Below are 72089 nucleotides of genomic sequence, written 5' to 3' on the forward strand. Positions count from 1 at the left end.
TCCTTTTTCTCCCTTTGTTAGTTGGTCAGTGCCTTGTTTTTATCACTCCGAGTCCTGATTTAATTAAGTTTAAGGATGTGTCAGTCCCAAGGTGATTTTAATCAAGACAGTGGAGAATGATACTGATCAAAGGTAGGATTGAGGCAGTCTCAGTTCCCAAAGTATGAAAAAGTCTGGCTTATATTAGTTTTATTTTGTAACTGAACTTCTTTAAACTGGACCAAGAATGAAACATACAACTTTAGCTAGCTTTAGTAAGTATGAATTAAGGCAAGGGTGTCAAAACTTTTTGGCAGGAGGGCCACATCATCTCTCTCTGACACTGTCACGGGCCGGGGAAAAAAAGAATTAATTTACACTTCAAATTTGAATAAATTTTCATAAATGAATATATTAGATATGGAACTTATATGAATGAAGGTTTTACGATAGCTCAAGGCCTATAAAAGGCCTTACCTTTGCTGCTGCTGCATCACAGACATGAAACAGCAAGCAGTGGAGGGAGCCCTCGTCCCACAGCTCACACATGAGGTTGACCAGGTGGCCATCATGCTGAGAGCAGTTGTGTTGGGCCAGCAAGCCTCCGGAGGGCCAGAGACTCATTGGAGACTGGGAGCTCCTTGAGGGCCAGATTAGGAGTCCTCAAGGGCCGCAAGTGGCCCCAGGGCCGGGATTTGGGCACCCCTGAATTAAGGCATAGATTAAACCTTCACTTAAGTTTATAAACTGACTTCTCTCTAGCTCAGTCTGCACTGTAACCTTTCTCAGCTTCTACCTATAAACTACCTTTCCCCTCTTCAAGTTTGAGATTAAACTTCTATTTGTCGTGGTTTACACTAGTTGAGCAGGATGAATACATTTTTAGTAACATTTTCTTTAAACAACTGAAATTCTGCAAAGGGTGTTCTGACATACTGCTGAGATAAAGGATCAATCATCCTCTCAAATGGACAAGAACATTTCATTAGTAGGTTATTTTTATTTTTCAAAGCCTATAATTAAAATCATCATCTTTGAGTTTTAACAATGCACTGGTCATATATTCATAATACATAATTAGCATGACCATGGCCTGGACTAAGATGTGGATAGCTGAGTACCAAAGCATGTATCATTTAAAAAAATAATAAAAAGAAAAACACAGCACTCTGTTACTTGCTTCCTTATTAAATATGGGTTTCTAAAGTCAATGCCTATAGTTCTATCTATAATCCTATTCATATGTTAGACACTCCACTAGGCTTAGCTAGCGCTGGCAAAGGGTGCACAACCAGAGTCTTAAGGCAAAAGGTCCAGAGCATAGGTCTTCTGGACCTTAGCAACACCACCTTTAAACCAAACTGGAGTTAATATCTCCTTCCCTCTAGAGGGCATATCAAATCCATTCATGCAAAGAGCAATTAGTGAAGCATTCATTGATCTGGGCCTTGTCATGCCTCTCATAGGACATGGATAAAATCAGGAATAGTCAGGTCAGTTAAAGAGTAGGTGGCAAATTCAGCCTCCAGTAACATTTAAAAAAATACCAGTAACAAACATTTTAAAGAATAACTTTGGCAAACGTATCTTGTACTCTATCTTAGGTCTTGTTTCAAGGGGGCACAAACATAACAGAATCCGTTGTCCTGTGTCACAACCCCATTGGTGTTCAAATACATACTTGCAGTGAATGCACTCCTACTCATGTAGTTTGATTTGTCACAAAAATCATTGAGTTTTATTCAGCAAAATTATCCCTTCTGAATATTATGGAAAAGATCACCCCCTTCTCACTCGGAGTCTTTCACTGCTGCAGCAGCCCTGGTTGTGCAGAGTTGCTTTCTGAAAGAAGGTAATTCAGGGCTGAGCATAGCAGGCAAGGAAATTTCATTATCCCATGCTCCCCGTCCCGTCCCACCCTTAAAGAGCCCCCTCCCTGTTAAGAAGAATGCCTAAGCCTAGGAATTTAGAAGTGATTGCTGCTAGGATAATTCAAGAAATTAATTCAGAAGTGTGGCAGAAAATAGCACAAGCAGGAGATGAGCTGGACTTCTTGGAGCTGATGTGGCTGATACTGCTGTCCTTGTTTAGCTGGTATTCTCTAAAGAAAGTAGAGGGGAGAAAAGCTGAATAGCAAATCAAGGCACCGAAGTATTTCTGGTTTAGAGGGACTGGGGTTGGTGCAAGGTCCTCCACCCCCCCCCCCCCACACACACACACAACTGTGCCAATTTAGCAGTGTTCCTTTCAAAAGTAGGCAGGTTTCACAATCAGAGATTGTGATTTGCGTTCATGAGCATGTAGCCTGGAATACTCCAGTCAAGTTCACCTATCCATATGTTGAAACTTTCTACCACACAGACCTTTCCCCCTGCCATTTCGGGGCCCTTTTCTAACAAAAATTCCAACATGTGAGAACTAGCAAAATAAGCACATGATGGGAGGGGGATCCTTTTTTTGTTTCACTGCCATAGACCTGCTTCCCAACATACTCAGTTTTTATACCAAGGGGAACTTCTGCAAGTCTGCTTTGAAAAAGAATGAGTGAAACTAGTCCATGTGCATCTAGAACTTCACTCCATGTTGGTTCCTGACCAGTGCTTGCCTTTTTGGATGTCAGAATTAGCAACTACTAATTGTTCAATTGTTCAATCAGTGTGAGCATATTGTTCAATCAGTGTGAGTCATATTTTTTTTAGTCTATGAAAAAGGTTCCTGCATCTCACAAAGCAGATGATTTGTTCTGCTTTCTGCAGGTTTAGTTAAGAGCATAAGCACTGAACTAATCGCAGCTTTCAAAATGGGTCACTTAGGCTGTCCTGACCTAATCCAGCACTTTACTTACCTTGAGAGTTCAGCTACATAAACTCGAGCCCTGAATATGTCACATTCTCAGGATCTGGAGTTTCCATCTTTCCTGCAGAGTGAGACAGCAAACTTATTTCAGTATTTTTCAGCATTCCAGTCATCTTATCTCCAATGTAGAAAATATCCTGTTAGCTTGTGCGGTTGCATGTTCAGCGGCAACTCTTTGTTTTTGCTATATCTAAATTTTAAGATATGCAGCAGCCTACTTAAGAAAAACACACAACTATATTAACTTATGAGTATTTAAGTGTGTTTTCTGCAGCTGGTAATGGGAAAAGTCATTTTGAGTCACTTTTGGGGCCCATTGAACCGAAAGCTATGTACTAACTGGCAGATAGAAATATTGATAGAATAATTAAGGTTGCCTCTTCTGCAGAGTGACATTGCTGTAACTACTGAATTGTAGTTCAATTGCGCCAAAAGCTTTTACAGGTTGAGCCTACTTATTCTCTGATTTGGCTCAATGTGGGCCCCCTGAATCTGCATTGAGCCAGATTTGGCCCAGCCTGAAGCCTCTGGAGCACATGGCTTTTACAGGCCTCAGAAGAGCCCCCGGAGGCGACCAGAGCAGAACTCCAGAGCTCAACTGGGTTCCAAAAACCACAGATTTAGTTACCCTTAGATGGCAGTATGGTAGAATGGCATGATAATAACCGTATCTAAACACAGGGTTTTGTGAAATTCCTAAGTTCTTTGGGATTATGTAGAACTAATACTGTTGAGTGTTATGACTAGTCTCAACTATAAAATTCTGATTAAATAGCAAGTGCAGTGCTTTAAGTCACCTGGTCTTTCATCTTAACTGATTTGTTATTTTTTGAAGAAGCAGTGTGATAAGGGAATTGATTCAGGCATTTGCAGCAGTTTTCCTACTTGCAAGGTGGGAAGCATGGCTCAAGCCAGTGGCGTAGCTAAGGGGGTAGCGGTTGCACTGGGCAACGAGCTTTAAGGGGGCAACAAGCTTAGCTTGACACTAGTGGCCAAAATTGTGAAAAAATTGGTATGTATGAATAATACCATCATGTTATATATCATTGGAAAGGTGATTTAATGAAGAATGCAATGAAACAAACCTCATTGGAATATCTGTATTCTATCAAAAGGTATGGCCAATTAACCAGAAAATGAAAACGCAACTACCTTATGGAACAAAAAGTGAATTTCTTTAACTCAAAACCAACCTATAAGACTGACTGTTCTAAGAGCCAATGATGTTATTGTGACACAGCATGGAACCAATAAGGTGTTAATATGAGTCTATTCTCATTTCCATGTATCATAATACAGCTACTCCTGCTAACTGGTAAAGAGGCACTTTTTCAAGTGGGGTTCCTCTTATATTTAGGATGTAGAGAATAATTGTCCCTCTTCATCCCAGCACAGTGTCTCTAATCAGAAAGGGGCACACTTTTTATTTAGTTACTTAATTAAATTTGCTTTTGTTGTGGAGGGGGGGGCTACCAATCTTCTTTGATCCCAGGTAGCATATAGATGCCTTAGCTATGCCACTGGCTGGGGGTGGTGGCAGATCAAGTGGGTGCTGAACTGCTGGGGGGAGGAGGTAAGTTTTCCCCAATTTGCACTTTTTAAAAAGCCCAGGTGTGATGTCACTTCTGGTTGTGACATCACTTCCGGGCCATCATTTTAAGTTCTGCACCGGGCTACATGTTCATTAGCTATGCCACTGAACAAATCTAACTCCAATCAACAAGGTTACCATTTTACAACACATTGCCCCAAAAGGCATTGACAAGCCCTTGCCAAAGTGCAAAGCACAGGATCAGAAAACCAAAAAGAAAATGAATATGTTGTACAGTAAAGATAAACCCGTGAATATGACACCAAAAAATTGTCACTTTCTCAGAAGAACTTCAAATTCTGCAACCAGGCTATTTTATGCCAATTTAGGGAATAAGGTAAAATTGTTCCATGTGTAGAGTGGAAGAACTTGTGAAGTGTGGAATGTTTGGGGCAAGTTGGGTGGAAAAAGCTGTAGGTATGGGGGGATACCACATTGTGTGGTGGTGCTTGCCTCTCCAGAGCAGTGGTTCCCAAACTGGCAGATCGTGACCCACCAGTCGGGGAAGTACTTGGCCCTGGCCCCTTAAGGGGCAGGGCAGATGGTGGCAGCAGTGTGATCTCCAGCATCACACCACTGCTAGGGACAGGGTTTACTTACTTACAACCAGTGCCGGCCTCCAGGGGGGGAGTTTGTGTGGGGAGCCCTATGGATGCCTCCACAGGCTCCCCAATCCTCCAATTAACTAAGAATAATGAAAAAGCTTCTGGTTTTCAATTGTGAAACTGGAAGTGGTATCAGATCATTATTTTTCGTTAATCAGAGGCTTGGGGAGCCCTGCAGAGACATCCATAGGGCAACCTGTACCCCCCAGCACTAGTTGTAGGTTAGTAACCCCACCTTCCATCCTTGGCAATGGCCTGATTCTGGGAATTGTGTCACTGCCATAGCCCTTCCCTCACAGAGACTTAAGTCGTTTCCAGCTCCTCTGGATCGCTGCTCAAGAGCAGCATTTCTCAGTGTTTGTCCCCTGCTGTACCACTTCACATCATCCACCTACTGGAGGTACCACTGGACGTAACTGGCGATGATGTCATCACCAGTTACTTCCAGATTGGGAGGCCAGATGCAACACGACAAACACCGATAAGAGGCAAATGGGAGGGCTTTGTTGAGCATGCAAAAAGCACATGCTGGAGCTGTGCCTGCCAAGCTGAGTCAAGTCTTCTACCACTGCTTGTTGCATTGTGTTGCTGGTCTTGCTGCCAGACAGCAGGGGCCTGGGGCTCCCACAGGTACCACCACAGACCACCTAAAGTACCACCAATGGTACAAGTACTATTGGTTCTTGGGCACCTCTATCAGCATGAATTTCCTCACTTTTGGCCTACCCTTCCGGGTGTAATTACATCTGTGCTGTGTAGAAAGGGGAGCAGCACTGTTACAACTTCAGCAGTGGCTATTGCCGGGGCAGCACTTGGGTTGTGTTTAGACACAAGGCAGAGGACTTATTCACTCCTGGGGACCAACCACTAAGACATTGCTTCCTCACTGTTGATAAACCAGTCTACAAAGCAGAAAACACGTTGGCCTATTTATCTCCTTTCCCACTTGATATAGAAGAGTAGATTGAGACGTAGCTTTACCAGTGCAGTCCAGGTGTCCACGTGTTTTAGTGCCTTCAATCATGGTACCATTTTTGTAGGCACACCAGCAGTACCCAGTGCTATGATGGCACTGCTTGGCAAGATAGTCACCATTTTCATCACACTGAGGACGGTATCTTCCTAGAAGTGGGCTCTTAACACTTGCTTCTGCCTCACACTTGGTTTGCACTTGGAAAAAAAAAGAAACCAAGGACATTTAGCCTGTGTGCTTCATTTTTGAATACTAGTGACAGTGGCCTTAAAACAATTGTAACCAACATGAGAACAGCTCTCCTGCCCAAATGCCATGTAGGAAGATGATGCAGACGTTACATCGTGCAATGAAACAGAGAGCTAGTTTACAATGATTCAGCTCTTCCTTCCTACAGTGTCACATTTTAGGCGGTGAGATAGGGTTCCATGTGTCAATACTGTCCCACCTAAACTCAGTGGTTCCCTAACTGTGAGCCCTGGAATCCTCACAAAATATCCACTGCCCTATGCAATGTACAGGATTGTAGCCCGAAAAGGGAGCTGTGGCTAGTGCCCCAGTAGGTCAAGGGAACCACCAGTCGAAAATGTTTGGGAGCCACTGACCTAAACTGTTTCCTGCACGTATAAAACTAGCACATCAGGGAGAAGACTATAAACGATTCTCCTTGACATACTATCTTTCTGTATGCATGGAGTAATGCAGATGAAAAGGGCAATCAAATATACAAGCTTGCTGCATACATTCCAGCAGCCTGAAACTACCGTCCAGGAAAAGCTATGACTTTTGGCTTGAGTGAATGTATAAATGGATCCTGAAAAAGAAAATGGGCTGTTCCACTGTGACAACACCATAGGAGGGGACAGGGATAAGGAAAGAATGCTTCCTGCAACAATATACCCGTTTAATTAGGACAGCCACTTTGTTGGGATGGCTCCCAGGGAACCCATTTAGCCTAATGAGAGCAAATGCTTATGAGTACTGCTTAATGGAGGCAGTATTAATATAAATTCTGCTAATGGGGATGAGCCGGACCACTGCTGAGTGGCTAATTGGTATGAAATTCTGAGCTTCGGGCTTTCATTTCAGAAACTGCTGAAATTACAAAAGGAAGAAGAATCATTCTTTTTAAATGTAGTGCTTGTGCCTATATTTGGTATCAAAACGTTGCTAGCCAGGCTGCTCTCCAAGTTCAGGACTGTATGTCATAAGTCATTGCTGGGGGCTGATGTTGGGGACATCATATTCTTAAGATGTTTCAATGTGTTGACAAGAAAATCTTTGAAGCGGGTCTTAATTGAAACAAGGGGTCTTCCTTCCTCATGGGTGTACCATTTGGCTTAGATAATTGCCATTTCAAATGAATTGCTCTTTGACCATCACGTTTTGTGTGCTTCGGTTTGGTTTGTGACTTCCCAAGGGCAGGCCATGTTAGTCTCCCATTGTGCTGTGATGAATGAGCAGAGACTTAAAAGCCAGTGGTTCAATGCCATTTTGCAGCCATGTCTCTTTTGAAGAGGCAGCAAGTGGCCTTGGGCTCAAGCTGTTCCCCACATCAAGCACATATCAGTAGCTATATGAGTTAGTTTTGCAACATACAGAAGCAGGCTGCTCATCTTCTCTGCCAAGAAAGATATTTATTTTAACTCTTTATTAATTGCCTCTTTATTTAGAACCACCACCAAGGCAGGGTACATTTTATTAAACACACTAAGGGCACAATCCTAACCAACTTTCTGGCACTGACATAGCTGTGCCAATGTGGCATGCACTGCACCCTGCAGAGGGGAGGCAGTCAAGGGGGCCTCCTCAAAGTTTGTTTGTTACCTTACCTTGGGGCTACACTGCGGCTAAGTCAGTGCTCAAAAGTTGGTTAGGATTGCTTCCTAAGAAAAATATACAACGGATGGAAAAATACTCTGTCCCTGGATTCTACTGATTAGGTTGCCTGGTGACCTAATCAGGCGACCTAATCAATAGAATCCAGTGAGTTTCTGAGCAGTGAGTTTCAAAACTGCCCTGAGCAGCCCTACAAGTGCTCAACTTGGATAAGGAAGGAACGCAAAGTAAGGTATTCCTCATGGATCTCAAGGGGATGATATAGCAGGAGATACTCCTGCAGTCATGCTAGACCTAGATCATATAGAGCAGAGGTCTCCAAACCAGGTGACCTGACCATTCTGCCCCGCAGCCTCTTGTTTCACGCCTTATCTTTGCAGAAACTCACACTGGACAGCCACTTCTGCTGCACTTCACCCCAGAAGGCTCTGTGCCCTGATTTCCCAGAGGAAATGACTGCCTGCCACAGCTTTCTGCAAAGATCGGGCAGGAAGACAGGAGGCAGGGCAGATCAGTAAAGCTTTGCCACCACCATGCCACACCTGAGCTGAATATGCTGGTGCACCAGATCCGGGGCCTTGCTGCAGCAGGGGTTCTTAATCTTTTTACTATTACAGACCTCCCAATGTATTGCCCAATATGCCCCCATACTCCCTTCACCAGACTGTCAAAATCATCACCACCACTGGTATTAAGTACCAGTAAGACTTCAAAAGACATCAAAAACTTGGTTTTACTTTACATATGGATAGCTAGGAACAGAATGCCTCAATCCATATTGATAATGGTGATTATTAATCAGATAATTTAACGGTGTTTTTTAAAAAACTGTTCAGGGAGAAAGTCCCAAACCCCTATCATTTGTGTCCAAAACCCCCAAGGGTATGGATACCCCCAGTTAAGAATACCCGATATAGAACTTTAAAAGTCATCACTAAATACCTTGAACAGGGCCCAGAAATATATGGATAGCCAATATAGTTTTGCTAAAAATACAGTAGTCTAATATGCTCTCGTAACACAAAATCCAGATTAGGGACACAATCTAGCCAAAGTTAGGTGTTTTTATAGCCTCTTGATTGCGACAGAGGAGAGTTAAGCATATTGTGCTATGTGTTCAGAATATTTAGTGCTGATACATTCATTGTACCCCAGTGGGCCATGCTCTTCGGCACTGCCCTTTGGCAGCTTCCTTGAGCTTCTGCTTTCTGGAGTAATTAGGAGGGCCAAGGGCAGGTGGAACAATTCTTACAAACAGGCAGAGCAGGGCCAAGAACTAGTGCATGGTGCATGAGTTGGAATAATTGGCTGAGTGGCCTTGGTACTAAGGAAGGAAAACCTTGCCTGGTGAGTGCAGCAAAAATGCTGGGGGATGACTGGGTGGAGAACTAGGTGATGATTGCCTTTGACTGCCTGACACTCCAGCCCAGCCATGAGACTGAGCAATTCACTTGCTTGGAGGGGCAGCTGCAGCATGGTGCATGGGGCACCCCACACCTGCACACCACTTCCAATCCATTTCCTGCCTGGCCACACTACTGACTGCTGCCCCATCCTCTTCCTGCTAACTCTCTTTGGAAAGTGAGCAAGAAGATGGGGGGCAGTTTACTTCTCCTTAGAATCCGCTGCCCAGAATTGTGTGTGTGTTCTGGAGAAGATAGAGGCTGCTGCCATCCCATTGAGAAGCCATCAGGAAGTCATTGGCTCACTTTACTTCCTCTCCAGCTGATATTTTCTTCAAAAAACAGGTCAGTACAGGCAGGATCTTTCCCATTATCTCACCCCCCAACACCCATACTGACCAGTTTAGAAGAAGCAACAGAGAGGAAGTATGGAGGTGGCAGCAGCAATGATGAGGGATGGGTGCACACCTACACTCCTCCCTGCACCCCTCAAAAAAGCAGGGTGGCAGAATTGGACTGCCTAAGGCAGCCATTGAGCTTCAGCCAGGCCTGCTGACACCTGTGCTTCCTTCAAGGTAGAACTACTCTACTCCAGGTAGAACTACTACTCCAGGACACTGTAACCGAGTTCTGCTCACAAAGCAGAGCTGTCCCAATCCCTGCTTAATACTGCAGCCCTTTTCCATGCCCTATATCCATTCTTGATGTCAGTTGGGAATGGCATGCAGCACTGCAGCTGGAAGGGAAAGTCAGAAGCTGCAGACCCTTCTTGCTCAAGAGATAGTGCCCTTACCATTGTCAGTCTTCTGGGACATGTTTCACTGAGGGGGGATGCGAGGCTGCTGCCAAAACTAGCGACCTTGTGTTGAGACTCTCTTCCCGTAATATATAGCTTTACTTACTCTGTGCCATGATGTCATTACATTGTGCTCTTCCTTGACTGTGTTCCACATCACTGCCAGCCAGTGGTGGGGAGACAGACACATAAGGCTATCATGTCATGGAGTAAGTCATGCTTTGCATTAGGCAAGGGAGGAGGGAGAACTTCACATGGCTATCATTTTCAGAGGCAACTCTATGTCTCCCTTGTCCATAATATCCATAACATCTAGTTCTGCCCCATGTCATCTATGTAATTAATGAGTAACACTTACTCTTTCTGTAACTATAACTAATGAATTTATTTCATTGTATTTCCTGCATTTCTTTAGGAAAGTCCAAGATAGTTCCAAAAGTTGGGTCTCAGATCAAAGAATTTGCCTTGGTAACCCTTGGAATGTCCTCTTACTTATACCGTTTTACCTTACCTGTTTCTGCTGGGATCACTTTGGGCTTATTTTGGGCCATTTGAAAGAGCAGCCACTTGTGCATCCAGGTCTCAAAGGCCTACAAGAGACCACATACTGTTAATAAAAGATGTTCTTATGAATTAATTGAATAGTAGTAAATAAAGGTCACAATAATGCCAAGGTCCCAACCCTGCTAAGAGGCACTATTTAGCAGAGGGAGAGCAACTGGCCCTCCTCACCCCAGCAGTGCCTTTTCTAGTGGCTGTCTGCTGGAATACTTTTGCATCTTTTTAGATTGTGAGCCCTTTTGGGACAGGGAGCCATTTAGTTGTTTGATTTTTCACTGTAAACTGCTCTGTGAACTTTTCATTGAAAAGCGGTATATAAATACTGTCAATAATAATGACTTTTGAAACATGGAGACAAAGTTACAACTATTTGATTGCTAAACCACTGTTATGAAACTCAACATGTATTCCACTGGAAGCCTGGACACCATAAGTGAATCATTGTGTCAAGTGGCTCCTGTGTAGTTCAGCTGGTTTTAGCTACACTATTGTTGTGAATTGAATGGAGCTTCTATGACACAAGATCGCTCCACTGCATTGTCTGTCATTGAGATACCCAGTTCTTGCTCTTCTCTTATGAACAGGAGATAAACGAGGGACTTTGAAATAGCCCACTGGATTCTAGGAATGATGGCAGCACTAACCTTCCAGTCCTCATAGGTCATGAGTTTCTTCAGATGATTCATGTTTTCCATGAAGCTGCCCTTCAACTCTGGAAACTTTCCAGTAGGGTTTGTTCGCTGCAGGGAGGAAAATATTAACAAAAATACATGAGGAGTAAGACTGCAGGAGGCCCAGGCAGAGTGATCAGCTGGGATAGGCTGATGTTGGTCAAGCAAGGCTAAAGCCCAATCTTATGAAGAAAGTTCCATCGATTGTAATGGGACCTTCTCCCAGGTAAGTGTGTACAGAACTGCAGCCTAAGACTACTGTGAGGAGACAGGACAACTTTGCCTGCATTATAGAAAGAGCAATTTGATCTCAGCAATTCAACCACGTTGAGTGACTGGGTTACTACTACATTCCTTTAAAGCAGGTGGAAAATTTAAAGCACAAAAGGTATGGATGGGAGTAGTTGCTCAACTGTTCCTCCACCGATGCTTCTCTTCCTAGATCTGCCCTCCCTAGCTTGTTCTCTCCCCCCCCCCCCCCCGGTGGAATTTAATGACTGCCAGGAGAAAACCAGCTGGAGCAAAGTGGTTTCAGAGTGATGGCACAGGCAGGGGAAGCGTTCAGCATCTCTTTGTATTCATTCTTTCTCTGCTCTGAACTGCCCCCCTAGAACTTTCTAGGCTTTCTAGGAATTTGCTGCAGTCTGCATTCATTTCTCACACTTGGGTCATGCCATTGCACTGTGTAGTCTGAGAAAAATGGCAAAGTTGGCACTGCTCAAAGGCCTTTTGCTCTTCCTAATATTTCAGAATAATCATTCGCAGCATGCAGCACAGTGTTCATTGTCTGAGCTTTTGTTTATCTTCCTTCACATTATCTTCATTCATCTTTGTCAGTCTAATAATCCCATGTAAAGAGCAACCCAATTCATCTAAACTTCTGATTGTCCAAACATTCAGCACGTTCCCCTCCAAGGTAACTTTGGAATAATTTATTTAAACAGTCTTGCCTTTCTTGGATAAGGAGGATTTTCAAAGAGTGCCTACACTTAAGGAGCCTGTGTACTTTTCACAGCTCATGTTCGGGATGCTGCATTAATGGATTCAAAGCAGTCATATGTGCACATAGGGGAAAAGTTCACATGTAGTTAGAACTGTGCTGTGTTTCTTTCAACAGTACAGATTATGGTTGGAAAACAAGGGAAGGTTAGTAAATCTTACAGAACTAAAAATTTGCCTTGCAGTAGCAGACTGAGTAGACTGCTGATGCTTTGCCTTCCACTGTTTGAGTATATAGCATCGAAGCAGAGCACTAGCACACTAGCACAAACTTCAACAGATGGCACACAGGCAGAAAGGGGAGATTCTTACCAGGAGCAGGCGTTTGACTTGGTCTTCAGTGCTATTGGTCAGCTTGGTCACATCCTCCAGGTTCTATACGAGGGACAACAGTCATTTGTGAGTAGATGAGAGCCAAAGGAAGCTCCAGCTTGCCTTGAGTTATTATAGTAGAGAATGGAAGGTATATGGCCAATTTGGGCCTATATCTACATGCAGATGTAAATTGATTCTCCCTTCCCAGGCAGCCTTGAAAACTGTAGTACTGTGAGAGAGGCCAGGGATCTCCAATTCAATATTGTCAGCTTAGCAATCTGACAATGGCAAGTAAGCTGGTATAAAATGTCATGACAATTAAACTGATATAAAATGGATATCTGTTTGTACACCTCAGGACAAGAGCTCTGACAGGTAAATTTGAACCCAATGAGTTTTCAAATAAATCCAATTTTTCCCTTGGGCACTGAAGCAAAAAGCATTCTAATGCAGGGCAGGTCCTCTCATGGAGTGAGAACTGGTTGAAGACCAGGAAACAGAGAGTGGGTGTCAATGGGCAATTTTCAGAGGTGAAAAGCGGTGTGCCCCAAGGATCTGTCCTGGGACCAGTGCTTTTCAACCACTTCATAAATGACCTGGAGACAGGGTTGAGCAGTGAAGTGGCTAAGTTTGCAGATGACACCAAACTTTTCTGAGTGGTGAAGACCAGAAGGATCTCTCCAGGCTGGCAGAATGGGCAGCAAAATGACAGATGCATTTCAATGTAAGTGTAAAGTCATGCACATTGGGGCAAAAAATCAAAACATATATTAATGGGTTCTGAGCTGTCTGTGACAGATCAGGAGAGAGATCTTGGGGTGGTGGTGGACAGGTCAATGAAAGTGTTGACCTAATGTGCGGCGGCAGTAAAGAAGGCCAATTCTATGCTTGGGATCATTAGAAAAGGTATTGAGAACAAAACAGCTAATATTACAATGCCATTGTACAAATCTATGGTAAGGCCACACCTGGAGTATTGTGTCCAGTTCTGGTCGCTGCATCTCAAAAAAGACATAGTGGAAATGGAAAAGGTGCAAAAGAGAACGACTAAGATTATTACTGGACTGGGGCACCTTCCTTATGAGGAAAAGCTATGGCGTTTGGGCCTCTTCAACCTAGAAAAGAGACCTCTGTGGGGGGACATGATTGAGAGATACAAAATTATGCAGGGGATGGACAGAGTGGATAGAGAGATGCTCTTTACACTCTCACATAACACCAGAACCAGGGGACATCCACTAAAATTGAGTGTTGGGAGAGATAGAACAGACAAAAGAAAATATTTCTTTATTCAGCATGTGGTTGGTGTGTGGAACTCCTTGCCACAGGATGTGGTGATGGCGACTGGCCTGAATGCCTTTAAAAGGGGATTGGACAAGTTTCTAGAGGAAAAATCCATTACGGGTTACAAGCCATTATGTGTATGTACAACCTCCTGATTTTAGAAATGGGCTATGTCAGAATGTCAGATGCAAGGGAGGGCACCAGGATGCAGGTCTCTTGTTATCTGGTGTGCAATCTGGGGCATTTGGTGGGCCGCTGTGAGATACAGGAAGCTGGACTGGATGGGCCTATGGCCTGATCCAGTGGGGCTGTTCTTATGTTCTAACTTCCAAATCCCCATTCAGCCTTCCTCTCCTACATTTGAAATTTCAGATTCCTCTCAGAGTCAGTTTTGGGCAGAGGGGAAATCATATACTTTCTGGGGCCCTGAGACTGGTATCACCTCAACACTCTTTCCTGCTTTGCTTTGGATCATTCAAGAAGGCCTGCAACCAGTGTGCCTGAATCTGCAGTATTGCACATTCGGCCTTCTCCATGGGGCTCTGGAGCTAGCAAGAAACCTTCGCTTCCTTTGCTGCCTTGCCATACACTTTCCAAAAAGGATCTCTCTTATCCTCTATACCCTAATATATCCTCTATGCACTATACATTCATGCAGGAGATTAATGAAGTGGGACTTTCTCCCAGGGGCTTTCCAAATGCCCCTAAACAATGTGGTGTTCCTTGGCACCCCCATCCTTTGGTCACCGCCTCCAAGCCACAAGGGCAAGGAAGCTGAGTCCCACAGGTAAACTGTTCTTTTGTACTGCAAAGTGACAAAATAGGTGCTGAGAGCAGGATTGTCCTAATGGGCTGTCTGTTTTATTCATGTCAAGCTGACCTAGATGAAGCAATGTGCTTTTTATGCTCTGAAACTATTGTTTCAAGAAGAATCTGTCCAAAGGGATTAATTTGAGGTGCTGTTTGCCCGTCACAGAGCTGAAAATTGCTTTTAGGAGTTGGTGTGAGACCTAAGAGTTTAACACCTCATGCATTAGCTGGAACCACTTGCTTTTTGTACCAGGAGGAAGGCTGGAAATGATTCAGAACATCTGGAGAATGTCCTTCTCTTGTACATAACCGTTCCTGACAAACTTCAGGTTTACATTATGGGTCCAAAAATTATGTTTCAAAGCCGTATTCAACTCTAACACCATGACCTCCCAAGTTAATCTCTCTCTCATGTTTACCTCTTGGCCATTGGGTATGTCACTCATGGCCAGGGGCATCACATTCATCACTGACATCTTCATCTTTGGGCTTGACTTGGTGTCTGTAGAAGGAAACAGGGCAAAAGAGGTAGGGAGATTCCAAAAATGTTCACCTCACAAAAACATTATTCTCCCAATCAGAGGAATTAAATACAGAAAGATAATGCATTTTGTGTTTCATGGATGCAATCCATGGAGCTAGCTGAAGCACCCCACAAGGGCTTGTTTGTATTTAGTGGAACTCTTTGCTGCTTTTCTTTGAACAGCAACACACACACTCCCACTATCCTATATTACACAAAGTGCTTTCAAGAGTCCCTCCAAAGTTTCCCAAAGCTCTGATGGCTTTGTCCAAAAACAATTATGCAAAGTACTAAAGGAGATTATATCTAGCAAGGCTTTCAGCTGTGACAGCTAAATAGCATCTTTGTGTGCAGCAGCAGAATACTTCTGCCTGCCAAGTGCTGGAGATGAAGGACAGAGAAAAGTCATTGCCTTCATGCCCTGCTTGTGAGTGACCAAAGACACCTTGCTGGAAACTGAATTCTGGATTAGGTAGGCCTTTGGCTTGATTCAGCAAGGCAACTCAAACGTTCCTCTGAAATTTTAGGATTCTGGAACAAAGCTTTCAGGAAATGTTCGTGTCCCTGTGCTCCCAAAATGGCTTCAGAGGAAGGATGTGTGAGCCAGAGCTCTGAAGGTTCCTTTGGAGGGAAGCCAAGGCTAAGTATTCTATGCTCACTTAGAGTTGATCTACACCAGCCTTGCCAAATTATCAAGCTCAATTTAAAATCCTCATTTAAAACTCTCAAATGTTGCTCAGAAGTCTTGCACAGGGAAGGGGAGGGGGGAAGGAAAGAAAACCCATCCCCAGACCACCTGCACTTTCTCCTCTTTCTCTCACAGCATCATCATAAACCATTTCATCTCAAGAAAGAGCCTTTAAAAAAAAACACCAGCAAATGCTTTCTTTGGCAACTCCCCTTTCTCACCTGAGGCAGCACTGAACTCAGGCACATCACGGCAATCCATCACCACAAGAGGTGTGTGTGGGGGGTCCCTGTTCTCTACCCTTTCCCCCAGCTCACAAAATCTTAAAATCTCATTTATAATCAATAATAATTTATACAGTAAACCACTTCTGGTTTGGACTATAGTAGCAAGAGAAAAACTCACCAATTCTCATATATTTGCATACAAGAGTGCAAAGTGTCTCATACCTTGTATGGACATCCTTGAAGGTCAAACTACATATTACATTAAGCATGTCCTTGACACTAATATGCTTTATTTAAAAAACACAAATAAAAACTGAATAGCATGTAGATCAGGTCCCTGTGAAATGGAACTGCAGCATCAGGGAGGGGCTCTAACCTTCTGCCATGATCTCAAACCAGCTATTCTCTCCCCCCCCCCCCAACCCCAGATGCTACTTACTTTGGAGAAAAAGCTCCCTTTAGAGAATTTCTACATGCTGGGGATGCTGATCAACCCATTTTAACATGATACAGCCCTGTTGGCGTTTTACCATGTCAGTCTGCAGGACAGAGAATGCTTGCTTGTTTCAATTATTTTATTTATTTATTCTATTTTAACATTTCTTTATCGCTTTTCATAAGCATGCACAATGGAGTGCACAAACATGGAAACAAGCAACAATTATAAATCACAACACTAAAATTAATCCTAAAAATTATTAAACCCTATTGCAGTAGAGTGAATGCTCTCCAAAAATTTTTAATCCTCTGCACATAGAAAATTAGCACATCGGTGTGAGGCTGCTTAGTTTTCTAAGTGCAGGACTGTTTTTTTTTGTTTTTTTGTTTTTCCAAAATGTCAACAAAATATTAACTCTCCCATGATCTCAAGTAGTTTAATACCAGTAGCCACAGTATCATCCTTCTGAATGTGTGGATCCGTTTTTTGACCAGGCAATTATGATTTGGTTTCATTCCTCTGCCACCAGGGCTGTACAGTCAAGTAAAAGAGGGAGGATAGCTACTAACTATGAGGAAGACTGTCGGCCAGCGATTTCAGTTGCAGTTCCTGGGTGTTCTTGGTCAGTTTGGAAATCTGGTTGTTGTGCTGATACACAAAGTAGCCAGTCAATGCTTGGCCAGCAAGAAGCAAGCCCACCAAGACAGAAACCCCAGCATAGGAAACTCCACGGCCACAAGACCTCCTGTAAGACACAAGAGAAGTATATTAGGGCACAAACATCTTCACTGCCTTCCATCATTGGTTTGGGCCTTAGAATGCACATAGCTACAAACAGGTTCAAAGCCATCTGCAGCAATTTATTAGTGGGTAAAGTGGATAGAGAGATGCTCTTTACACTCTCACATAACACCAGAACCAGGGGACATCCACTAAAATTGAGTGTTGGGAGAGTTAGGACAGACAAAAGAAAATATTTCTTTACTCATGTGGTTGGTCTGTGGAACTCCTTGCCACAGGATGTGGTGACAGCATCTGGCCTAGATACCTTTAAAAGGGGATTGGACAAGTTTCTGGAGGAAAAATGCATTACGGGTTAAAAGTCATGATGTCTTTGTGCCACCTCTTGATTTTAGAAATGGACTGTCAGGATGCAGGTCTCTTGTTATCTGGTGTGCTCCCTGGGGCACTTGGTGGGCTGCTATGAGATACAGGAAGCTGGACTAGATGGGCCTATGGCCTGATCCAGTGGGGCTGTTCTTATTTAAATAGATGTGGGGTTCTGCTTGCTTGTAACACAGATGGACTGAAGTGACTTATTTTCTTCTACAGTGGTTTTCAAACTACAGAAAACCTGAACAGCTTCACCTCAGTGAGAAGGAACTCTGTGACTTCTCACCAGACAGCCTGAAAACCACTATTAATTTTGAAATGCTCTGCAATTTATTTTTAAAGCCATTGAACTAGACTGGAGTGAATTCCTGCACAAGAGACAGAAAGGAGGAAGCCAACATTTACTGATCAGGGTTCTGTCCCTGTTCCAGTACTTCCATCCTTTGCCTAAAGCAGTTTCTATTCCTAAAACAAAATCTCTGTTCCTACTTAATAGCTCCTCACTCTCCACAGCATGAACCATCTCGGAGAATTTCCAAGTTGTAGCCAAACATTATCTAGTTTACTGGTGACATCACATGTTGCTAGGTAGACAGAACTTCACAGTGGAACAGAAGCAGTGTTTGCTGAATGGCTACACTATGCAAGAATGATGGACTGACCAGATTTTCTTCTAATAAAGTCAACATTTAAATCTATATTATTGCAATAAGAACTTCTAAAAAGAATTTTCACAGTACAGTATGCATACACAGATAGCATCAGAATGTACAAAATCAAACTGGCCTTTCTAAAACAGAACTCATCAGTCACAGTTTTTGTAAGTATTGTATGATTATATGCAGCAACTGTTACCCTGCACATGCCCGATCTCGTCTGATCTCAGAAGCTAAGCAGGGTCAGGCCTGGTGAGTACTTGGATGGGAGACCACTTGGGAATACTGGGTGCTGTAGGCTTATACCATAGTCTTTCGAGACTGAAGGTTGCCAACCATTTGTATGATTATATAATTAACAACCAATTCTATCCAATATTCCAGCATCGAAGCAGCTGTGCCAACAAGGCGTGGGCTACATTCTGCAGTGGAGGAGCAGTCATGGAGGCTTACTCAAAGAAAGGGAATGAATGTTCCCTTATCTCTGGCCTGCATTGCATCTGCATCGGTGCTGGAAAGTTGATTAGGAAGTGGGCTGTCACTTCAAAAAATGCTAGCTGGATAACAGGTTTTTTTAAACAATCAAAAGATTTTTAAGCCATTTCCATCCAACGTTGCACATATGCAAGAGGGATCAAAGGTATACACCTGTGGGCTGGGCAGAAATGGGTTAATTGATTGAACTAACTAATCTACAAAATATCGCAGCCCAATTATTTCTTTTTTCCCTCGTGTAAATTCAAGAATAGAATGCAAAAACTAGATTTATTTACTCAAAAATGTTCTGAATCTGATCCATTTCCAAAATATGATTCTTGAAACTTAAAAAAAAAAAAAATCTAGCAGTTCTACTGTTTAGCTGTAGGAAAACAATATTGCTAGACTTGCAGTTTCCAAGTATAGATGTGAACTTTTTGAATACCTTTCTCCCTAGCAACATCTGAATCACTAAGTCTCTATTATATGATTGGCTTTAGTTGTTTGGCATGGATCCTTGGCTGACACCATCACAGCAGCATAATTCCCTAAAATGGCTACTCATGTTAAGGAAATTATTCACTGTACAAAATCAAAATGTCTGAAATAACCTGAAAGCATCTCATGAACCAAGTGCATATGATACAAAACTGAGGCATGCTAAAAAGTAAGAGTGTGGTGCAGAGGTTTAGGGTATTTGGCCTGAATATGGAAAACCCAGGTTCAAATCTCTGCACAATGATAGACCTCACCACTTATCCTTGAGCAAATTGCTTTGAGCCTGACCTACCTCAAAGGGTTGTTATGAGAATTAAACTCTACTCTGAACTTCTTGGAGGGCAAATGGGATACAAATGCAGTATATTGAAGGGTGAAAGGATGCAGCTTGTTCTAGGAAATTACATTCCCCTTCATCCTCTTGCTAGACATAAGTAGCTCTTTAGTGCAGAGTGGGTTCAAAAGTAACAATAAGATAAGTAACACCTTCGACAAGATACTAGATGGTAGTAAATAACTGAAAAGTAGTGAGGTCTTTTTTATGGAAGAGGCTTTTGAGTTGATTTTTTCTTAATAAGAGCATTTTACAACAAATATGCTGTACATTTTTTTCCACTCTTTGGATTTCTCCTTACCTCTCTAATTTCACAAGAGAAATATGGTGGGAGTGATAAAGACCCTTAACATAACACTGAGCCAGGTTTCTAAAGAATTTTGATTAATTATGGGGCCTGAACTGGGCTGGTAAACATGCCATAGAAATCACCCAATAACATGTACAATTACAAATTGTTTGTTGCTCTCCAGTGATGAAAAGCAGCCCAAATATTCAACTAACTGTGGCTAGAGAGTGGAAGCAGACAATATCGGACATTTAGCACGAGGCAAAAAAGAAAACTACAAAACAGAAGACTTGCCACAACCTCCCTTGCTTCCAAGGTCCCAAATGGCATGGTCCAATTTTCCATCTACATTAGGAGACACCCCATGGATTGATCACCCACTGGAAATCATCCCACTGGGCACACTACAGTATCCGGGCATGAAAAGATTAAAGGGCAAGCCACTTATTTTACAGTAGGCAGAGACAATCGGGGAGTGAGGAGTAAACCTTTCTGCAGCACAGTGCATGCATATTTCCTTGGCAGCAGTGCTCACCATGTGCAGTGGGGTGCAGCACACCCAGGTAAATGCGCATTAGATTGAAGCCTTAATTCAAATCATTTTTGGTTCTCTAGCTTAGGTGACCAACCCTTCTTGCCAGGCGACCTGCACCTCTCTAATTTCACAAGCCAAAGTGTCCCACAAGCCCTGCTTCCTATCAAGGGAATGGAAGCCAGTCCCAGCACCCTGTGATGCATTTTACCCACCTGGCTGAGCTCGCCTTCCATCCCTGCCTCTTATCATGCTGTGGGAGCACTGCCTGTAGCATCCTTGTATTGTCAGTTGTGTTGGACGTTGTGCAGGAGGACCAGGCATTCCCCACCCCGCACCTGTTCCACAACTTTTCAACCTCTGAGAAACCCTGATGCAGACCACCACCACCAGCAGCCCTGCAGATATCTAACTAGCGTTGTGGGGGGAAAGAAGATAAATACCGCTCTGGTCGTCCTACAGAGACACCATCTATCCCTTGCTGGGAGAGAAGGTCATTCCTGTCATCCTCCATGGTGTGGCTTCCTCAGGAGTGGACTTCTGCCTCTGGGACTGATGGCTGGAAGGGACAGTGTTCCCCCTGGCACCAGCACAGAATCTGAGGGTTTCTTCTGCTCCTCAGATTCTTCTTGAGACCCAAAAGTGGGAAGTGAAAGTGGCAGGGCTCTGAGCATTGGAAATACCCTTCCAGCCCTCCCCCAGGGACCAAGCCAGTCCTGCTGACTGGCCCCAGCGTGGGCTTCGCTGCTTGAGGCGGCTGTCGAAAAACCTCTCATTGGCCAGCACGTGGCATCACTGGTCGGCAGGCAGACTTCTGCCTTCAGTCGTCTCACCGCATAGATGAGCTCGCACCTGAGCACCAACCACACCACGGCGTGTGGAAGACAAGCCCCGCAGCTCTCTCTGTCTGGGAGCGGAGGCGCGATCCTCAGCTCTTCCTTAAGGAGATGCTGCACCTTCATTCCTATTCACGTGCGTTCAGCAAATAAGAGGCTCAACTTTGCTGAATTAGTCTTGATCTCTCTTGTCCAGTCATTTTGTCTCCATTACCCAGCATTGCCTCCCTGGTGTTTGGGGGGGGGGGGAATGTTCTTTTCTTTCTTTCTTTGCAACAATTTCTATCGGTAAACCCTTAGAACAGTGTTTCTCAAACGGCGGGTCCGGACCCCCTAGGTGGATTGTGAGCCAGTTTCAGGTGGGTCCCCATTCACATCAATATTTTATTTTTAATATACTAGACTTGACGCTCCCATGCAATGTGACTGCATTTGGGGAAATGTTGCAGATCTGTACTTTGAACAGGCTACTATGTATATGCTTTTGACAATGATAGTCAATGGGACTGACTCGTGGGTAGGACTGCAGCCTAGGATAAGTAAAAACCTTCCTGCTTGATGCTGTCACTTCCGGTCATGACATCACTTCCAGTGGGTCCTGAGAGATTCTTATTCTAAAAAGTGGGTCCCAGTGCTAAACGTTTGAGAACCAGTGCCTTAGAAAAAGGGTTAAATTGGAATCTGTCAACTTTGTGAATTGTTGCTGGAGGATCTTATATCCTGATTCCTCCCTAGGAATGATTCCTACAGGGACCATCATTGGGGGGTGGGGGACCAGTGCCAGTTAGGGATTCTGGACTGTAGCAGAGTGTCCCTCTTGATTTGAAAGCCAGGTCTTTCAGCTGGTCTTCAGGAAGGGCTTCAGCAAAGCAGAAAAAGACAATGAGCTGCATGCCAGCTTTGTACATATAATTCATCCTTCCATTCCTGGACAGAAAATTGCTCTGTGACTCAGTAAGAGAGAGAGAGAGAGAGAAGCTGAAACATAGCAAGTTCTATTACACAATACCTTTTAAATGAGGAACTGTAAATGCTGGGACCGTAGTTGTAAAAATTATAACCTCTTCTTTCCCCTGCCCCCCCCCCCCATAATGGGGTGTATTGGATATGCCTGAAATTAATGTATTAGAAATGAAAATCATTTCCTAATAAACTTTTGTGGAGCCATTTGCAACCAAAACTTGGCAACAGAAGAAGCAACCATTTCAGGGACATTTCAGTCCCATTCTGACATGAACAAATGCTAAATATGCCACTATCCTGGAAACAGTCTCAGAGTAAATGCTAACACACAGATCCCTTGCTCAAGGGTGCAAGTGTGAGCCATAGAAATGTACCTTCAGGTCCCAATATGATGGTGTCAGTCAAGTTAAAACCCCTCCTTCCTCCCAGTTTAGAGCGTATGGAGCCAGGATTTGGGGTTACACCCTCCTAGACTGAGGTAGCAGTTATATAAGTGTGATTTGAGATGGGGTAGTCTGTTGCAGCCAAAACAATGAAGTGTCTTGTGGTACCTTACAGACCAACACATGTACTGTGGGACATGAATTGTTGCCAGTTCATTCCCAGCTGGGAAGTATGGGATCTGTTTTTCCTTTTCATTGTACTTGGTTTGCATTGGACTCTACAATAAGAGGGCACACCTTCCTCTTGCATTGCTGGGCTTTCCTATCTAGATTGCCATAGCCGAAGAAGCCACATTGTCAGCGGTAGACCATAGTTCCATAAACACAAAATTCAAATGAAATGCCTAAATAACTATTACAGTAGCTGGCAGAGTTGAAACCATGTGGACAGTGATTTCAGAGTAGGAGTTCTAAGAAAACTTGAAAGGGTTCAGGGTAAGACTTCAGGGGCTTTCAGAGTCTTGCATAACACTATGAGAACAATAATGAACAATTAAAAACACAGATGTAGTTGCTTTTTAAATAATTTGTAGGAGATGAGACAATTCTGCTTTTCTTAATGCAAAAATATTTTTTTAAAAACAGAGATCACACAGACGTACATGTCAATCCCACAGAACTAAGGAAAAAAGAACATCTTTATTGAAGCAGCTGAAATGAAATGACGTAGCTCAGAATCAGCCGTGGAGGGTGACCCATTTTTGAACTTTTAAAGTTCCAGCCATTGTTTCACAGAGGCAGTTTAATGAGAGTAATCTGGTGCATCTTCAACAGGTCATATAGGCTTTTAACGTCTTCAACATTAGGTCATTTAGAAGACAAATTTTCTGAGTGCACTCTACACAGATTGAATTAGGTTTTTCTTCTGTGGGAATAATAATAGAACATCAATAATTTCCCAACTAAATTTTATACCACCAGCTGAATTGGTTCATTCCATCACCTGTGGATTACTCTCTTCACATATGTTACTCTCGTGTACCATGGTAGTTATTCCTATTGCCAGGAGTGCTTCTAAGCCACGCACTCCTAATAAGAATATTGTGGAACAGTTTTATAGATACTATTAACAACATTGGATGAGTCAGAAACTATAGCGGGAGAGGGTGAATCAACCTTCCACCTACCTTTTTTTTTTTTGCTGTTCATCTTCCTCTCACTTTCCCTACAAATGGTGAGTATGTAGATGTGATAGGAGCACGCAGTGCTGTAGCACATGGTGGGCTGCGGCCACAAGTGGAGTTGAATTACACAGGCCAACACACATTTTGCTTCCTTAACTGTTATGCCAATTCCTGGGTATATTTGGGGTGCCGATTCAAAAAATAGCATCCATTTTGCCCTATCACGTCTAGTTTTCGAGACACAGCATAGCCTCTTTAGTGAATGGTTCAAGCAGCTTCCTCACGAGGAAGCCTACACCATGGCTTCCTCATGAGGAAGCTGCTTGAACCATTCACTAATGAGGCTATACTTATCTCCAAAACTAGACGCGATAGGGCAAAACATTTTTTGAATCAGCACCCCAAATGCATATCAAACCATCATGAAGTTTTGGAAAAACTTTTTTGGAGGCCTGTGTTATTAGCATGTTGGGTAGTATGGAAATCTGCAATGCTATAGATAGGGTTTGTCACACTAGTTGTGATACATCCATGTTGTTCAAAACCTTATAACTAGAGACCATTCATGTATCTCAGTACTGCCAGACTAGTTGCTTTCAAGGCCTCAGGCAAAGCTCTTTCCCAACCTTTCAAAGATCCTTTTACAGGCCATGCTAGAGAACTGAACCCACAATCTTACACATGCAAAGTGTGCTCTCTGCCAATGAACTCTAATGCTTCTGGTAATCTTATACATATCCAAGTATCATACTAAAGGGTACCTAATGAGAGAATAGCTGGACAAAGAGAGTAAATTCCAAGGTGGTGAACGTAACCTCATATTTGCTATTTATTTAAGTAAACTGTTACATGTTACAAGAAGCAACTGGAGCAGCAAGTGGTAGGATATTTCTCTATTGCAGCCTGTTTAAATGGAAATGTATACAGTGTGTATATATTTATAATAGAAGTGGATTTAATATACCCATGGTAAGTGTTGGAACATAATTGTTACTATTAAGAATATTTATGTATCACTTTTCCACAAAAGGTTTTTCACAAAGCAGTTTACCTTGTAAAATAAATGGTTCTCTGCTGTCCCCAAAGGGCTCATAATCTAAAACACTATATGTACAAATTCCAGAGGGGTAGCCATAGTTTAGTGCATAGCAGCAAAAATAGAGTCCTGTGGCTTTTGAAAGACTAGCAAATTCATATGCTGAAATCAAGTTGTTATTCTTTTAAGAAACCAGAGGATGCTTGCTTTCTTTTTAAGTTTTTACTGTAAGTACATTTGTTATCCAGGCCCTCAGTTTGGCTGTACTTGTTGTAAGAGGCGACTAAACAGCCACCAGGTAGATGGGACTCGTTAGCCTGGGAAGGCAGCTCATCTGAGAGAAGGAAAACTCTGATCCCAAACCTCCACTGCCTTGTGGCTACATCCAGTTATGGAAAAGGCTTCAGGAGTCAATCTCGAGGCAAACCCGGAGTCGGAGTCTCTGAGGCAGTTCATGGCTGAACACAGTCACGTTCTGGCAACTCCTGCGATGCAGCTGGAACCAAACGTATTGGCTTCTGCCTTTCCATTGGACCATTTCAGTGGCGTGGAGAGGGGGGATTTGCTGCATGGGAAACAGTCTATCCTCCATATCTGCTTGACCCAGGCTTCGCGCACTGGAGAGGACACTGATCCAGAACCACCATTCAGAGCGTGATACCATAGTCTTCCGAGACTGAAGGATGCCAACAACATTTGTTAAGCTCTCAAATATTAATACAAGTAAAGGTTTCGGATCTGAGAAGGAGTTTCTCCTTAGTAACACCCAACATCAGGAAGTGGCTAATTTTTCATTGGTTGGTGGCTACTGGGCTTCATTTCCCCACTGCTTATATTTTGGCTTGTTACCAACAACCCATTTCAGGGTTTGCACTTCAAGAAAATCTGGAAGAAACCTTAGGCTCAATATTCCTTTTGCCACAAATGATTCATGAGGGAATGTCCAAAAAGTAAAAGGAACTATGAAAATGAAATGCCAAGGATAAGCTATCATCAGAGCCAGACATCAGAAAAATGTACTTTCCCTTTCACATTCCCTTCAAACTAAAGGCAGACCCTAACTACACTCAAGCTCCAGTGGCAATTCAATTGCATATAATTTTGCCAACATTTAAGAATATCTCATTTATAAGAACAATTATGTAACCAGAAACTAGCCTACGAGCACTGTACTGCAGGACTGTGACGCAGTTTTGAACGAATGTTTTTAGTGCTCAGCATAATATACCAGAATATAAAATGAACAGAAAACCCCACAGAACTGGCATGTAGCCTAAATTACTGTACCCTTTTAATTCCTTTTACCTTCCAGCTAGCCTTGGTCAATCAAAACTGGGGTTATATAGCTCAGTGGTAGAGCACATGTTCTGATATACCCAAGTAAAGCTGGAATGTGCCTGGCTTGGGGTATATGAATGTTTGCAATGTGTGTTTTGTACACTGTGAGGAAAAGGGATGATATTTTCTTCAAAACGCTACTCTAAGGGGAAAGAAAGAAGATATGGGAGGGATGGTTGAGGAAAAGTTTAAAATGAAACTACAGCTACCTTCCTGAAGATAACTTGCCACACCTGATGTGCTGGGATTCCGTACAGTAACTTGGAGACCCAAAAAATGATACAAGGCCACAGGGGTCTTTGCATGTTTGAGTCATGAATGCACTGGGGCAGGCTTCCAATATTTATAGGGGTTTGAGGGTTTGAGGTCTTTCCACAAGGACATGAAGGGCAGTGGAGTGAAGCAGGGCTGTGTTCTTGCACCAACCTTGTTTGGGATTTTCTTCGCTATCCTGCTGAAGCATGTCTTTGGAACTGCAACAAAAGGCATCTACCTCTGGACCAGATCAGATAGAAAGCTTTTCAACCTCTCCAGACTGAGAGCAAAGTCCAAAGTCCAGCTGAAATGCCTGCATGACTTCCTCTTTGCCGACAATGCAGCTGTCACCACCCACTCTGCCAAAGATCTCCAGCAGCTCATGATTCGTTTTAGCAAGGCCTGCCAAGATTTTGGACTGATGATCAGCCTTAAGAAAACACAGGTCATGGTTCAGGATGTGGACTAAACTCCCTGCATTACAATCTCTGCACATGAACTGGAGGTTGTCCATGACTTTGTGTACCTTGGCTCAATGATCTCCGACACTCTTTCTCTCGATACCGAGCTAAACAAACACATTGGTAAAGCAGCTACCACGTTTTCCAGACTTACAAAGAGTCTGGTCCAACAAGAAGCTGACAGAACGTACCAAGATCCAGGTCTACGGAGCTTGTGTCCTGAGTACACTTCTGTACTGCAGTGAGTCATGGACTCTTCGCTCACAACAGGAAACTGAACACTTTCCACATGCGCTGCCTCTGACACATCCTCGGCATCACGTGGCAGGACAAAGTTCCAAACACCACAGTCCTGGAATGAGCTGGAATCCCTAGCATGTATGCACTGCTGAAACAGAGATGCCTGCGTTGGCTTGGTCATGTCGTGAGAATGGATGATGGCCAGATCCCAAAGGATCTCCTCTATGGAGAACTCATGCAGGGAAAGCGCCCTACAGGTAGACCACAGCTGCGATACAAGGACATCTGCAAGGAGGATCTGAAGGCCTTAGGAATGGACCTCAACAGGTGGGAAACCCTGGTCTCTGAGCCGCCCGCTTGGAGGCAGGCTGTGCAGCATGGCCTCTCCCAGTTTGAAGAGACACTTGGCCAACAGACTGAGGCAGAGAAGGAAGATCCATAGCCAGGGAGACAGACCAGGGACAGACTGCAATTGCTCCCAGTGTGGAAGGGACTGTCACTCCCAAATCGGCCTTTTCAGCCACACTAGATGCTGTTCCAGAACCACGATTCAGAGCGCGATACCATAGTCTTTCGAGACTGAAGGTTGCCAACTAACTTGAGGGAATGCATACATGCCAGTCAAGACATGATTCATGGAAAGACCTGAGATTCCTGGGATTGTGACTGATCAGTTGTGAACTTTTTGTTGAAAAGCGGTATATATTGTTAACAATAATAATAATCAGTTAATTTAGGGGTGTGGTCCTTTGTGTGGAGGATGTTCCTTATTTGCTCACTTTCCCAGACCCTCAGACTGATCAATATGTTCATTAGTCCTTGATAAAGCCAGTCAGGCAAACAGAATCGTACCACAATGGTTAAAGCACAGATATCCAACAGGAACAGTATGACCTCAGTAGATCTCCTTCTTCAGAGTATGCAACTTGCCTGAGCTGCATCTTAGTAGCAGGGTCGAGACCACCTGATTTCAGTGCCCATAGTTTCATATGGAAATAGTCCAGAAACACACAGCTCAAAGGTTACATGAATATGAAACAACAATTTTTTAAAAACTCACTGGTAACACTAGTGATCTGCCTCATCAATTTGAATTTAATATTCACTTGCTCCCACCATGGCTCCTCTGGACATGCAGGGCCTTTACCACAAACCTCTCTTCTAGCCTAAAATCCTGACTTCTGCAAATAAGGGGGGAGAAAAACAAGAGATGAAGCAACCTATTTTTTTTGTTTTTGTTTTCCCAGATGGAACTTGATTCTAAATTATAATAACAGCAAATACTTTACCTAGGCATCTGCAGCCCGTATTTTTGAGGGGGGACAATATCCTTTGCTCTGCCACTGGCCTCTATGGGTCTCCTTGGACTTGTGCCACCTCTTGAGATGACACAAGTTTGAGGAGAGTGGAGCAGCTTGAAGTTGCTCCGTTCTCCCCAGGAACGGGGGTTGGGATCCGGCATAACCGCCAGATCCCAGTCCCGCCTCCTACTCCCTGCCTACCCCCTGCCCAGGAATGCCTCCCTCCCGCCTACCTTTGCTGCTTGCGACGCAAGCCTCAGAGAGGAAGCTGGTGCAGAAGCTTATGTGCAGAGGCTTTTTGGAGCGCCAGCCAGGTTTCCTCTCAAGGAGGTGCAAATGTACCTTATGGCACGTTTGTGACCCTACTGGGCCAGCGCAAGGGACTTGTGCTGGCCCAATCCTGGGTCAGGAGTGCACGCTAAGTTTCAGTGTTTTAACTATTAGGAGTAACCTTGCAACTCTTAAGTAAAATTACAACAGGGAAATAAATGCATGAACATCAAATCCATATTATTCAGCTTTAACTATCCTAAGTAATATTAACCATCTACAAACAATAGTCACCAATACAAAATAAAGAATAAGGTAAGATATGTTTAAAAGAATAGAACAAAAGAGGAAAAAATATATTGACATAGAGGCCCTCCTGGCACAAGATTTAAGGCTTTGCTGATTGGATGGCTCTCAAAAGTTATGTGACAAACGTGATTCCAAAATTTTCCAAGATTCTAAGAGCACAGTGCTAGATTTGTGTGCTTGCTTATCACATTCTGAAGTAACGTGGGAAATGTTGTCACTCAGGCAACTGAGTTCATTCATTCTGCATAAGGAATGTAGGTGGTTTCCATCTCTACTTTTAGTTACCACCATTATCTCCCCACACTGTCAAAGTTGCATTATAACAGATGCTGTCCTCCATTTGCAACGAGATGTTTTATCCTGCGTTAAGTAATATCAAGTAGCTACACAGAAAAATAACTTGCAGATAAAAAGTGACACAACAGAAATGCCCATGGGAGCTATTAACACACAGAAAAAACTCTCCACAGAGAGAACGCCTTTCATGGAAGTAATTATTTGGAAAAAGGGCCAACAGCAACTCAAGGATGCACTTCACATAACACCAGCAGTAACTACACATTCAAGAAAAGAACAAATGAGTACAGAGATTTATTGGAAAGCTTTAATGATGAAAGATAACATCTACTGTTTATAGACGGCGACCACGGCGACCGCCCTTTCTGCGGGTGCTGTCTGAAGGGATGGGGGTGACATCCTCTGCGGAGACAGAAATATACACTTCATAATCAGAATCAGGCTTCCAATTTCTTGCACATACACAACCAAAAAAACCCATCATAAGTCACTGGGCTTTTTGTAATATGAAAAACAATACCTTAGTACAGAAGAATTGCAAACTTAACATCAATCCATTTAATGCAGGTTCACCAGACAACCTGCTCCAATATACATCCCACTGTTTTTTAAAAATAAATTCAGGATGTGAAAGACCAAGTTAAAACAAAACTCAGCTGCTTTAGGGATTTTCACACCACTTAATCGGAACAGGAGAGACTGTTACTAGGAGAAGCCTAACCAATTTTGGTAGTGTAATTCTTAAACTAGAGGTATATCACTAGTGTTCTAAAAAATGCAGCTTCACATAAGTCACAATTCTTTGTGAAAAGACTTTCCAGCATCCTCACGGTAAACCAAGTGTTTTGTCTGACCAAGTAGAAGTAAACTCAGAAGTAACTCAGTGTTACTAGCTATGTTTTCTAGGAAAGATACTTCCAAGAAATGGACTTTAACAATATATCTATATTAGACAACTCACCAATGCGCCCAATCTTCATGCCAGACCGAGCCAGAGCTCTGAGGGCTGATTGGGCTCCGGGTCCAGGAGTCTTTGTTCTAAAAAGGAAAAATGAAACACATACATAAGACAAGTATTTACCAGCTATGTTCAAAGTCCAGCACCATTGTGCCTGCAGCAACATGTGCTCACAATTTGCTACTGTCCTTGGCCAGGCAGCTACTGGTAGAAGGGGAGGAAAGGGCACATCTATGCCCAAACTCGCCAGCAGATCCCTGTTAGAAAGTGGTGCTGGACTAGATGGACTATTGTCTGATCCATCAGAAATCTTTTTTACACACTAATGAAAGCTGCCTTTCACAGCTGACTTCAATGGCCCTTCTTTGCTTGGAAGATGAGTTGGGGAAGAGAGTGAGGGAAGTATATTTCAAAATTTAAAACCACTTACAGGTTTTTATTCAAACCCAGACATTTAATCTACTGTGACTGTTTGACGTTGGTTTTATTGACATTCATGAAGCTACTTTTCTAGTCAGATGTGTAGAACAGAAAGAAATAGTTTCAGACGGACACCCTCTGCCCCTTAGAAGTCGCCCTGGTCACACAATTGTTATTTTTCTTGTGAATTCTTGAAGTCAGTGCTTCTCCTCTTCCAAACTCTATTTCCTATACAGTTTTCAGAATTTGTCTGTTAAATGTCTTCTCTAAGAATTTTATCAACTCTTAAGAGTAGGGGTATTGCTCAGTGGCCTGGCATGAACAGGAATGTCTTGGTTTACGTTTCTGAAATAGCACAATTTGCAAATTAGTCCCAGAAGTCTAATTCATGCAGGCAATTTTTGAAATCAGTCAATTTCCTTTCAAAAACACAAAGACATTTTGTGACGTTTACCAGTTTTGAAATGCAACTAAATTAGCTGCTAATGAACAACGCTGTAAAATGATGGCAGCTTCCTGTGGGAGGGAGGGTTTCCTCTAAAGCCAGAAGATAAAAAATGTTCAGTGACATTTCCCCCCAACCAACATAATTTACTTTGGTTCCTATGGAAAAAGCAGTTTTAATTTATGCAGCTTTAATATATGCACAGATTTCTGAGAATGCCAGCCCTGTGCAAATCAAGTAGCACCTGTACTTTTGACACAGGGTCCCAGAGTCAATCTTTGGCATCTCCAGGTAGGACAAAGGAAAATGCCTGTCCTCCAGCGAGCCACTGCCAGCCTGTGTTGACAATGCTGACCTAGATGGCCCAATGATCTGAGTCAGGATAAAGCAGCTTCCTATGATACTTTCTAGAATTTACACCACCCTGAGGTGACATGAGATTACTTAAAGTTATATTTAAGGATCCATACATTATATTGCTTCTGGTCCTCCCAACTTGCCTCACAGACATGTCAGTTCTGTTGAGTGATGCAGATGCTAAACTAGCATTCAAAAGCAGCTGTACTGGTAATGGCTGGACCACTGGTTACTATCTAATGTCATTATTACATTGTATGGGCAATGCCTTTCAAATACTACTGGTGCAAACCACATCCTGGCAAGAGACAAAATCAAATGTACAAAAATATATTATCCTGAAATATTTTAGCATCTCAATTCATCTGGGCTTCAAGGAGTTCAGCATCACTAAGAACCTACATCTGTGCACACACATTCTTAGATTTTCTACTGCAGAATAAGGCAGTATAACATTTAGCATTTCATCCCCCTCAATAGTATACCATGGCATACTTGCATAGCAGCCAGTTTAAAAATAGCTGTTTATTGCTTTAGTTCAGTGTTTCTCAACATTAGTCCCCTGCTGTACCATTTCACATCATCCACCTATTGGAGGTACTACCAGATGTGGTTATTAGCGCTAGTAACTGGTGATGATGTCATGACCAGTTACTTCCAGATTTGGAAGCCAGATGCAACATAACAAGTACCTGTAAAGTGGCTCAGGGTGAATGCTAGGGCTTTTTTAAGCATGCAAAAAGCGCATGCTGGAGCTGTGCCTGCCAAGCCTCCTACCACTGCTTGTTGCACTGAGTTGCTGGTCTTTTGCCAGGCAGCAGGGGTCTGGGTCCCACGGGTACCACCAGACACCACCACTGCTTTAGTTCCATACTACAAAAACTGGAAACCATGTAAATGCCAGCCATGGCTCAGCAACTCACAAGAGAGAAGTGTGTGTATGTTACACATACCTGTTTCCACCTGTAGCCCGCAGCTTGATGTGAAGGGCTGTGATTCCCAGCTCCTTGCATCTCTGGGCAACATCCTGGGCAGCCAACATAGCAGCATAAGGGGACGACTCATCCCTGTCGGCCTTCACTTTCATGCCACCAGTTACCCGGCAGATTGTTTCCCTGAGAAGGCAAGAGTAACCACGTTACTGAAATATCTGTGTCCAATCTCATATTCACATGATACAAAGCACACAGTGACTGCATGAACTGAGAACTGTACTTGCTATCCTTACCAGATCACTTTTAAATGATAGACCTTTCCAATCTTTCACTTGCTCCTAATGAACATTGATAGATGTTTGCTTGCACCCCCCATGAGACTTGACTCCTAGCCATCCAGATCTCCCATCTGTCAGAACAGGCAGATACATACAAAGCCAGCACAAAGGTGGACTGCCCCTTAAGTTCCCCCCACTCCAGTATGCCTGAACACTTTACAGGAAACTAAGCAAGGAGGGGGCATTCGTGCAGCAATGTTACACCACCACATGGAGTCCTAGCTTCTGCACTGATCCAAAGTCTCCCTGTAATATCAATGCAATGCACTGTCAAATACAACAACACAGTACTGGGTGATAAAAAAAACACAGATATTGATATCTATATACATTTACAGGATGGGGACAGATGGACAGGGAACCTACTCTGGGAATTCTCAATATTTTCTGTCCATGTTTTTCATTTAAAAAACACACCTAAGGAACGTGAAGCCATAAATACATGCTACTCACTTGCCAGACAGGTCAGTTACATGGACAAAAGTGTCATTGAAGGAAGCAAAGATGTGGCAAACTCCAAATACATTTTCTCCTTCAGCAACCTGTGGTCCCAAACTGATAACCTGTTCTTCCTTCTTTTCCTTACCCTTACGAGGTGCCATTTCTGTGGAAAAAAACAAAAATAATCATGGAGAAGACAGGGAGCATAAAATACTTTCTCTTAGAACAACTATTAATAGTTTTATTCAATTAGGCAATAAGATGTCAGCCTGGAAAATGTAAATCATTCAGGCTTCATTCACACAAACATGCATATTTAAAAGAATTTGCATGGAGCTGGGTCTTGGCTATTTAATAAGACACTACATGTGAAGAATCCTCTCTGTACTCATTCTTCTAGAAGTGTCCCCAAGTCTTCAGATCCTGAGAGCATGTGCCTTGGCCCATACTCCCAGTAATCTAAACCACATCACACCTGCAGCCCCTCAGATTTTTCCTGGCAAGAGAAAACAAGGAAATCACCACAATAGCTGTTTTACACTCCTTTCTTACAGCTGCCGCTCTTGCCTGAATTTGGACATGGCAGAGCAACAAACAGCAGCTGCAAGACAGACATGCAGTCTGAGCAGTGGCTTCCTCACCTCTGTGGCAAAGAAACAGAGGTCAATGTTGTCAATGATAAGCTCCCTGTTCAATAGGAGCATGGGGCAAGACATGCACTATAGGCACCTGTATTGTTGTGAGAGGTACCAGAAAGGCTTCTGTATATGCGATGGGAAGATTCTCCTCAGATGCAAGCACAGAATTCAGGAAACTGGATGCCCCATATTCTACAAAATTTCTGACAGTATCTTGCCCTTCTGCTTTGGCTCTTTATGCACAACAGACTGTTGTTTTTTTAAAGAGAGAATTAAGGAGAAATTTGGCAACATCAATCAGGGAATGTTAGGTTCAGGCTAATAGAAACTGTCAGCTCAGAAGGTGCCCTCTTCCTTCCTCTCAACTACAGGACATAGGCCACTAGGCTAATATAAGTTTCAGCCCAATCCTATCCACACTTTCCTGGGAGTAAACTCCATTGACTCTAATGGAAATTACTTCTGAGTAGATAGGCATAGGATTGGGCTCTTAGTCTGCTCGTTCTAATACACCTGAGGGAAGATACCGAACAACAATTGCTCACTACATTTCTTAGCAAGATCCCAATCCTGAGGAAGTTATATGGAATATATTTAATTGCTATGAAAGGGAACAGCATCACAAGGTCAGTCAACAATCATAACTTGGAATTTGCAGTGAATGAAAGGCTTGGGCTAATTTGCTTTGATTCTCCAAAATCTTCACAGGGCATAGAATACAGAATCTAAATGCGTTAACATAACAGTTGTCTTTTCCTTCCAACCTCTTTCTTCAGAACTGTTAAGTGGACTCATCTTTGGTTTAATATCCAGCAGTATACTTAAATGTAATGTTACCCACTCATTAAACCACCAACATGCTTGAAAATTAAAGATATATACGCAGCACTGCAAGTAGGTGCCACACAAGAATATTTGCAAGGGCAGAAAGCAATTCTAACATAGGGAACGCTAATAATAAGAGAGTGGCAACAGGATGCAGGTATCTTGCTGTCTTGTGTGCTCCCTGAGGCATCTGGTGGGCCACCATGAGATACAGGAAGTTGAACTAGATGGGCCTTTGGCCTGATCCAGCAAGGCTCTTCTTATGCTCTTAATACTAAATAGTACATGTTAATACAGTCAGATCCATATGGTTAAAAAGTCAAACATTACTCTTATCCCACCTTTCTTAAGCTTAAAAACCAGATACAAGCCAGAAGAAAATTTCCTCCCCAATGAAGTGACTAAGGCATTATGTCACACTTCCTATGAGAATTTTATGAAAAGAATGATATCTGTGGCAAATTCTCTACTGGTCTGGGCTGATTTCTATGTTCTAGTCAGTAATTACCAAGAAAATATAGCAATGTTAACGCCAGCACCCCAAAAAAGCATTTCTGAACTAAAAAGGGCATGATGAATCAACTAAGTGTGGAATGCTCAGCAGCTATTGAGGACTGGAGCATTAAAACCACCCTTAAAAGCCAAAAATGCCTGAAGTTGTCTCCAAAGCTAAACAAATTTGGACCTGGTCAGTACTTTGATGAGAGACCAACTGGGAACTGCCTGGGGCTTATAAATATTGTATAGGGCATTTTCTCCTTGTCTGTATAAGAGAAAAGGTAACTCTACTTTTTATGGTTTCAGCTCAGAATTTCCACAATAAAAGGATGCACATGGAAGCTTGAAAGTGAATCACTGCGCAAAGATATTGGAATATAGCATATCATTGTCCTTTTTATTTTTAACGCAAGTTCGGATAGTTTATAGTTGCAGGAGAAACCCTGAAGTGTCCTGTTTCTTGGTAAACACACAGGTTTGCTCAATGATTCCAGTGAGGGATGGAACTCACTCATTCCATTAAGAATAGAATGTTCAAACCAGCATCTCTAGCAGGCCATTACAGGTACATCTCCCACCTCAACTTGTTTTAAGTCCCCAATCTTTCCTTTCAAGTTCCACCACAACAAAACACCCCTGAACACAAAATTCCATTCCACAATAAATACTTGTGATAACCTTTCAGTTCAAACATAAAACGGATTTTGAACAAATAACCTAAACACTTAAAACCCACATTGTGCCAATTGTAGGACGCATTTAAATTGCACTGTGCAGTATAGTACGCACAATTATATCTCAAATGTATTTTCCAAAGCAGAATTCCAACAACGTGGATATGCAAACGCAGGGATAAAAGGCTGCACACTTAGGGCCAAATCCTATCCAATTTTCTAGTGCCAGTGTAGCTGTGCCAATGGGGCATGCGCTGTCTTCTGTGGTGGGGAGGCATTCACAGAGCCCTCAAGGTATGGGAATACCTGTTCCCTTACCCTGGGGCTGCACCAGTGCTGGAAAGTTGGACAGGATTGGGCCCATAGGCTGTTTAGCTTCTTTTTGCCCAGCCTACAGGTGTATACATTTGATCTCTGTTGCATATATGCAGCTTTGGCCAGATGCAAGGGAGGGCACCAGGATGCAGGTCTTTTGCTGCCTCGTGGGCTCCCTGGGGCTTCTGGTGGGCCACTGTGAGATACAGGAAGCTGGAGATGGGCCTGATCCAGCAGGGCTCTTCCTGTTCTTAGACGAGACATCTCCCACTGCCTTCGGTGGGGAATGTAGCAAAGGAACTCTGTGCAGGACAGCTGCCATTCAGCTGCATGAGGCCTTGTGCCACACGTGCATTCATAGTTACTGAGCGTGAGAAGGATCGCTTTTATTCTCCCAGGCCATTTCCAGCCAGGATGAACCTCAGTGTTACACCGACTTCCTAAGGAGATACTTCAGAGTGAAGACAGTCTCAGGTCAGAGAACAGGCTGCCCAGCGCTCTCCCAGGCCACTAGCCCCAGGGCCTCCCTGTCCTGCTCAATGGGAGGAGGCTGCGTGGCCTCAAAGGCCTAGCCGAAGAGGAGGCCGCAGGCCTAACCAGGGACTCCAAGCAGCGCTGCCCCCCACGTCGGTCCCCGGCCGTGCCCCAGGCAGAGGGAGGCAAAGGCCCCCACATCTCCCCTCTGCCCAAACGCCTAGGACGGGGAGATCCACCGAAGACCCACAGAACAGCCGGAGGGGCCCCACCCGCGCGGATGGAGGCGGATAAAAACTGCCCCCCAGCCACTTACTCAAGAGTCCCTGCGAGCCGCAGCCAGCTCCGGAAAGAAAGAGGGCAGCGTCACGGGGACAGAGGTCACCTCGCGTCACCCGGAAGTAGTACCTCGCGAGGCGGCCGGGTCACTTCCTCCAAGCCTCCCCTCCCCTCCCACGCGCGCTTTACTGTTTCGTTCGCCTCGCTTAAAGAATTTGAAATTTGAACCGTCGTCGATGAACAGAAGCGTTGGGATGGGGGGGGGTGAGCGGTGAAAGGAAACAGAGAGAGTGACCCATTCCAAAATGGCGGCGGGAGTCATGGGAAGCCCTTACTAAAGATGGCGGCGACTGCCCCAAAGCTGGAGAAAATCGCTTGGCCTGGAGAAAAAAAATTTCACCAAGATGGCACGCGCCTGCTCTGACGTCACTACGCTCCCTCGCGCCGCGAAGCCTTGCGCGACTCCCAGTCACAAAGGTGGAGACTGAGGCGGTTGCTGTGCAGGAGCTTGGCCTGCCGTCCTATCCACGCTTACCTGGGAGTAAGCCCCATTGACTATAATGGGATGTACTTCTGAGTAGACCTGCATAGGATTAAACTGTAAGACTATGCTCTTATCCGGGAGTAAATCCCATTGACTATAATGGGACTTACTTATGAGTAGACAGGCATAGGATTGAACTCTAAAGCTACAATCTTATCCACTCTTACCTGGGAGTAAATCCCATTGACTATAATGGGACTTACTTCTGAGTAGACCTGCATAGGATTGAACTCTAAGGCTACAATTTTATTTACACTTACCTGGGAGTAAACCTCATTGACAATAATGGAACTTATTTCTGAGTAGACATGCATGGGATTGGGCTCTGAGGCTGCAATCCTATCCACTCTTACCTGGGAGTAAGCTCCATTGACTATAATAGGACTTACTTCTGAGTATACAGGCATAGGATTGGGCTCTCAGCTCATTGGCCAGGTGGCTAGGGTGATTTGATGGAGACAGAGTAGACTTCTTTTCCATAGCCATGCATACACACATCTCCCTATGAAACATTACATGAATATATTTTAAAATGGTAGTTTTTCAGACAGAGGTGGCAGAATTATATCTGTCAATTAATTGTGCCGTTGTGCAAATACAGCTAATGGGTCTGCTGGGTCTATGCCAGGGAACCACCTTGGTGCTTGTATATTTCCATCCTGAGAAGATAGTGATTGCTGTCCTCATTTTAAATGAAGCACGCTTTGCTGTCCATATATCATATTAAGATTTGGCAAGCCTATTTTTTCCCATCCTGAGCTTCTTGTTCACTTGGAGGCAATATAACAGGAGACTCATAGGCTCCAGATCCTTACAACTACAGTATAATGATTTTGTGCAGATCACAATGGAAGTAAATATGGGCATTCATTTCTTCAATAACCAGAGGACAAATTTCTGGGAAGATGCACGTACATAGTATTTCGCAGCCCCCATTTCATTTCTGGTGCACTGTCATCACCTTTTATTATAGGTGAAAGCACTTAAAATATACTAGGTGCTGTGCATAACTACAATAATACATACCTTTTCTGCTGGCTCAGAGTCTAAATGGAAGAAAAAAGATTAAATGGAATGGAACTTAAAGAAGGAAAGTTTTGCACATGCTGAGTGTGGTGAAACTGAATCTAAAAATGTTATTGCATAATTAGCCTAATATAAGATAAGATAATCTTAACTCCTGCTATATATATGATAAGATATAATCTATAATCTTAACCCCTGCTATATATAAAATAAGATAACCCCTGCTAATTGAGTAAGAGGCACTTTTTCAAGTGGGTGCTCCTTTTTTTAGCTGGGGGAGAGTAACTGGCCCACCTCACCCCAGCACTGGCTGTTCTAGTGGCTGTCTGCTGGTATTCTTTTTAGATTGTGAGCCCTTTTGGGACACATCTTTTTAGATTGTGAGCCCTTTTGGGACAGGGAGCCATTTAGTTATTTGATTTTTCTCTGTAAACCGCTTTGTGAACTTTTAGTTGAAAAGCGGTATATAAATACTGTTAATAATAATAATAATAAAAACAGATCATCATCAAGTGGCAGAGGAAAGATTAAAATGGTGGGGTTTTAGGGCCCGATCCTATCCAACTTTTGAGTGCCAGTGCAACTGCAATGCCTCTCCAAGGCAAGGAAACAAGCATTTCCTTATCTTGTGGAGACCTCTGTAACTACCCTCCCACCACAGGATGCAGTGCACACCCGGATGGTATGGCTACACCAGGGCTGGAAAGTTGGATAGGATTTGAACCTTAATCATTTTTTAAACAGGAACAAAGAGGTGGCTGATATGCTTTACCTGCTCACCTGGGACACAACAGAGAGATGTAAAACAGGAATACACATTCCTGAAGACTTTTTTTTTCAGAAAGCCTTTGATGCCTCAGGGCCCAATCCTATCCAACTTTCGTGCAGCCTCGATGCAGCCTAATGTTCCCTTACCTTGAGGAAGCCTCTGTGACTGCTTCCCCACCAAAACATGCAGCGCATGCCCCATTGGCACAGCTGCACTGGCACTGGAAAATTTGGATAGGATTGGGCCATCACAGAAGGCATGATGGCTGCTTTTTAAATAATTGTTCTATACTGTTGGTTTTACTGCTACTGGTCTTGTTTTATTGTATCTATTTTATTGTTTATTGTATTTTTATAATTTTATGTATTGTATGTATTTTAATGTGTTGTTAGCCGCCTTGGGTGCCCTTCAGGGAGCAGCTTTCTGTGTACATGTGCACCTTCACCTTTTCGAAGATACCACTGTTTGAGTATTTCTTACCTCTTTAATGGCGTATTTGCCTACAGTGTTTGTGCCATTGTTGGGAAGTTTGTAGGAACTCATTAACGAGGGCTGGCCCAAGACCACCTGATGTCTTAAGGGCCAATCCTATCCAATTTTTCAGTGCCAGTGTAGCTGTGCCAATGGGATACACACTGCATCTTGTAGTGGGGCAGCAGTCACAGAGGTCCCCTTATGGTATGGCACATTTGTTCCCTTACCTTGGGGCTGCATTGCAGTTGCACAGGTGCTGGAAAATTGGATAGGATTGGGCCCTTAGATGGCAAGGCAAATGCTGCCCCCTTTACCTCTGCTTCTCCCACTCTCTGCACCCCTCTTCCTTTTCCAATCCAAGGAGTGGAAGAAGATGGAGGAGCAGAGGAGGCAAGTAGGTGAACATAGGTGAATCCCCCCCAGCCAATCTGCTGCCTGGGATAATTGCTTCAGTTGGCTTCATGGATGGGCTGGCTGGCCCTGTCATCAACATTGCTCTGTAGCTTAGAGCCAGAATCAATGTCATGTTTAACATATGGTATTGATATTTTCCCATGGGTTTTATGGTTACTGAATTGCAATTTCAAATGGTTATCTTCAGCCATAGCTTGTTTCATCACATGGTTGATAGCATTCCTTCCTTGCTCTCAACCATGATTTCAATCTTTTCCACATGTTTCAAGCATTTTTTGATAGGAAATTCATATGTTAAATGTGCTGTGCTTGTGGGTTCAGAAGGAGACTGAATACCTCCACAAGACAATTGACATAGACAGGGATAGAGGGATTTGACAGATTTCCCACGTGTGAACAATTCCATTCTCTCTCTGAACATTTTGAGGGCATTTTCAGGTGGAAAGCAACTCTGGCAGAAATTCCCACACTATACCTCACAGCGCAATCCCATGAATGTCTACTCATAAGTAAGGCCCCTTAAATATGGGATTGCAGGATTGTAGGATTGCAGTCTCAATGTTTGTTCTGGCTCTGAGAGTGAACTGGGGAATATAGAGCATTGATAAGCATTGCCATGTACTGGTGCAGCTGTCTGCAGGAGACATTTCTTGCTATACCTTTGTTCCTTTTTGGAAATGCAAGGTCCCTCCTGATGTATATAAGCTCCAGCAAGCTATAGAATAATTCTGTGAAAAGCTGACCATCAGCAAGGAAATGTACTAACTTTAGGGGATGCAGGTTAGTACTTTCAATATATATTGTAGATTGAAAGTAACTGATATACTATTCCAAAAGAACTACAGGTTTATTCATGTATGCACTGGTGATTTTAACCCATTTTCAAATGCACCTGGAACAGCAGCAGTATAAAACTGAGAGTAAATATACAATGATGATGTGTACTAACCCCTGACTTGCCCCTTAGCAGCTTAATCTAACCCAGTCAAAGTAAAATGGTCTAGAAATATTTCTAAAAAGTGTTTGGACTTGTGAATGTCTTAGAAAAAGGAGATTGGGAATGCCTTCAGCTGGATAGTGGTTGGTTTACTGGTTTTTGTGCACAGTTCATAAGTTCAAGAAGAAAGTTTTGATCTTAGTTGTGATACAGGATTTTCAGAATACTAGTTGTTTTCTGAGAGGAGTATATGAAAGAAGTTATCTAAAGAGGCTGTTTAAAAAAACTTGCATGACATAGGGCACAATCCTAACCAGGTCTACTCAGAAGTAAGTCCTATTGTGTTCAATGGGACTTATTCCCAGGAAAGTGAGGTTAGGATTGCAGCCAAATTCAGGCAGCCCAACCCTACCTAACTACTCAGCACCAATGCAGCTGAGCCAAATGTGCTCACTGCATCCCATGGGGGATTTTTGGGTCCTGGAGGCCTCCTTGAACATGTGTTCCTTTGCCCAAGGGCAAACTTCTGCTACCTGGATGGGTCTACTTGACTCTGCACCACTCCTTTGCCTGGTGCAAGTCTGAGTGGACCCAAGTTAGTGGACTGAGGCTAGGAAGGGGGATAGGATATTGGTGGTGCCACTATCACTGATACCCCTTCCTGACCTTGATTTGCTTCCATCCAAGCCCCATATGTCTCCCTGTTCCTACTCTAGCCCACTATGCTTACCTCCTGCCTGCCCCCAGTGCTGACTTACCGCTGCCAGGACTTGTTGGTGAGCTGCTGGCTTGTGGCCCTGGTGGCTTGCTGTGGCAGCCAGGCTATGTTATATGGCACATCACCTTTTGCAACAGCCATAAAGCACGCTGTACTGCCGGAACATGAGTACTGGCAGCGCAGTGGGCCATTAGGATTGGGCTCTGAGTCTATTATTATTATTACTAACAGTATTTATATACCGCTTTTCAACAAAAAGTTCACAAATTGGTTTACAGAGAAAAATCAAATAACTAATGGCTCCCTGTCCCAATAGGGCTCACAATCTAAGGGCTCACAATGCAGTCTACTCTGCATCCTGCAGGCCACAGCATTCATTATGTCTGCATAATCCCACTTTCCTACCACACATGAGGCATCACCTACTATCATCCCACATTGCAGCACAGGATATAGGACTGAAATTGTGACACCTCCGAAGTCAGTGGAAGATTTATTAAGGGCACAATCCAAAGTCACCCTTGGGCCAACGCAAGTCTCTTTTGCTGGTCCAATGTTGTAACGAAAGTGCCGTAAAGCACTTTCATGCCAACATATGGGGAGATAGGATGGCTCATGGACATGCACATAAGAACATAAGAACAGCCCCACTGAATCAGGCCATAGGCCCATCTAGTCCAGCTTCCTGTATCTCACAGCGGCCCACCAAATGCCCCAGGGAGCACACCAGATAACAAGAGACCTCATCCTGGTGCCCACCCTTGCAGCTGGCATTCTGACATAACCCATGCACCATGCACCAGCACCAGCCACCCTGCACCGTGCACCATGCACCAGCCACCCTGCACCAGCATGGGTCTAGGGCAGGGGACTCCAAACTTTTAGGCCAGAGGGCCACATCGAATATCTGGTGCAGGTTGAGGGCCAGAAAAAAAATCTAAATATAAAATTTAAATAAATAAATTGGAGGTGGAACTTAAATGAGTGAATAAATAAACGATGGGCTCATTCATTGAACCTCTCTGGCTCTCAGAACATTCTCCAGACACAACCAGAGCACAGCTCCAGTTGTGTTCAGTCGAGTGGGCAAGAGGCTCTCAGGGGACAAGAGGCTGGCTGTGGGCCAGACAGAGGCTTGCTGCGGGCCGCATCTGGCCCCCGGGCCAGGGTTTGTAGACCCCTGGTCTAGGGGATAGGTGGGTTGCGTTGGCCAAGCTCATCCAGCGCAGGGGTCAGGGGATGAGGAGGGTGGGGAAGAGGCAGGAGGAAGGTGGGAGGGAGCCGTTTCAGGGCAGGGGGCAGGCGGGCGGGGAGCAGGAGGCAGAGCTAGGATCTGGCAGTTATACCAGATCCTAACCCTGTTCCCGGGCAGCCTGGGGCAGTCCTGGGGGAGTCCCAGGCTGCTTGGATTTGTGCCACCTCCTGAGGTGGTGCAGATAATAATAATAATAATAAAACTTTATTTTTATCCCGCCCTTCTCCCTAACGGGACCCAGGGCGGCTAACAACATATTAAAAAACAATAGAATTTAAAAACATTAATACAAACAGATAAAAACATTTAAAAACACACTACAGGGCCATAAAAACAGTAGTCAGATTAAAAGAGTAAAAGAGCAGATCACCGAGGAATCAAGCCTGTAAAACTAAAAGATGTATAAAAAAGTTAAGAAGGCCAGAAATCAGAAGGCTTGTTTAAACAACAGTGTTTTCAGGCCTCGCCGAAAACTCTCAAGAGAGGGAGCCATTCTCAAGTCAAGGGGAAGGGAGTTCCATAATGTTGGTGCCACTACCGAGAAGGCCCTATTTCTTGCAACCACTCCCCGGACCTCCTTGGGTGGCGGCACTTGCAAAAAGGCCTTCTCTGATGACCTGAGATGGCGAGCCGGATTGTACGGGAGTAGGCGGTCTCTAAGATATCCTGGCCCAGAGCAGTATAGGGCTTTAAAGGTCAAAACCAGTACCTTGAATTGGGCCCGGAAACGAATGGGCAGCCAATGCAGCCCCCGGAGAAGCGGGCTGACAGAGTCAAACTGCCTGGCTCCGGTGACCACACGGGCCGCCGCGTTCTGTACTAATTGTAGTTTCCGAACCGTCTTCAGGGGCAGCCCCACATAGAGCGCGTTACAGTAATCTAACCTCGATGTCACCGTGGCATGGATCACCGTGGCCAGGTCTGCACGATCCAAGTACGGTCGCAGCTGGCGCACCAGCCGAAGCTGAGCAAAGGCCCCCCTAGCCACAGCCGCCACCTGGGAATCCAGGAGCAGCTGCGAATCCAGGAGGACCCCCAAGCTGCGAACCTGCTCCTTCAGAGGAAGTGCAACCCCATTCAGAGCAAGTCGATAATCCAGCACCTGCATCGAGGATTTCCGAACCAGGAGATCTGAGTAGCCTCATTGGGAATGCAGTGGCTCTCCCCGGGGTCAAGGGAAAAGTTTCCCCTTGGCCCTGGCTGAGCCTCTGGCTGCCTGAAACTTGCACTGGATACAACACAGGCCTGCTGGCATGTCTGTTCCAGTGCTAGTTAGGATTGGGCTGTAAGTGTTTCAGTGGTACCTGGAGGTCAGGCAGGGAATCTATTCATTTCTTTATCATCCCACCCAATATACATGATGTAGATTAGGAAGTTCATGGAATCTGAAGGTACTGTATTTTAAATTCCCTGAAGTCAAGAAACAGAACAACTGGGACTTTGGTGAAGAACAAAACTGCCACTACTATCAGTTCTAATTTTTTTAATTACCCTTTTCCATTTAAAGTAACCCAGACAATGTCTTACATCTCATTTATCTTTCAAGGCAGTTTACAGGATATTTTACAAGATGGATCTTGCATTCTTCTGGAGGTAACCTTCATTCATTTGTGTTAATTGTAAAAGTTTGCCAAATATTTCAAAGGGGCCAATAAAATCTCACTGCTGTGTGTGATGTTTCCTTCATTCAGGTTGTCATTGCCTGACAGCCTTGGAAGGATTTACCCATGGGAGCGAGAAGCCTCCTTGCTATAAAAAAAACATTGATTGGTGAACATGAATGGGCACTCATCCATCCCCTATTTGTCTGATGATGAAGTAGCTATACTTTAACACTCTGGCTGTCATTTCATGTTGGACTTGGGGGCTGAACAGAAATCCCGAATGGCAATAACTGCTAGGAATAAAAGCCTGTTGCAGCACATTTATAGGGCTAGTTCCTCTTGAACAGTGAGAGCGTTCAAAGAGTATGTTTGTCCTTAGTTACAAATGATGAAATTTCAGTCTGGTTGAAAGGGTTTTATTTTTTCCTATTGAGCAACAATTTTGAAACAAACTAAAGCTTTTCTCTTGGTGCTGACCCTGTTTCAAATCCAGGTTTTAGTGCACAGGATTTCCAAAGATCTCACATCTTTGTCATTTTAGAGTTGCTGGATCCCTTTGAAAATCAGTTCTGATATTGAGAGTAATTGAATTCTCACTAATAGCCCAATCCTATCATCTATTCACAACAGTGGAACTCACATTCTGCTGTAGAAAATGCAGTGGCATTGCTGTAAATGGCACACCACTTCCAAACATGAGGGAACCAGCAGCAGAAGCAACCAGCGGCTCCCTGTATGCACCAACAACTCACATGGGCCATGCCAAAAGAGATAAGGCCACAAAGGGGGTGGGTTGTGGGCTGGGAGGGGAGGCTTGGCATGGGGATGGGGATGGGGAGGGCAGGGTGAAGAGTGGATCTTAGGGGCAAATGTTCACCCTGGATCCCATCCCTGATTTTGCAAACTTCCTTCCTCTCCTTGGACATATACCAGCAAAATAGCTGGTGCGGGAGAGCCATAGCTGATCAGGCAGCCCACCAAGAAGTAAGCAAAAAAGTATTTTTTACTTACCTTTCATTGGATGTCTGATTGTTCCCTCACTGTAGCATGCAGTGTGTGCTCCAACAGCATGGCTGCACAAGGTAGAGTGACTGGGGATAGGATTGGGCTGTAAGTGGTATACCTGGCCTCTGGGCAGCTAGTCCTGTGCCTCTCATAGTAATTCCCACTGTTCAGTGGAACATAATGCTCACGTATATGAGCATAGGATTGCATGCAAGTGGCCCAGGCACATAATTTTAGGTATGACTGAATTCAGTGGTATTTATGTCCATGTAAGCATTCATAGTATTGTATCCTTAGTTTCCTTCTCACACCAAAAGGGCAAATGCACTTGACAGAATGAAAGTGGATCCATACAGAGTTTGGGATATGATGTAATGGTCACATGACTGTTTCACAGCATGCCTTGGCATTGGCACCTTTGTAGTGCAGCAGCAAGTGTGAGTTGACATTTGACCCAAGTGTGTGTGAAAGCAATCACATGTTAATAATAAAATCCTAGCAAGACAGATGTTGCCCTTGTCACACACACGAGTCCTCTAAGCAGCAGTCTTTGCTGCTAACCTTTCCCAACGGCACATGCCTCTTTGTGTTATAGTGAGTTCTATTAATATAAAATAGGAATGTAGTACAATTAATATCAAATGTAACCCCTGTGAGACAACTCCATAACATAGCTATAGTCTTCTTGTGAAAATTTATCTATGTTGAAGTATAAAGGGTCCTTCAAGAATAATGAAAGTCTGTGTGTGGGATATTAATATATGTAATATTTGTATGAAATAATTTCTCTCAAGGACCCATTTGGTGGCGATTTTAATCCACATCACACTCTGTGGGGACATGAGGCTATTGTGGTGAATGGCATTGACTATGTGAAGAGAATGACAGAACTGGGACTGTCATTTATTTCTTCCTTAAGTAGCGGCCACTGGGAAATTTCTTTGTTTCTAAGGCAATCAAGCTTATATTTGTCAAGAACTATGAATAGAGTTGGACTTGTAGGCCACCTCATCCAACTCCCTGCTTGTTGCAGGAAACAAGAGCTAGAGCATAACCAATAGATGTTTTGTCCAGTCCCTACTTGAACCCAACCCATCCAATCCACCCTTGAGTAGTTGTTCCATTGTTGAACAACTTTGAAAAGTTTTCCATAATTTTCTTTAGCGTGCCCCAATTGTATCCCCCCACTATTGGCCCGGATGCAGCCATGCCATGGAGGTGTGCACTGCATCAGATGGTGGGGGAGGGGGTAAGAAGGCCTCCTTGAGGTATGGGAACTTTCTGATGACCTATGGGTTGCCTCAAATTACTCTGGCTTTAGCTGGTGTAAGTCCAAGGAGAATAAGGAGGCAGTGTGGGTCAAATGAGGGGAATAGGATAGAATGTACATTTGCCCTTGAGATTCCCCCCTCTGGCCCACTCCCCACCTATTGCCTTTCCTGCCACCAGGAACACCCCTGTTGACACCAGCCTGATCCAGTGCTTGCAACAGTGTGGCTCTAGTGCTGCCACTGGACCTTTTATAACAGCAGGACATTGGCCTGCTGTCATAAAGAAGAAGATAGGATTGGTCCTGTCATGGAAGAGGAGAGGGACTTCTAGCGACTACCCGCTGATCCAGGGCAGTGATGTCTCGTGCCAAGTGCTCACTCCCTTCCCATCCCCCACTCTTCCAATCAGTATAATGTGCAGCTTGATGGGACAAGATCTGATAGATCCAGTCTGCTGCCACAAGCCCAAGAGATCTGGTTCCCAGAGGGGTTCCCTGGGCAAAACCCCTCCCCAAGAATGCCACTCAGGGTTGTTAAAATGCCCTTACTCTGACAATAATACATGTAGAGCATGGAGGCTGACAAATCAACTGATCTCAGAACACAGCAGAGGTTTTAAGCAGAAAGGTTAATAGGTGAGGAAAAACACAATGTAAACAGGCTTGGTTTCTTCCAAATAAACGTCCCCTGAATGGTGCTGGCTCTGCAGGAAAGCCTCCACGTGCAGGCCAAGACTATCCCAAGAGCCTGGGTCCCAACTCATTCTAGTGTAAACTGAGATAACCAAGAGCTCCCAACGACTCTGGGATGGGAAGGACAAACTAACATAAACACTCCTGGCTGATATTTGGTCCTTTTCTATGTTCGTGGGGGCTCTCCCCAGCAGCTTTAAGAACATAAGAACAGCTCCACTGGATCAGGCCATAGGCCCATCTAGTCCAGCTTCCTGTATCTCACAGCGGCCCACCAAATGCCCCAGGGAGCACACCAGACAACAAGAGACCTGCATCCTGGTGCCCTCCTTTGCATCTGGCATTCTGACATAGCCCATTTCTAAAATCAGGAGGTTGCACATACACATCATGGCTTGTAACCCGTAATGGATTTTTCCTCCAGAAACTTGTCCAATCCCCCTTTAAAGGCATCCAGGCCAGATGCCGTCACCACATCCTGTGGCAAGGAGTTCCAAAGACGAACCACACGCTGAGTAAAGAAATATTTTCTTTTGTCTGTCCTAACTCTCCCAACACTCAATTTTAGTGGATGTCCCCTGGTTCTGGTGTTATGTGAGAGTGTAAAGAACATCTCTCTATCCACTTTATCCTTCCCATGCATAATTTTGTATGTCTCAATCATGTCCCCCCTCAAGTGTCTCTTTTCTAGGCTGAAGAGGCCCAAACGCCGTAGCCTTTCCTATGGAAGGTGCCCCAGCCCAGTAATCATTTTAGTCATCTTAGTCACACTCTCTTTTGCACCTTTTCCATTTCCACTATATCCTTTTTGAGATGTGGCGACCAGAACTGGACACAATACTCCAGATGTGGCCTTACCATCGATTTGCACAACGGCATTATAATATTAGCTGTTTTGTTCCCAATACCTTTTCTAATGATCCCAAGCATAGAATTGGCCTTCTTTACTGCCACCGCACATTGGGTCGACACTTTTGACTTGTCCACCACCACCCCAAGATCTCTCTCCTGATCTGTCACAGACAGCTCAGAACCCATTAGCCTATATGTGAAGATTTGATTTTTTGCCCCAATGTGCATGATTTACACTTGCTTAAATTGAAACGCATCTGTCATTTTGCTGCCCATTCTGCCAGTTTGGAGAGATCCTTCTGGAGCTCCTCATAATCACTTCTGGTCTTCACCACTCAGAAGAGCTTGGTGTCGTCTGCAAACTTAGCCACCTCACTGCTCAACCCTGTCTCCAGGTCATTTATGAAGAGGTTGAAAAGCAGGACAGATCCTTGGGGCACACCGCTTTTCACCTCTCTCCATTGTGAAAATTTCCCATTGACACCCACTCTCTGTTTCCTGGTTTTCAACCAGGTCTCAGTCCAGGACAGGACCTGCCCTCTAATTCCCTGACTGTGGAGTTTTTTCAGTAGCCTTTGGTGAGGGACTGTATCAAACGCCTTCTGAAAGTCCAGATATATAATGTCTGTGGGTTCTCCCGCATCCACATGCCTGTTGACCTTTTCAAAGAATTCTATAAGGTTTGTGAGGCAAGACTTGCCCTTACAGAAGCCAGGCTGATTCTCCCTCAGCAAGGCCTGTTCATCTATGTGTTTTGAGATTCTATCTTTGATGAGGCATTTCACCATCTTACCTGGTATAGATGTTAGGCTGACCGGCCTATAGTCTCCCGGGTCCCCCCTCTTTCCCTTTATAAAGATCGGCGTGTGCTTTCACTCTGTTCATCAGAGAGTGGACTCTCCCTGCCTTGTCCAGCCTGAAGCACAGAAGGGAGAAAATCTCTTCAGGCCTTGAGACCTTCTTCTGGTCTCACCTCCCCAGCTCTCCAATTGGCAGGCTCCCCTTTGAACCTGAGCACCTCAGAATTGGAAGGAAAATCCTCCCAGAAACCACAACTGTTAACTATTTCATCACATTCCCCACTAGATTTCATTTGAGGGAGACAGCACCTAAGCTGGATTTTGAAAATGAGATCTACACAACACAGTATAATATAGGGCACAATCCTAACCAAGTCTACTCAGAAGTAAGTCCTATTTTGTTCAATGGGGCTTACTCTCAGGAAAGTGTGGTTAGGATTGCAACCTTAATAGGTTAGTCATACTGGGCAATACCTGGAAACTTTCTTGTTTTATCTCACTATGCGACAGGAGAGGTTTTTTGGTCAGGGACAGAAATGAATCACTCTTGGCATCCTGCTCATCTATTCCATCTCTGTTTTTTTTCTGTCCAACCTTCTTCTTAGACCCATCTGCATCTGAAGGTGGGGTGAGCTGCTTAATAACAGGCACATTTATACTTTCTTCCCCCCCAGGCTTGGATCCATCTTAGATATGCTCCTCTGGATTACCTTTTTGTTTCTTCTCCTTTGTACGCTCTCTGAAGCTGTTGGGGACCTCTTGGCCTAGTAGGCTCGAGGGAGGTAGTAGGGGCTCTGGGATCTTGGGTCCTGGTGTCTTCTTGGATGTCAGAAGCCAGAAGCAATCCATCTGGAGAATAGGGAGAGGTCCCATCAACCTCTTCTGAAGGTTTCAGAGGCTTTTCCAGTGCCCATTGTCCTTTGCTTTCTCCCTGTGGAAGAAACTAGCTCTGGATGGGTCTGATATGCGAGGCTGGACAGGTCTTCTTGTTCCAGGTCTCTCATACAGGTCTCTGGCTTCCCAGAAGTGGTGCCACCATTGAACTCACTAGTGGGTGTGGCGGTTCCCTCAGTCAGCCCACCACCACCCAGGGACTTGCTCTTTTCTGAAGGTGTCAGAGGCTCCTCCAGCGTCCGTTGTTCCTGGCATTCTCCCTGTGGCTCTGGTTGGGTCTGAGATGTAAGGCTGGACAGATCTTCTTGGTCCATGTTTCTGATGCAGTTCTCTGGCTCCCCAAAAGAAGAAGTGTCATCACTTAACTCACTAGTGGGTGTGGCAGTTCCCTCTGTCAGCCAACTACCATTTAGGGACTTGCTCTCTTCCAAAGGTTTCAGGGGCTCCTCTAGTACCTGTTGTCCTTCGCATTCTCCCTGTGGAAGAACTGGCTCTGGATGGGTCTGAGATGTAAGGCTGGACAGATCTTCTTGGTCCATGTCTCTGATGCAGGTCTCCGGCTCCCCAAAAGAAGAAGTGTCATCACTGAACTCACTAGTGGGTGTGGCAGTTCTCTTTGTCAGCCAACCATCATCCTGGGACTTGCTCTGTTCCAAAGTTTTCAGAGATAGAAAGAAGCAGCTTCAAAGAAGAAGCTTAAAACAAAGTACCTCAGAATTGGAGGGAAATTGGAGGACAAATCCTCATAGAAACTACAACTGTTAACCATCACAGGTCCATTAAGCCCTTTAAATCAAGTTCTATGGGTCATATAATTCTATTGACTTCAGTGGACAATACAATTGTTAAGTGATGGGATCTGTCTATTTTATCATAGTATGTGATTAAGGAAAAAATTCCAGCTTTTGAAAGGGCGGGGGGGGGGGGTGGTAGATGGTGCTATTCCCTTTACTGCCACTAGAGGGTACATGAGCTATTGCTAGATGGAAACAAACCCTTTTTAAGGCTGCCATAAAAAACAACACCATGAAGTAGCAGTTGCAACGAGAAGCTGCAACATTCAGATTTGTTGAGAAATTCGCCATGTTATATTATGGCTTGAAAAAAATGGTGAGTGGTTCCCCAAAACATAATGGAGGACAAGTGAGGCTATCAATACAAGTTATGACAGCAATATGTCAGTTCCAAATTCAGAGACAACTGACCTCTCAATACCAATTGCTGGAAAGAAACAGTGGTAGAGAACTATTTCCTACCTGTTTTGTCCGTGGGCTTCTCAGAGACATCTGGTTGGCCACAGTGAGGGGAAAAATAAAACAGGATGTGGACTAGATGAGCATTTTACCTCAGCCAGAAGAGCTCTTTGTATATAATTGTATTTAATCTGGTATCATGGCGGTGGTTTTCATATTTTGTGCTATACTATGTTCATGTTTCACACCCTGGCTATATTCTGTAGTTCCAACTCTTCTAGCTTATTTTATCCTCTACTGTACATCTTTCTTTGTTAGTACCTGTTTAAGATGAACTAAAGAAAAAGGAAGAAGTACAGCTATATCACCATGTAGAAAGCTCACAAGTCACAACTGAAGGAAACTCAAGGAGATTAAGGGCCCAATCTTATCCAACTTTCCAGCACCAGTGCAACTGCAATGCAGCCCCAAGGTAAGGGAACAAATGTCACCATACCTTGAGGAGGCCTCTGTGACTGACACCCCACTATGATGCAGTGCACACCCCATTGCCACGGCTGCACCAGCACTGGAAAATTGGATAGGATTGGGCTCTAAAGCAGGCAGTTGCTTCTGCCCTTCAATTCTCCACTATCAGTATGGTAAAAATCATAGCTCACTGGACGATTGTGAGGATGAAGCAAATAAGGATTGGAAAGCAATTTGTTGGCTGAAAGATGCTACAGGAATGAGAGATGAATATATTTGCTGACAATTTCAGAGGTGGCGCAATATGCTAGCTGTCTCCTCCATGCGTGCAGGAATGTTGCTATGACTTTAGCATGATAGTGGTTAGTGTGACAGTGAATCCCTGAGGGAAAGAAAAGTATACAGTATGTAGTTGCATACATACATATAATAATTTGCTAATTATTCAAGTATCTGTTAATTTTACAGGGTCTGTTTCCTAACCTGAAACACATGCAGAGAAAAAGAGCCAGGTGGCAAAGGTAGAAGCTATCAATCAGATTGCTTTTGAAACAATTTAGTAAGTTTAAGCTCACTTCTGTATTCAGATGTGATAGCAGGTCCCCAAGCAGCAGGTATTCAGTCAACCACAGAATACATGATTAGCTTCCCAGAGTTCAAGAGAACCCTGGAATCATGGTAACTTGCCCTTTATCATTTGAGATACTGGAGTCATTAATAGACTTTGATGGCCTCTTGTGACTCAGATGCTGGAAATCCAACCTGCTCTTGACACCACCTGCTGCTTGCACATTCCTCAAGGTGTGGCCTATCACACCTTGAGTCAGTGGGTGAGGAGGGCTGTGCCAAAGTTCATCTGCAAAAATTTTTAAGGGCCACAGGGAAGCTCTGAGTGAGTACATACGTGAAAAACCCTTGACTCTTCTTGTCTCTTACCTTTTTTTTGCTGCTATTTGTGGCAGTTCCACATCTTCCAATGCTGCTGCTGTTTTGGCCTATTGTGTCCCAGCGATGTCTTCTTCTACAAGTGATTGACTTCCCCAAGTCAATCAGGGATCACAATGTGAACACAGTGTGCCACTTAGGGCGCAGTGTGCCACTTAGGACAGGGCGCAGTCCTAACCCACTTTCCAGCACTGACATAAGGGCAATGCATCTCTGAGGTAAGGGTACAAACAGTCCCTTAATTTGAGGAGACCTCTGTGAGTGCTCCCCAACTGCAAGATGCAGCACACGATCCATTGGCACCACTATGCCAGCGTTGGAAAGTTGGTTAGGATTTGGGCCTAAGTCCAGTATGTGTGGCTTTGTAGCAATTACCACTAGAGGTAAACATTAGCCAATTGCATTTTGCTCACTCTAAGGTAGTATGGAGAGGCAATGCATTCCCATTTCCCTGTTGCCAAAGGCCAGTGCTTCCTGTCATGCTGGGTGCTGCTGAAAGGTGCTGCTATGATAAAACAGGAAGTGTTGGTATGGTTACTTCAACGGTGGGGACACAGTCATGACTTGCCATCTGTTTCATCTAATGGTCACTCTGTTGACAAAATCACCAAAAGGGGGCAGAAATTGAAAAACATATTTCACTCATTTTGACTCCGTTCTGCGTGTCACCAGATCTTTGATATAGTGAACCCCTCGCAATGTGGAATTCTCTCTAGCATCAGCTGGGATTTTTTTATGGTACAAGCCCTGCCTTGCTGATGTAACCATGTCGCACCAGTGGAGGCTGCTTTATAGCCATCATAAAACAGCCTCTGCCAATGAACACAGCAGGTTCATGGACACTTGCCAGAGCAGGTAAGCTCACACAGGGGGTTGGAGGAAGACATGGAGGTGGTTCAATGGAGCAGGGTGAGCGGAATGGGGAAGGGGTGGGTGGGATGGGGTGGGGAGGAGGGTGAATCAGGTCCAGGGGGTGGGATCAGTGGCAACGGTGTGTGCCGAATCCCAAGCTCTTGGCCTGATTTGCCTGCAAAGAGCAATGCAGACTTGTGCCAGCAATTGAGCTAGTATAGGTCCAAGTTCCCTGTGCTGGCACCTGCGTCACTGCACCAGGATTTAGATAGGACTGGGTTCTTAGTTAGGATTAGACTGTAAGTTGCTTACAGTGATGAGCCCTCAGTTGTGAAAACTGGAGCTACAGTTCTATCAACCCAAGTGGCTCTCTGGTTCAGTAGCATAAAATCTAGCTAATTATTGCACAATTCAGTGGTATGTATAGAGAACTTCAGTTCAGTTTAAAGAGGAAATGGATTTCTCCCTGTCATGGGTGCAGAACAAATGCTTGAAAATTCATGATCATGGTAATGACTTAAATACAAAGAGAGGCAGTTCTGGGGGAAGGGAAGAGGTCTAAAAAGGGATGGAGGCCCTGGGAGCAACACAGATAGAAGAGGGTCAGACAAAGGTCAAGTGAGTGGTCCAAGTAGGTTACTTGGCATTTTGAGTGACATAAACAGAGAATGAGGGTTTCTTTGAAGAATTCAGGATAGAGATAGTCAGTGCTATAGCCAGGAGCAGGATTTACTGGTGAAGGAGAAGAAAGAAATGTAATCCATAAAAATATTGCTTTATTTAAAATGTACACTACTAAACTTTTGGAACAAATTTGTAAATGTTCTTACCTATTTGCAAGGCTCCATGACTGCTTACAACAAGAATCATATTCACCACTGAGAGTCAGGATTTGCAGCTCTTTATCAGTATGGATGCAAGGAAATGGGCTCCATGCCAGACCCCAACACCAAGCCAGAATCAGAAAACAGGACTTCAGAGTCTAACGCTAGGAACCATTTGCTTCTTGGTTTGTATACCATTGCTGGCAATGAACAAGGCAGGACAGGACCAGGAGAGGTTTAGAAGCAAGGCTGCAGGCAGAAACATGCCTCTATATCAGCGGTTCTCACACATTTAGCACTGGGATCCACTTTTTAGAATGAGAATTGTCCAGGACCCACCGGAAGTGATGTCATGACCAGAAGTGACATCATCAAGCAGGAAAATTTTTAACAATCCTAGGCTGCAACACTGATGTCGCTAGAGGGGGGGCGGCACACTAAGTTTTGCACAGATCCTCCCTGCAGCTTGCAAGTGGCTCCTCCCCCTCCCCTCAGGAGCCATTCACCTCCTCCCCTCCAAAGGCTCCAAAGGGGAGGGGAGGAGTCGCTTGCATGCTGCAGGGAGGCTCTCTGCAAAACTTAGTGCACTGCCCCCTTCTAGTGATGCCAGTGGGCTGCAATCCTATCCACACTTACCCAGGAGTAAGTCCCATTTACTGTCGTTGTTAAAAGAATATACATAGTAGCTTGTTAAAAGTACAGGTCTGTAACTTTCCACAAATGCAGTCACATACCATGGTGGCATCAAGTCTAATATATTAAAAATAAAATATTGAAATGAATGGGGGCCCACCTGAAATTGGCTTGTGACGCACCTAGTGGGTCCTGACCCACAGTTTGAGAAACACTGCTCTATATGGTTTCCATGTTCCAGACAGGGAGACAAGAGTCCAGAAGGGGGAGTCTGTGAGGGGGTATTGAAGGGCTCAATGGACCTTTGACCCTGTGAAAGCAACTTGCTCCTGTGGAACTGTCCAGGGTACTGTGGCTCTGCCTCACCTTACCATTCTGTAACTGCCCAGTCTTGCCTTCATGGGCCTCCACTCACAGTCCAGACATAACTGCCAGCATACTCAAGTGATCTGCAATAGGGCATCATCATCACTTTTAGCATCATTTCTGACAATGGTTGTTTTTTGTTGGGGGGGGGGGGCACCTGCAATATAAAACTTAAATAGACAAATGTGACAAATTTTGAGATTCCTTAGCTTTCTCAATACATAATTCACAGAATTTTTTTTATTGAACTTGATGCTGTCCTACTGATTTCTATCCATTAGCCCAAAAATAAGTGATCTATAAATTACCCTCTCTTTCTGTTTTCTTTCTACATGATTATGTCAGCTTATTTGGGCTCTTGCAGCTACAAGGAGAGTTTCTGCCAGAAATATGCATCACAAGAGAGTTGGTAGAGTTCAGATGTCACCCCTCCCCCGTGTGACTTCTTGTGGTTAGGACTGGTTCTCAATGTAGGTGGTCCATCTCAGCCAGACTACACAGGAAAGGTGAATGAAGTGGGATATGAATTCATCTATATGAAAAAAGGAACCATATGTGCATGGAAGGCTGGGTCAGGCCAAACAGAATTAACATCCAAGAGAATATAGCCAGTCTAAAAGAGTATTTGGAAACAGATACGAAAAGCAAAGAAGCTGCACATTTTAATTTCACAATATCAGACTAAGAGCCCAATCCTATCCAACTTTCCAACGCCAATGCAGCTTTGCCAACTGGACGTCTGCTGCATCCAGCGGTGGGGAGGGCAGTCACAGAGGCCTCCTTAATGTCAGGGGAATGTTTGTTCCCTTACCACTGGGTTGCATTGTGGCTGCATCAGCACTGCAAAGTTGAATAGGGTTGGGCCCTAAAATAGGCTGCCAGATCAGCTTCAGAAATCAAAAGCAGAAATCTGATCATCAGCATCTGCCCATGGATTTCTGGCACCCTCCTGCAAGACAACATCAAGGCACCACCAGTCAGTCCCCTCACACTAATCTTAGTGCAGAAATGGCCTATGACATTCTGGCATCTGACATGATGTACTAAATGCTGCCTCCCTTACCTGGTGATGTGTCAGCCTCTGCTTCTCCCACTCTCTGGACTGGAAAAGGAAGAGTGGGCTGGAGTGGAAGAAGACATGTAGAGGAAAGGAAGTGTCTCCCATGTTGTAGTCCAAAGCTCTTCTCTCTTCCCTGCTTCCTCGTTTACTCTGTCATCCTGTTCCAATTCAGGAACTGGGAAGAGGAACAATGGAGGTGAATAGGCAGGGTAGTTGGGCACCTCCCACCAATTTGCTGTCTGCTGTGACTGCCTCATGGATGGGTTGGTCCTAGTGGCAGCAGCTCCTCTTCCACTAACTTGCTGCCAGAAGGAAAGGGTCTTTAGGTGGGATATGTGAAAAAGGAGGAGGAACTGCCCCTACTTGCTTGGTCACCCTTCAACACTGCTTTTTGTTTTCATGGAAGGCAGGACTGGCCAATCCATCAGGCCAACTGATGTGGGTTGCATCAGCAGCAAATTGCAAGAGATCTGAGGGGGCAGCACATATAGGGGGCCTTTCATCCCGAGTCTGCTACTGCCATTGCCTTCCCCAACCCACTGCCAATGCAGTGATCTGCCTCTTGCTTGTTCAAGAGAGAAACAGATAATTCTCATCCTTACCATGTTGCTTGCCTGCTGTTGTCAAACCTAGAAGTGAGGTACTTCTGGTTCTGTTTACAGGGACAGTGCAAATGAAGGAGCTCTGTCTCTGTAAATGAAACCAAATGTCCTACATTTCCAGGTTTTATGACAGTGCATGAGGACCATGTTAAGGGTTTGAGGTTGTTTTGTTTCTTTTTGTAGCACAGAGGTGGCAGACCCAAGACAGCATCAGGTAGAGTTCTAAGATGCACCACATGGAAGGAAGTGTTCATGAAAAAGGGTAAGTGACTAGGCAGAAGGCCCAGAGGCTTCTCCTCCTTCACTTTCCTCTTCCAAGAGCGACTTTACCAGGTATTAATAAGCCATTTCTGTCCAACATTGCATATACGTAACATGGATCAAATAAGTACACCTGTGAACTGGGCAGAAATGGCTTAATCTGCCATTGTAATTACCTTATAGGTTCACTACCTTCCTTGCTGATTGAAAATTGTTCAACATGTATGCCTTTCTGGGCAGAAAGGGACAGAGAAGAAGTAAAGAGGAGCAAGTAGCAGCTTACTGCCCAATCCTGAACAGTGCGTGCTGGTTTACCACTGGTGTGCACTGTCACAAACGTGCCATAAGGAACGTTTATGGGCCTCACCGCCAGGCAAGCACCAGTGGTAGCTGGCTGGCACTGAGCTAGCACTGGGCAGCCGCCAGAGCTCTGCATCTCGGCAGTCGTGCAGACCGCCAATCTGGTGAGGTTAGTGGGGGCATGGGAGGAGGCGGGGAGGAGATGTTCCGAGGGGGTGGAGGCAGGAGAAGGGTGGGGAGGAGGTGTGCCAGGAGAGGGAGCAGGGAGGGAGGGAGGTGGAAGCAGAGCCTCCGCATTGAGCTCACTGCCCAACACAGAGGTTCATGATTCACCACCAACCTCTTGGGGCTGTTATGGGGCTATTATGGGGCACCATTATGGGGCTACTCGCTTTACCCAGGGAAAGGGAACGAAAGTCCCCTTTTCCTGAGGAGCCGCCGGTGGCTGCCCAGAGCACGCAGGATGCTGCGGCAGCCATTTTCAGTGCTGCTGCAGTCCCGCTCCCCAAGCAGCTCAGGATTGGGCTGATGGTCCTCATTCTTTCTTCATATCCCACCCATCAGAATTGGTTCTTGATGTTGCTGGAGCTTCAGCTGCCCAACTCAAGCTACTCAACTGAGTGAATGGCCCACCAGAAGAAAGTAGGCCAGCCATGCAGAGAAGCCCAGAGCCAGTGGAACAACCATCAGGATGCCTTGAGCATAATGCACTTGTGTCTTCCCTGGCAGACAAGGTAGATAATAGGCCCTGCTACAGAACAAGAAAGTGACCAGAGGCAGATTCTCCTTTTGCTCCATCCCAGCAGTTTGGGGGTTCCAACCAGGTAGTGGTGAGCACCAGTGGGAGCCTACTCACCAATCTTCTCATAATTGTCTGAAATGGTCCTATGCAGCAGGAGGGCATCTGACTCTGTGTTAGATTCAGTGTTTGAAGCAACAGTTTGAAACAGTTTGAAGACTGTTTTTCTCCTGGCATCCAGCAGGAAGATAAATTGTCTCCTTCCCTTCTCCAGGATCAGAAATAGGATGTGTGTACCAACAGTATCAACAACCGAAATGGCAATATATCAACAGCAAAGGAATTCTCAAACCACTTCCAGAGGGCTCATCATGCAATTAACTGCTGGCAGAGCCTTTCAAGATTGGCATGAAAGGCTCTGCTTTGAGCATAGAAGGCTAATTTATTTTCCCAATATCTCACTCCAGGAAGTGGCTACAAACTCAAAAGCTATGTCTACCTTGCCACTTTGGAGAGGAAAAAAAAATCCTATTTTAAGTTTTGTTTCTGTAACAAGCAGCTCCAAACTCAGCTGTTCTTTGGCTGCAGCCTCCCAAATGCATGGTCATCACAAGGACCCCATTCATTCAAGATTCCAATTGCATCCTGTGATTGCAGTGATCTCAGTCCATGGGTCACTAATGACCTTTCAATGCATGACTGAAGTCCTTGATCTCTTTGTTCAGGAGAAGCACCACTGAAGCCCATAGGATAATTCCAGACTTTCTGGTCAAAGTCCTGCAACCATCTTTAATCTTACTTGCAGTGCAACCTTATACATGTTTACTCAGAAGTAAGCCCTCTAGCATTCAATGTGACTTACTCCCAGAATTATGTGCATAGGATTACAGTCTTAGGGCACAATCCTATCCTGTGCTGGAACAGGCAAGCCAAGAGGCTTGTGCTGTATCCAGCGCAGGATAGGGGCCAGAAGTAGCTCAGCCAGAGGCAAAAGGAAACTTTTCCCCTTACCCCTGGGTAAGGACCACTGGCCCCAATGGGTCTCGGACTTGCACCACCTCAAGAGGTGGCACAAGTTCAAGGAGAGCAGAGCAGCTTGGTCGCTCTGTTCTCCCCAGGGAACGGGGGTTGGAATCCGGCATAACTGGTGGACCCCAACCTCACCTCCTACTCCCTGCCCACCCATCCCTGGGGTTGCCCACTGCCTGCCCTCCCCTGCCTAGGAACACCTCTCCCCCGCTTCCCCCGGCTACCTTTTGTAGGTAGGAAAAGGTAGGTAGGCAGGCTGGGCTGACGCAAGTGTCCAAGAGGAAGCCAACGCTGAGGCTTAGTTAGCCTCTGCAGGCCGGTGCTTCTCAGAGTGCTGGCCTGGCTTCCTCTCAAGGCCAGCACAAGGGACTTGCATCGGCCCAAGGGTGTGTTTGGATTGTGCCCTTATTTACTTTGTTTTATGTTTAATAACATATCCTGTACTTTCTACTCCCACATGGAAGGTGCTCAAGGCAGCTTATAACAAGAATGAATATGTTAAAGACAAGCTAAAATCTGAAAATAATAAAAAAACAATGGTAGCAACAGAATCTGCAAAATCACCACCCCAACAATAATGTTTTGTGCTATGCTGTGGCTATAAATCTGCATTCATTTTCCAACTGACCTTTAAAGCAAAAAAGACCCAAACAAGATACTCTTGGTTCACTGTTGATCCATTCTTCTTGTGTGGTCTACCAGTTCCCACCAAGAGATGTTCCAGAAGTTGCATAATTTATTTTGAGATCTGATCTGTTTATCTCTTCGCCTACCCTGATAGATCCCATCCAGCATGCCATTTTCAACTAATTGAAAGATGCAAATTGACAAATGTGTGTCTGAACTCCTTTTACGGGCTACATTGTTATTGTGTGGATGGAGGGCTGTTTATAAATGCCAAGCTGAATACTTAGCAAATTCCTTTCCCCACCAGAATAATTAATCAGTGGGAAAATTTTTGCCACTGGACATTGTGCACTTTAGCTCTGAGACCAGTTATTAGTCATATCCCTCCCCCCTTTTGTCACCATGATTTCTTTCTGTGTGAATTTCCTTCTAAATCTCCAATAAGGGTTTAAGTACTGCATATTAAAAGACATATAAGTTTTTCTTGGAACCATCTGAGCTGAGCATGTGAACTATCTTAGTTCCCAACCAATTCAATCTTTCTGCTTAACTGGAAACATCACCCTGCTTTATTCTAGAATAGATAATGGAGATATTTGGGGTTGTAAGGGAGGGAGAGAGAAGCAGAATTAACCCGTTAAGGAAAGAGAAAAAATGGACAAAGGTACAGATCTGTCTTAAGAATAAGAATTTGCTTCTGAACTTGTGCTTTGCAGCCTGTTAACAAATTTGTAGCCGACTGCATATTTCTATTATCTCTCCCCCCTCTTTATGTAGGGGGAGGGCAGCTAGTTGTTTTGATTTAAATTTTTGCTTTGCCCATTTGTTAATCGGAAATTATTCCAGAGAACTGTGCCAGAGGCCAAATTCCAGAGATCAAACAGTCTACTTCATCCCTATCTGATGTGGTACACTGAGTATCACAGCATCTCCTTTCTCTCTAGTATTGGATATTCCCACTTGAGAGTGTATGATAACCACAAATGAAATGTTGGCTAATGAAATACAGATCCAGGGTTGGGGGCGGGGAGAACAGAAGCATACTTGAAGAGCTGAAGAGCCATGTTGGAAGAGTAGGATGCATGCCCTGACAGTGTTTCTCAGTTGAACTGCTGGCTTCATGCTGTTCCTGGAGCCATTTTCTGTCTTTCAGGCACAGTCATGGGAATGTGGACGCACTGGTAATTCTTCTGCTCCACAGGCTCCGGTAGCCTTCAAGCTGCACACAGACACATCCTTCAAACATAAATAAGGATGATGGAAACTCCAAATATACAGAGTATACAATAAACAACATTTATTACGTTCCATAAAGCTGACCTGAAAAATTGCATTGCCCTTCCCGGTGCCTTCAACAACAGCCTGAAACAGAATTTAAGCAGGTGAAGTTTTCCTCATCATATATAGAAAAGTTTCACCTGCGATATCAAGGAATCAATAAGCTTGGATTAGTACTAGACACTGAACAAAGTAATTTCTAGATTTTATATTTTCTAAAAATGAAGAGCCATTCCTCTCTCCCTTCCCCCCACTTTCCCAGGAGCCTGGGGTGCATCCAGGAATCAGTGTCCTGGAATCAGTATGGACCAGTGGCGTCACTAGAGTCTGCGTCACCCAATGTGGGAGGCCATCAGATCACCCCCCATGATTGATGGATCTCCTCCCATGTAGTGGGCAGGGGCAGCGCCCCTGGAGGTGAGTGTGGTGATGCTCCATTGCCCCACACATGGTGGTTTTTTGGCTATAACTTTTGATAGAATCAAGATATTTCAACATGGTTTGTTTTATTGCATTCTGCATGAAATTACACATCAAATTTTTATATATACTTTTAAATACTTTTAAAATCTTAGTATTTTCAAAAAATACAATTGTGTTTTATATATATATATATATATATATATATATATATATATATATATAAAATACTAAGATTTTAAAAGTTTTGGCCAGTAGTGGGGTCGCCCTCCTGTGCGCATTACTAAATGCAAACCGCATCCCCCGCGCCCCCCTAGTGATGCCACTGATATGGACTGCAATCTTATGCAGTTGCCTAGGAGCAAGCTCCATTGAACTCCGTGGGACTTATTTCCAAATAGACATGCATAAAATTCCATTGCACACCTGCGTAACTCCTCCTGAGCTCCATCTTAAAGACTGTTAAACTGCAGGCTTTTGGGGTCCTACCACAAGTCCAGCTTTCCCCTCACCACCCCCAATCTTTTTTGCTGTTATTGTTTTGCTTAATATCTTACTGTTCAAGATATTAAGAATATACTAAGTTCAAGTCTGAAGAACTTTAAAGCTTGCTGTTCACACTTTGTGGCATTTTATTTGGTCCTATTGAAGGTATTACCAGACTGTGGCTTTTGGATTTTTCTGATAGACCCACATGACTGCTTATGATTTCTTGTTTACTGTGTTTCTTAGTGTCAGGCTGGGCAGCAGGACCAGACAAAGGCAGTGACCCTACTGAGATGGAGACATTGTCTTAAAATAAAGGAAAACCATCCAAATGAGAGAGATCTGGCAATCTGAGGAGGTAACTTGGGGGATGCAGGACTGTTTGTTGTCACCACTGATAAATCCAAGTGACGGGTGGCCAGAGTGATGGCTGTAGAAGTTCTTGGGGCCAGTCAATACTTTATATTGCAAAGGGGAGTTGCTGCATAAACACTGACATTTGCATGTGTAAATAAGGAACATGTGTTTGTAGTAACATAGAGAGGGGCTTGGGAAGCCTTGGTTGCCATAGCTCTCTAGCACGCCAGCTACTTGTTTACAAATACCCATTTCCACTTCACTATTGGCAGTACAGTATTTGCTTCTTCAAACTCTATGTAAAGTGTAAATTGGTTTGAAGGGCCAAAGTAGTTGAGGGGCAGAGAAGTGGAGATAAAGATACAGGCACTACCTTTATGCTATGGTCCCAGTCCTGATCAGTCCCCCTATGTGGCTGCTATTTTGTGCAGCTAAAACAAACCCCCAACTTAGATGACACATTCTCACATCACATCTAGTTGACCAATAGAGGAGGATAGGCTGCATCCAAGTATATCTACACCACAGACGTAAACCGGTTTTAACAGTCATGCCTTCTCCCAGGAAGAGTTTAGGGTTATCTCAGAGTCACTCAACTTGCATTTCCAGGAACTTCATTGGAGAAGTCATGGCAGTTAGAGTCTCTGGTCAGATGTGCATGCAAATGCCTACTTTTGACTCCCTGCTCCACATCATCCTGTTTATTTCAGAGAGGATGGTACAGAGGAAGGAGGTGGCTCCAGAGCTCAAAGTCAGGGAGCAAGCGGTGGGCATCACCAAGCTGTACTCTGCCTTTTCTTACCACCCCACCTGCTTATTGCGTGGGAAGGAAGAATCAGCAGGACCTTTTTCCTTTTCTCCAGTGATGCTGGAGGAAGAGGTGGGCTACCGCTGCCCTGATCCTGCCCACTCTCACCAGGGGTTTGTTGGGGGATGGGCTGGAAGGGGGTGAAAGGCAGTCACAGGGAGCAGGGGACCCCTCCTCAGTTTGCTACTCTCCTCCAGCTTGCCCTTGGCCAGCCCTGGGTTTTGGAACTTGCATGTTTGGCTGTATGAAAGCTGCAGATTTTAAATTGAATATTTTACAGTTAAAGTGTTAACTGTAGATAACTGAAGCAGGCTACCTATTTTTATAAGACCTTTGGAAAGGTCTTGTTTGTAAATAAAATCAGACTCTTAAAAGAACAAAATGAAATAGTTCTCTTTTTTATGCAATTTTTTAATCCTCTTTTTCTTTTCCCTTGTGGTTGGATGCTGTCTTTGTATGCTTGTGCAATATCACAGCAATTAATTTGTGGAATACAAAAGCAGAACAAGACAATTTCTACCACAAAAATAAAAAAGGAAGACTCAAGAAGACCAACAAACACTGGAGGCAGAGTTTGGACCCACTCTATCTTACTACAGTGCTCAGGGCCTGGTTACATGTGGGGTGGGGTTTGATTACAACAGGAAGGGAGTCTGTGGGCTAGGGAGCAAAAGTAATTACCATGGGGTAATCAGCAAAATGCATTTTACATATAATTTCAGCTAGCCCATTTCTTGGGTTTCAGTCTCTAGTTACAAAAATTAGAGCTTCTGCGTAGGGGAAGTGAGTAGGCATTATAACAAACATATGCAGTCTTGCTTTTAAAATCAGAAAGGTTAGTAGTTTACACATATTTTTGCTGATTCATTTTAATATTTGTTATTTGTGGCAAATCAACAGCTAACAAGGGAAAAGAATGAAATAGCTCCCAAGTAACAGAGAAAAGTTCCTTGATTGATGGCCCAGAGAAAATTCTTACTTTCTAAAGGCTATCAGGCAAGTGACTCTTTAGAAGCTTTAGGCCCAAATCCTAACCAACTTTCCAGCATTTTTATAGCTGTGCCAATGGGATGTGGGCTGCATCCTGCAGTTGGGTAGAACTCATGGAGGCCTCCTCAAAGTAAGAGAATGCTTGTTCCCTTACCTTGGAGCTGCATTGTCCTTATGTTGGTGCTGGAAAGTGGGTTAGGATTGTGTCCTGATTATATGCACAGTGAAATCCAATCAAATGAATTGGGAAATATATATAATATTTATCTTATTTTATTTTTATTTACTTTTAGTGAGCAAGAATCTTTCTAAACAAGAGCTGGAAGAAGCTATTTCATCAAAACTGCCATGTATCCTTTGCTGTTGGTTGTATCTTGAATGTCATTTCCCCCTGGCATTTATGATTTATATGTACAGTACACAAGACTGCTACTGTGTTCTGACAATGACTGCAGGTGCCATTCCTACTGTTCTGACTTTGTACATGGCTTAACAATCCTAAAGAGCCTCTGGGCAGGAGGAAAGGGGCAGGGAGAAAATGGTGAACTAGGGCAAACCTGGGCCTCTTTCCCCACCCACAGTTGCCCTCCTGGCCAAAGAATGAAGGAAATTCTTTGCAGGCTAGAGCAGAGTCTGTAGCTAGGCAAAGTCCAACATGCAGCTGGCTGCGAATGCTGATCTGCTCCTCATCTCTCAACTGGAGCATGAAAAGTGGAAATGATTTGATGAGCCAGCAGCTTCTTCTCAATCCGTGGTTAGGTGGTGGGGAAGCCTCTGAGTTAATTGGTTTTTTAAAAATCTGACATGCATGAAGACACACAAGTGTACCAATGGCAAAATAAGGGGTTTGTTCTTGGAAGAAGACATCAACCAGACATACCAATTACTTCCAAAGCTGATGCCGCCTCATCCAATGCTTCAGGGCATCCCATCAAGTTCGCCTCTGGAACATTTGTGGGAGAAACGCCATTACAGAAATATATCACGGAACTGAGCATCAAACGCATTCCTTTCCTGGCTAATCATAGCACTGGGGAATCCTTTCTGCCAGAGATTATCACATAACTCAGGGTATTTAAAAAAATCTTTTTCATTTGTGCTGATTTGATACATATGCAAAATAAATAAAAATCCATTTGAGACTAACCTAAAGTCACTCAGATTGAGATTGCAGTTGTTTTTGTTAGATCTTCTTTTCAGCATATGCGGGGGCTGAGCAGAATTGAAAATCTGAACACAGAAAAAAAATCTTTCTGCAAGGGTCAGGGTGTCTGAGATATTTTTCCCTCTGTCTCAATTAAACCATGCAGTTCAGCTTCTCCTGCTGGCCACACGTTTTAACAGGCCAGGTCTCTGCATTTGTACAGGGCTGTGAATGCATGCACATTGTAGGACTCCACAGAACTCTATTCCTTAACCAGATAAACCAATGGAGGAGATAGCTGGTGCCATGTTGTAGGATGCCTTTGGTGAAGTTGCATGTACGAACAGATGCATGCATTCAAGCCAGCAAATCCAGAACACTTTTGCTGCTCTCTTCACAGGCAAGCAGAATGAGGCTCAGGACTTGTTTTCTGGACAGGCAAGGAAGCATTCATTTATGGGGAAGACACCCTTTGTGTGCTCAGGAGCACTTTTGCCCTTTGCTTCTTTGTGAGAAATGCCTTTCTCTTGGGAGGAACACAACTCTGCACATGCTTAGTGGAACTCAGCCCTTGGTGCCAGATTGTCATAAACAAAACAAACAAAATGACACAAGTTATAGGTGCCCAGAAATCTGTAATACACAAACAGTCCAATTCTGTGCAGGATTTGACTGTCGAGCACAGGGGTGTATGACAGCAGAAACACTCAGGAACACTGGGGGGGGGGGTTGGGGGAACCTTAAGGAGACCTAGGCCCTTGGTTATTGCCTAACCTGGCCAACCTCAACATATTCTGGTTGGAGTGCCAGAAAAATATGATACGTCTGTGTGAGAGAAATACTACCTTGAGGAAATACCCCCTACTACAGGTAAACTCGAAGTGTTTGTTTCCAGTACGTTTCCAGTGAGTAGGATAGGATTATAGCCTAAGTATTACTGAACACAATGGGCTTGCTTCTAATAAAACAATTAACACTGTTTTCGAACATTTCTACTAATTGACAAGGTCCCATTTTATCTGGGTGATTATGTTCTTATGTTCTTATCCATTAGATAGCCTTGTTATCCCTTTCTGAAAAGTTTGCACCCAACCCCTGGTAGTGATTAGGCAACTAAAACTGCCACCTCTTGTGTTTGGTCTGCCTGTCGAAGACTTTAGTTGAGGGAAAGGCCTAAGTAGTTGAACATACAGGAAGCCCGTCTTCAAGCCTATCTGGATACTTTCTGTTTATAGTATTTATCAGGAGACAAGAATGTGGTGTTGACCTTCCTGCATGACATTTTGCAACATGCCTCTCAGTGGTTTTCAATGGAAGCAAACTTGCAGTCAAATGGTCAAAAATAGTTGCTGTAAAGCTGTGGATTTCAAGGAATCTTCCTCTGAGACAGATGGCTTAGCTAAAAAAATAATATTCCCTGAGAAAGCAATATTGTGTGCCATCTGTATTGGAACCGAAGAAGATCTGGGGGGGAGGTAGGAGGTGGTGTCAGCAGTGGCCCCTTTAAGGGTAAAACCTGGGCATTCAGCAGAGTGTGCTGCACAGCTGCAGCCACTTAAAGGCAATAGGGCCCTCAGGCATAAAAGCACCTGATGAAGGGCTCATTTGGGGTGGGTAGTAGAAATGTTGGAGATTAGATTGATGGACCAAGGAACTAATGACCTACTGGAACTACTGATGGGTGAATGGACTTAAGGGACACTGAGAGTGGTGTTTGGCTGCCATGCCCAAGACCTGCTGAGGACCAACATACTGCTGTAGTGGTGGGAGGAGCTGCTGGCAGGAGAGGGGAGGAAGGAGGACCTCTGCAGGTGGAACAGGTGAGCTATCCTGGTGGTGGGGTTCAGCAGAGCTGCAGGGCAGAACTAGGGTCATTCTTGAGGAAAGAAGAGAAGCAAATTAGCTTAAAGTGGACATAATTCTCCAGGCAGAGCTTGGACTAGGAATCTGGCAAAACACCATTTCAATTTTTTTTTTTAAAGTGTGGATTCCAAGTATTGATGATGAAAACTTAGAAAATTCTCCAGGGGGATGCTAAACCACTTCAACCAAAAATAAAACTTTGTATTGTAATCTCTTGTTTAAAATACAATTAATTTTGTTACTGAAGCTGTTCCACATTTTGTTCCACCATGCTTGGGTTTCTGTTGAATTTCTCTGAATTTGGTTTGAACATTCACTTATGCCTTGCCATGGTTTAGAATCAGTATCATCAAGTCTCAATAATTAATGGATTTCTTTTTCCAGAGAACCATTTCAGTTTGTGAAATTAACCACTTGTGAAAGTGGGGCCAGGAACTGCAGTCTATATTGTCTGCTGAAGACCCATAATGCACCTGCCTTGGGATCTCTGACACATTGCTAGGGATGCTGTGTAGCACTACAGGACATCCCTCTCTGCATCTGCGCAGTGTGGTTTCCCTACTGAGAATAACAAGAACTCCCTGGCACTGGGACACAGCAGGAAGCAAAAATAGTGGATGGTCCATGGTCGTTCACGGAATTGTTCATTGTTACAGTAATCTTCCTGCTGAGGAACGACTTTCAAGGAATCCAAGAGTGCGATTATTTAGTACAAATATTCATATCCTGCTGTTTGTCCAACAGCATATGGCTTTAAAATAGTTCTAAAAGAATAAAACACCAGCTGACACTTAAAAACAGCAGCAGCACAGTCCAGTAAAAACATGCACAGCTCTAGGATTAAAAAGACCTAAAATATACAATAATGCAAACAAAAAAGTCTTTTGCCCCAATCCTATCCCCTGGCACTGGCACCAATGCAGCTGTGCCATGAAGGCACACCCTTCATTCAGTGGGGGGGGGGGGGTGATCAAGAGGCGCTCTCCTGGAACTGCTCTCTGTGCCCCACTGCGAGCAGGTGCAGGGGGCAGCCGGGCACCTCTTCCTTGAGCTCTTCCTTCCTTCGCCCTGCAGCGGGCAGGGGGCTGAACGGAAGAGGCGAGGCTGGTCGGAGAAGCGCGGGAGATACAGCGCTGCTGAGGCGATGGGCAGGAAGGAGCGAGGTGAGCTGCACTCCTGTCCACACTTCCCTGGGAGGAAGCCCCGTTGGCTCTACTGGGACTGACTTTTGAGGAGACAGGCAGAGGATGTCCCCTGGTTCTGGTGTTATGGGAGAGTGTAAAGAGCATCTCCCTATCCACTCTGTCCATCCCCTGCATAATTTTGTATGTCTCAATCATGTCCCCCCTCAGGCGCCTCTTTTCTAGGCTGAAGAGGCCCAAATGTAGCCTTTCCTCATAAGGAAGGTGCCCCAGCACCTACAAGGGAGCTACAAGAAGGGGCTACATTATAAAAATGGGACCTGTAAGAGGGGAGCGCATTATAAAAGTTGCATATACAAGAGGGGAGTGCATTATAAATTGGGACATACAAGGGGGAGTAATAACTATAAATCTCTTTATTGTATTGAAAAATACTAGTTATTAGATTTTATATTTCATTGTACCTCTTTTACATTACTGTGGAAAAGATAACTATTTACTGTTGGTCAGGATTTTCTGCTAGGGAGGGCACCAGCCCAAGTCTTGCCTATAGCACCAAATTGGCTAGGGCAGGCCCTGGGAAAATAAATTAGTATTTAATTTAAATGTATTTTATTTTAGCTCTTTCGTTTTTTATATGTATATGTAATTCTAAATATAAGATTATGGTGATCATGTAACATTAAAATATGTTACATATTGTTTTCTCTGTAGCAGTTCATTCATTTCAAAAATGCAACACACTATAGTTTTTTTATACATAGCATAAAGGTAAAAAAAAAACTATATATGCAGTGTTATCTTCATTTTAGATGTCAAAAGGGTTTTGTGGCTCCCGAGGTTTTCTTTTCTCCAGAAAACGGGTCCAAATGGCTCTTTGAATGTTTAAGGTTGCCGACCCCTGGCCTAGGAAATTGGCTGCACCTTTGCCAACAGTAACTGCCCCCTGCCCACCCTTGACACACCTCCTGGCAGCCAGTCCTCCCTGTTACTCCACCTTCCCACCCACCCTCATGCTGACTTAGTGACACCAGCAGAACTAGATGAGGACACACAGCTGGCATCACTTGCCATTTGTTGCAACAACCCACTAGCATGCAACAGCACATCACATTTTGTGATCCTGCAAACCTTGCTTTGATACTGGAATGTGAGATGGGGGATTAAACTGAAAAGCACGGATTCTGATGTCTCTTAAGTAAGCAACTCCAGTTGATCAGGTTGTTGTAAGCCTCTTCTCCTGCAGCTAACAAATGCAGTCAAATTAGAGAAACAAGCCTTAAAGTCCAAAGTTGGAAGGTTAACATGAATAGAGATGTATCAGGAATGGCACCTGGGTGAACACCAATGAAGCGACAGCAAAGTCCTGGGCTTGGCAATGCTGTTCAGCTCAGCTGGCTGCCAGTATCCATCTCACTACAAAAGGTGACTTTTCTCTCTCCATTGGATGCAGTTGTGCTTCCCTTCCACCTAATTCTGGGCCATCTGCTTTGCATGGAGTTAGATTGTGCCACACTGTCTGTCTGCTGGGAGCAGACTTGGCCATTGTCCTGATTTTGTCAGACAGTCCAGACTTTCGCTGTGATGTCCTGAATCAAAGACCATTATTTTTGGAACAGAGGAAGGTCTTGAATTGTGATGGTGAATATAGGACAGGAGTGACACCCTGTACTTCTAAAATGGTTACATCAAATCCCTTCTCAGAACAGTTTTCCTTTTGAAGCCTATTGCTTAATCCCCACGAGTTCCCAATCCCAGCTGAGAATGAGGTTGCAAGCCTGTGCATACTGATCTGGAAGACAGCACTGATGTCATTCCAATAAACATGCAGAGTGCTAAGCTGAACACCTAAGTACATATAGCTGCATTTGCTCACCTTCAGTTCTGTTTATCCTGTTCTCCCCCTTCTCTCAAACTATGCACATTTAGATGCTAAGCTTACTTGAGGCAAGGGTCTGTCTTTTTTGTTTTACATTACCTTATGAAGTGCCATACACATACACAGCTTTGTCATGTTGATTGGCTTAGGATGCCCTGCCTGCCTGCAGACAGACAGACAGACAAGTATGTGCATTGTGTATTCTGTACTCTCTGGCTACAGTTATTGCTCAAAAGTAGTTGAGCACTCTGAAAAAGATGAAAGCCATTTCATTAAAGATGGGAACAAAGGAGATTGCAAACTAATTTGGCTAGCTCTTGATAGAGATCCAGTTCACATGTGCATATTGACATCGTGAAGATGACTTTAGCAGCAGATCATGTAATTGTGATGAGTGGTTCATTGCATTTTGGAACTATTTTAAAATACTGTAGTGGCTACCTCAGGAAAAAAAATATGGGGGGAGAAGAGCAAGGGAACAAAATACCTTTGTGGGGGATGTTATCCCATATGTTAGACTTCTGGAAAAGATGTACTTACATTAATGCTCCCAGACTAATCATAGATAGAACTGAGCCTTTTGTGAACCCAGTGTCTCTGACACTGCCCTTCTTTGAAATGTGGATTGGTTCCGGAGGTTGTGACTCATAGCCACGCACAAACACATAGCCATGTGTAACCCTAAAGCACTACCCAACTATTCAAATATCCCTCAGATAAATCATCATGCCAAAAAGTCTAGGCAGCCCTTTGTATGTGTACTGAAACTAGCTCATAGCCTTCAGAAGCTGATTCAAGTCTGCCTAAAAACCTCCTAAATGCCATCTTTTGATTTTACGAACTACTGACTGTTGGGGAACTTACAACATATAATGCAGATACAGTGTTGTCAACAGACATGTAGATAGAAGCGCTCCAGCTGACATATACCAGGAAAGGCACCTGGGCATACACCAATGAAGCGACAGTAATGTTTGACAAGACTGTTCTGCTCAGCTGCCTGCTAGTATCCATCTCACTACAAAAGATCTCTCCACTGGATGGGGTTGTGCTCCCTCCCTGCCTAATTCTATGCCAGGCAACTGCTTTGCAGGGAACTATATCGTGCCACACTGTACATGTGCTGGGAAACAGACTTGGCCATTGTCCTGATATTGTCAGATGGTTCAGACTTTCACTGTGATGTCCTGAATCAAAGACCATTATTTCTGAAACATAGGAAGGTCTTGACATTTTGCAACAGGGAAAGGGATTCTTTTTCATGCAGCGCATAATTTGTCTGTGGAATGCTGCAGATTGTAGTGATGGCCACTAGCTTGGATGGCTTTAAAAGGGGATTGGCAAAATTCATGGGGCACAGGTCTATCAACTGCTACTTGTTATGATGACAAGATCCTAACTCCAGATTCAGTGGCAGTATTCCTTTGAATGCCAGTTGAAGGGTAGCAGTGGTGGGAAACAGGCCTTTCTCTGCTGCTTGTGGGATTTCCAGACAGTTGATGGGCCACTGCGGGGAAACAAAACTCCAGACTAGATGGGCTTTTGGCCAGATTCAGCAAAGTTTTTCTTATGGTCCTTCAGTTCTTAACATATCCCCACAGTCTCCTCCTCCTTTCGCTTACCATCAAGGTTCACACAAA

General features: G+C 44.2%; 2 protein-coding genes and 1 pseudogene across 3 annotated transcripts; 1 reads left to right on the forward strand and 2 right to left on the reverse strand.

Annotated features, from left to right (window-relative positions):
• Positions 1–959: 959 nt before the first annotated feature.
• On the reverse strand, positions 960–21123 carry CD74 (CD74 molecule). 2 transcript variants are annotated; one of them, XM_066613333.1, is made up of 9 exons: positions 20902–21123; positions 17129–17304; positions 15102–15184; positions 12586–12648; positions 11248–11343; positions 10554–10632; positions 6013–6201; positions 2825–2896; positions 960–1821 (listed from the first exon to the last, which is right to left on the reverse strand). In XM_066613333.1, the coding sequence occupies exons 1-8, from the start codon at positions 20970–20972 to the stop codon at positions 2838–2840; spliced, it is 816 nt and encodes a 271-aa protein (XP_066469430.1). In that variant the 5' UTR covers positions 20973–21123; the 3' UTR covers positions 960–1821; positions 2825–2837. The 2 variants fall into 2 exon arrangements, with proteins under 2 accessions (XP_066469430.1, XP_066469428.1); XM_066613331.1 differs by having other exon boundaries at positions 960–2080.
• On the forward strand, positions 18510–18629 carry LOC136642835 (5S ribosomal RNA; annotated as a pseudogene).
• An 8501-nt stretch (positions 21124–29624) lies between the features above and the next one.
• RPS14 (ribosomal protein S14) lies at positions 29625–37073 on the reverse strand. Its single transcript, XM_066616411.1, has 5 exons — positions 36966–37073; positions 33238–33388; positions 32465–32626; positions 30293–30369; positions 29625–29733 (listed from the first exon to the last, which is right to left on the reverse strand). Exons 2-5 carry the CDS (start codon positions 33384–33386, stop codon positions 29666–29668), a joined length of 456 nt encoding a protein of 151 aa, XP_066472508.1. The 5' UTR covers positions 33387–33388; positions 36966–37073; the 3' UTR covers positions 29625–29665.
• Positions 37074–72089: the final 35016 nt, after the last annotated feature.

Source organism: Tiliqua scincoides, chromosome 2, assembly GCF_035046505.1.
Source record: "Tiliqua scincoides isolate rTilSci1 chromosome 2, rTilSci1.hap2, whole genome shotgun sequence".
In the NCBI taxonomy this organism is placed as follows: Eukaryota; Metazoa; Chordata; class Lepidosauria; order Squamata; family Scincidae; genus Tiliqua; species Tiliqua scincoides.

Coding starts and splice junctions, on each gene's coding strand:
- CD74 (XM_066613333.1), bottom strand. CDS start 20,972: ATGGAGGATGACAGGAATGACCTTCTCTCCCAGCAAGGGATAGATGGT. Junction 17,305..20,901: donor TCTGTAGGACGACCAGAGCG/GTATTTATCTTC, acceptor TGTGTCTTACAG/GAGGTCTTGTGGCCGTGGAG. Junction 10,633..11,247: donor TGACCTATGAGGACTGGAAG/GTTAGTGCTGCC, acceptor GGTCTCTTGTAG/GCCTTTGAGACCTGGATGCA.
- RPS14 (XM_066616411.1), bottom strand. CDS start 33,386: ATGGCACCTCGTAAGGGTAAGGAAAAGAAGGAAGAACAGGTTATCAGT. Junction 32,627..33,237: donor GTAACTGACCTGTCTGGCAA/GTGAGTAGCATG, acceptor TTGCCTTCTCAG/GGAAACAATCTGCCGGGTAA. Junction 30,370..32,464: donor CGGGCTACAGGTGGAAACAG/GTATGTGTAACA, acceptor TTTCCTTTTTAG/AACAAAGACTCCTGGACCCG.